Raw genomic sequence first — 59,997 nt, 5'->3', positions numbered from 1 at the left:
AAACCTGTAGTAAGTGATACTTCCTGAAGCCATTAAAGAATGCTGCTGCTATGACACAATAAAGTACCTGCATTTGTACAAAATGCTCATAATTCATTCATGTTATTTGTTAACAGTATGTGTGAGAGCTTTGTATTTTCCTAAAGGCCATTGCATGCAAGTAATCTGGCACTATCTGTCCCTATTCATTAAAAATACCCCATTGTTGCATTCATTAAACAGACCTAGCTTTTTTGTTGTTGACTATTGAGAGATTTGAGACTTGCTTGGAAGATTTCCACAGGTAGATTTGTATGATAGAACTATCATAAGTTATGTGTAGGCTACATACCATTTTTTTTTACATTTTGCTAATATTATGTTGGATTCAGATGAATGTGTATTATCAGACATTCTAATGTTTTGAAGAACACCCCCCCCCCCCCCCCCCCCAATGGCCTAGTCAGAATAGAATCATCAGAATGTGATGTCAGATATTGTTCTTGTGATGTATTGTATATAGCCTACTACAGGTTTTTGAAATAAAAATGATTCCTGTTTTTCATTATGTAGTTATACTTTATTACATTTGTGTTAATTAACTTTTTCATATATGCAATTTCAGTGCTTCTAACTACAGAGGCCGCAGAGGTGTCGCAGGTTCGAGTCCCGATCCCGACGGTCTTTGCTGCATGTCATTCCCCATCTCTCTCCCCATTTCCTGTCAGCCTACTGTCCTATCAATAAAGGCATAAAAAGCCCAAAAGAGCTTATAGATAGGCTATTTTCACAATATTTATCTGTAGAACCGAGGCAAACTAAATTGAATGCCTCAACTCCTACATTCCAAGTGCTTGTCAGGGTGTGGGGTCCCCAGTTCAAATATGATTATTTGGGGAGGGCAGGGCCTGAAAAGGTTGAGAACCACTGGCTTAGAATGCATAGAAGATGTAAATAATGTTTCCCCATCGAGGATTCATACAGTGTCAAAGTAAAAATATAAAGTGGGTTTATCGGGGTGCACCAATTAAACGATAGGCAAGTGCACTATATTCCAGTTGACCTGGTCCAAGCAGGCAGATGTTGTAAAAGTAAATCAAGGTCCTCAATTGTTACCAACAAAATTGCATTGCACTGCTGATTTGCAATGGACACACTTCCTTCTGCACCTATCCTCACACATTGGTGCATGGAAAGTCCCTAAAATGCCAAACTGTACTCAGATGCGGAGAAACATGCCACTGCGATAGGGGAAATGGCCAGTTCACTAGGGCTGGGACGATTCACTTGCCTCCCGATTGGATACAATCTCGATACCTAGGGTGCTGATTTGATTTATAGTGCGATTCTTAATTATATCGCAATTCTGTGATTCAACGATTATTGCGATACAATGTTACGATTTTTTGCCCCAAGTTACTTTTCTTTTTTTATACTAGAACATTTTAAAACAATTATAAACAATATAAACAAGGCATAAAAAGTTGAATCATACTCTTCAATGCAGCCAGATAAGGTCAAATATATATTTTATAATACATTTATTAATATTATTATTAAATATCTATTTGCAATACTTGAGTGAATACATTTTTCCCCCCACCCCTACAGTTTACCCATGAGGCGCACAGGGTGGGGACACCTCATGTCAATGCACCTCCCCCAAGACCCATTCCACAGCCTTCTTTCACAATCTCTGTTTTGTTCAATTTGTAGATCTAACTGTTCTTTTTTTGTTTTCATCTCAGATTGGACCTCAACAAAGCGACCTGCCCTGACAGTGGCTCATCCCTCTTCCTGGTGCCAGGGCTAAGAACAGCTGGATTGATTAATTTGGGTAATGGCAAATGTTCTGTCACTCTGCTGGAGAGATTTGTTTCCATAGTGAGTTTTTGACAATTCTCAACTGTGGTAGCCTTATCACTACCGTTATCTGTTTTGTATCCAGGCAACCCACGTGGCATCCTGTGTTTAAAAGTTTGGCCTTTTCATTTGCATGTATGTACGTCACAAGTTTTTGTCTGCCTCTTGAGAAGCCTGTGGTGTTAACTGTTCACATAGTTGGGTAACAGTCTTTGTGCTGGCCTCACAAGACGAGCTTTTAAAATATATTCTCATCTCAATTGTTAATTTAACTCTTAGTGACATTGTTACAACATCTTAAAAATAAGCCACCACCGCGATACTGTAGTTTCGACAATGGCCTTTAACTTTATCTTGCCTGAGTGAGTTTGTCTGTCTCTATTGAGTGCCAAGGGTTTTACAACATGGTAATGAGAAAAGCTGGCCTCCTCTGTCCACTCTACTCTTCTGGCTGTTGCTGAGAGACAACCGAGAAGTCACCCAGGCGCTCAAACAGAGGGGCAAGACAAGGCCTTTAAAACAATGACACCACCATAACTCAGTGTCCAGGGTTAGGACAATTGCAGGGAGAGGAGGGGGAGGAGGAGCGGGCGGGGGTGGGTGGGTAGGAAAATAAGCTTTTAAATGTAGAGAAACGAGAGTGTGAGCATCTGTTGAGAGAGACTTGGACAGACAGATTTGGTCTTGGAAGGATGAAAAGATGATGAACTAGTGAAACTTTCACATTTCGACTTCAACAAGGACACTGAAAGTCATATGGCGACTAGATGGTAAAAAACTAGGAAGAAGGCAGACAAACGGAGAGAGAGAGAGAGATGAAGATGCCCACTGCATGTGACATGGAGGGAGTGTGTGGATGTGTACTGGGCTCCAGCAGTGAGCTACTGTAGCCATTTAATGATTCATTCTCTTGTGGAAGATGACACACAAAACAGATTTTCAAACCCTGGCTCTGTTGTGGACTTTATGCATGGTTTTGATCACCACGACTGAAGGTGAGAAGCATTCAAGGAACATTGATTAGGCTCAATTGAGCAGCCTCTGAAATTAAATGTATACAAGTGTAGTAAGTCTATCCCTTTTAATATACTGTCATATATGTCAGATATATCAAACTTAATCATCGATACTACTGGGTATTGAATTTGATTTGAGTGGATCCAGTGGAACATAACACATACATAGCCTAGTTATTCTCAAAATGGGCAGGCTAGGATAATAAATCATCAGCCCTCTATGCCATTATCAACAGCTCCTAATTATTGTCTTACAGATGAAATCCCTTGTCCAAAAGGTGGTCGAATCCATTTGACCAGCATGCGATGCTACTGGCTCTCTGAAATAGCATTATCCTGGACAGAAGCACAGGATATGTGCAGGGAAACCCAGGGAGGGGATCTAGCTGCCGTGGACAGTCCTGAAAAACAGAACTTTATCCACTACTCCTTTCCAGTGTGAGTCAAATATTTTGATGAGTAAACGGTGGGATTATTATTGGATATAGATTTCAAAAGCCTTTCTCTATATGTGGATATTATTGATTTATAATACCCTCTGTAAATATTAGATTTGAACGTTATAGTACAGCTTCCTGTTGCTCTGTTTGAGCATCCTTTGTTTTGTCTGTTTGCATAGGAAAGCCAGTGTGTGGCTATGGTGCAGAGGAGCAGGAGAAGGGGACCACCCGAAGAGTGGGGCTAAAGGTCCCATGAGTCCCCACTGGTCAGACAATGGCAGTGAAAGTCAAGCCCTAGGAGACTGTACTCAGATGGCTCTGGGTACGATGGGACAGCAGAGGAGGTCCAGGTGTGACGGAGAGTACTTTTTCCTCTGTGAAAAACAAGTCAGGAGTAAGAACGCATTTAATTGTTTATCACTCATGAGAAAACACAGGTGTACGCTTTGACAGACAGCAACAAACGCTAGGTTTATACAGCTTTGACAATAATTGGGTATGATTTGATAAAATTAAATTACGTTTTGTTCAAAAGACTATGACTGTGAATTAAATCAAAATGTGCTGTCAAAATGAACACTGCAGGAAATTATTTGTGTTCCCCTCTGTATGTAGTGGCTTTACCGTCTGTGGACAGCTATCTGACAGGAGTGTCTCTCATGTCTGGTATCTATGCCAAGGACCAGCTGCTAACCCTCCCCTCTGCCCCTGACACCAGGCAACACACAGTGGAGGTCTGTGAAATATATTACAAGAAATAGGAAAGCAATCTAAATTCATATTCTCATGTTGTTGGTTCTTGCATGGAATTTATCGTTTGTGGCGGCCGATCAAGTTGGGATCCATTCTGTAGTTCATTTTATATTGTTGGTTTACGTGTTGTAATGGCATCTTCAGGGCTATAGCTTTGTGCACTTGCTTTGCAGCGCTAAACAAAATAAGTATTTGATATCATCATACACGCTTACACTCGCCAACGTAAGTAATCATTACAGTATATGATGCCCACAGATGCAGCTGTTTCCAGGCTTATGGTTCAGTCATGCAGGCCAGTTGGTCTCAGTAGAGCTGGTGGTTCAGCCCAGCCTTCAATCCACTCTGTCCCGCATCCAGATCCTGAGGCCCTACTGCAGTCCCAGCCACCACCTCGTACCTCCAGGTACCAATACTAGAACTACTATAACTTTTTTTTTCATTCAAGAGAGTGCATAGGGCTTAAGTGGTGAACAACCCTGCTGTTACACATTTCTGATATGCAAAATAGTCGACATACACATATCCCAAGACCAACTTTTGTTTTGCAGGTGCTGGAGTTCAAAAATCTCACGTACAATCCCAAATTGACCTGATGAGCACTTGTGTTGAAAGAAAACTATGAAGCTGTGTTGTTGTTGTTGTTTTTCTTTTTGATCAAACTTCTGATATCTCCTCATGAATACTTCATTCACTGTGTCTGCAGGTTGCAGCTCCCTCCTCAACCCCTTTACCTGCTGCTCTGCAGTGCCTCTGTGTAACACCACAGGGGGCTGTTCTACGGGACAGTACTGGTGCCATCTGCTGGAGGCATGTGTACCCGTCACCAGTCCATGCAGCCCCTACCCATACTCACCCATGGCAGGCGTACGCAGCTTTTCTCTCCCGCCCCGATTCTCTGCAATAACCCCCTTCTATCACCTGGTGGCAGACCTTCCCCTCAGAGTGAACCCTAGCTCTCAGCTAAAAACTATTAGCGTGAGTGTACTTTTTATGTTTAATGTCTAAAGCCAAAACATTTTGAGCTTCAATAACTTTCATAGCTGTTTTTCTAGTGCTATCTATCTTGAATCAAATCAAATACAGACTATACATGTAATTGTGTCTAATAATAATGATATAATATCATGCTAAATATCATTACAAATCCTGAAGAAGATCCAGCAGGATCGAAACGCTGAAGCAATAAACAAGTGGAGCTGAGAAAGTAGCCAGTGTTGCAGACTTTATTTATTTTCCTAATAATAATTATATACCTATTATTATATACCATATTGTTTTCTGTTATAGTTGGTGTTGCCTGACAGAGAGATCATGGTTTATCCTGATGATGTCTTGGCCATACAGCACACTCGAGAATCAGGAACATTCCTACACTGCCGTGGCAATGGCTCAACCCTCAATTCCCCCTGGCGCCAGAGCTACCTGTCTCTAAGAGGATCGGAGTGGGGTGGCTGGATGGAGGGAGGACTCTCTCCAGTGCCCCAAGGCGGACAGTGGATAGATGATGTGGTGTGTGATCTACAGATGCTGTATGTGGACACTCTGCGTAGAGCTAGCCATGACCTGAGCACAGAACACATGGACCTCGCCGGCTTCACCCACCCACAGATGACAACAGTTCCTGTTGGTGTTCTTCTAACCACTGCTCCAACTCCGGTTCTGACTCCTGTAACTGGTCTTTGCATCATCCACCCCAAGCCTGACAAAAACAACCAAATTCACGTCCAGATCAACGTGCAAACTCTCATTGTTGTTAAGATTCTATCTGGGCAGAAAGCCAGTAGTTCATGGTCAGCTCCAGTGCTCCGGACGGGAGTCCCTTCACTCCCATCATGTCCAGAGGATGTGGCTCAATCCTGGCCTGGATGTGAGAGAGAGTCCCCTGATGTGTGGTTCTCCTCTGTCACCTTGGTGCTGACCTCTGTGCAGGTCCAGACTCTGAACATCAGTGTGGTGAATAGAGTGAGCGCTCAGAGTGCCAGTGTAAAGGTGTGTGGCTATGAGGCGGTGTCAGGACTCCACGTAGAACCATATGGACACCTGAGGGTGCTGGTGGACACCTCACAGGTAAAAGTGTCACCACTGTCTCTCTCTCTCTCTGTGCAGTCTGTGCACACAAACACAAATATAAACTTTACGAAGAATCTGGCTGAGGGAAAAAATATATACAACTTTTTTGCGCCTTTTTCAAAAAGTTTCTCTTTGTTATGTGATCTCTAATGTCATCATCTCCCACTATCTCAGGTCTTTACAGCAAAGGTGGAAAGTGGTTCCTCAGTGAAAGTCACCTGGGCGATTGACAACCTGGATGAGTTTGCCTATGAGGGAGAATCCTACACTGTACTGCTCAACAAACCTGCTGTGTATAATCTATTGGTACAGTAAGCTACTTTGCTTCCTGTCACAACAAAAAGAACCCAACATGCAAATGCACCAAGACAGGGGCCTTCAACAGGGTGTCTGGGACCACTAGGGGGTCCTCAGACTTATTACAGGGGGGGCGTCAAATCTTTGTGTGATAGGACCTTTTTTTTTACATTAACCACTTCAACTCTATAGCATCCCTATTCTGAGCAGAACATTAGCCGAAAATAGCAGATCTACGGTGTAGAGGGAAAAAAGAGCAGACCAAGTACAGAGCCAATGGTCAAGCTTACTAAGTAAATGTTATACAGTACATTACAATATGTAGTGGGGTCCCTGCTTCATCTCTCTCTCAGCTAAAAATGTTGAAGACTGCTGCACTAAGACATTGATATGACACCCAACACAGTAATGGATCCGTCTGTCCGTCATCCTAGGTGACAGCTTCGAACCCGGTGAGCTCCCAGACCCAGGAGATCCGTCTGACTGCTGATGTTGCGACCCCGCTGTCTGAGCCAGAGTTCCTGTCTGTCAGTGAAGTCGTAGCTGTAGCCACCGCACGCCTCTACACCATCAGACTCAAAGTGGACATATCCTTAGGGGTCACCGTTAGGTACACATATGCTGGGGTTATTTGTTATATTTTTATCCACAGATATCATTCTTCAAATGATGTATGAATATAATCACCAGCTACAAACAACATAATCATTTTGTTACAATATTATACTTGATCAATATGATGTGAATATTCATGTGGCTGTATATCTCCTGTAGTTGGGACTTTGGGGAGATGGGCAGCAAGGTGAACCACACCCATTCCGCTCCATTTCAGACCACAGAGGGGCTTGTGGACAGAGGAGAGAGACAAGTGTATGTCCAGGACACTGTTAGCCACTCCTACCATGCTCCAGGTAAACACACAGGCACAGAAGCACAGATATTAATATTCCTACATCAGATGAATGTTGTCAACTTTTGCTCATGAATGTGTCAGATACCCAAGTATCACTTTCCAGAGCTGTAATGATACATTTGAAGTTAAAAGTTTGGTATGAAATGGTGTGGGGAAGCATTCTCATTTCTTGCTCAATTTCTTGTGGACGGTAATTTTGCTTTAGTATCTAGCTAGCTACAGTATTATCTTGTAACGTCATATACAGTACATTATACATTCAATTTGATAGTAATACCTGCCTATGCCTATAAAAAAAAGAAACAAGCGTGATGATATGGTTGTGTCCAGACAGTATTGATGAATGTAGCAACAGAAGTAGCTATTGGCAAAATGTACACTACCCAAAGTTGCCTTTTATGTATACCTTTAAGCCTTTTTATGTTTGTAGCAGACTCCTACTTATATAATGCTGCACATGGGTGGTTTAGAAATGAATACAAAATCACATATACATTATTTCCTCTTTTTTGTGTTCCATGTAGGTGAATACACACTTCAAGTCCAAATCTCCAACATATACGACAGCATTGAGGCATCCATGAAGATAAAGGCCCTCCATCCTTTAAGTCATCTGCTCATTTCCTCCTCCTCTCCCGTCGCCCGTGTCAACCAGACCCTCCTTTTCGATGCCTCAGCAAAGCCCTCTCCCTATGGCGCTGTCTTCACATGGAACTTTGGGGATGGATCCAAAGGTGATCATGGGCTACGCAGTCAAGTTACCCACGCTTTCGGACGTGTTGGGGTTTACAACGTCACAGTGAGTGCTAACAACTCCATGACTGCGCTGACCGCCTGGCTCACTGTCGAAGTTATGGAGGGAGTCACTGGATTAACAGTGAGCTACAACGGGCCCAATGAGCTGAATTCTGTTACAGAGATGATGGGTCAGGTGACCACAGGCTCGAGTCTCATCTGGGACTTTGACTTTGGTGACGGGTCACGGCAGGCTAAGCGCTTGGATAAATTTGCGTTTCACACTTTCAGATCACCAGGGACCTATGTAGTTGATGTTACTGCTTCTAACTCTGTCAGCAAAGCTCATCAGTTGATCAATGTAGAGGTCTACAGGTTGACCATACAGTAACTGGCATACTCCCTTCAGAGTGTGTCAGGAGTAGAAGAGAGATACAGCTTAGCGCTCAGGTGAATGGGAATATATCCACACTGGCTTTCCGTTGGAGCTTCGGAGATGGGTCTCCATTGAGTGTGGTGAGGGGAAATCCCACCACCATCCACTCATTTTCAACACACGGGATCTTTAATGTGAACCTAACCGTGTTGAGCATTATTACGTCTACTACATACAATGTTAGTGTCTGTGTTGAAGCCCCTATAAGTGACCTAACCATTCAGCCATCAAAGGTTGCTGTGGCAGTTGGCGAGCTTGTGTGTTTCAGTGCATTTGTTTACCCTGAACAGACTACTGGTTACCGGTTTATGTGGTTTGACAGCTCCTGTAGTCACTTTCCTTCTCCTGGGAATTCTCAGAAGTGCTTGGTGTATGAGGAGGACGGTGTCGAAGATGTGACAGTGGTGGCGAGTAACCAAGTCAGCAATAGAACAGCCAACGCCACCGTTGCCATCCAAAGACCTGTGAGCAACCTCTCCATGGCACACGACGGCCAGAGTGATATACTAACAGCCAATACGATTACTTCATTTTGGCTTGCCAGTTGCACAGGCACCAATGTTTCTGTGCTGTGGGACTTTGGAGACGGTTCTCCAGTGGAGGAGAAACGCAATGCCTCTCATGTGTTCACCTACCCCGGCCCTTTCACTCTCACCGCCACGGCGTACAATGCAGTTAGCAGAGAATCTGTCACTCTCAAAGTTAACATTTTCCATCCCGTGTCAGACCTTACGCTTCATGTCAAACAGCCGTATGCAGTTGCACGAGAAGAAACTGTAATAACAGCACTTAGCAGTGCTATTAGCAGCACCAACTACTATTGGTCAGTTGATGGTATGATGACAACCAAACAGGGGACGTATCAATTTAGATATGTCTTCCCTAAACCGGGAGCATATCACGTCAGAGTTATAGCCCAAAACGCGGTGAGTGACAGGGAGACAACTATTTTAGTTGAGGTCTTTGAAAGGATAGAGGGACTTCACATTGAATGTCAAAGTCTGATCAATATGAAATACATAGAAACCAGAAAGAGTGTGCGATTTGTTGCTTCACTGAGCCGTGGCTCAAATGTCACTTATCACTGGCTTGCAACACAAACCCGAGCTACTGACAACCACATGAGTGCTGGTGATGGAGAGCTTTTTCAGCTATTGGTGGAATCCCCACTCCCAGGTTATATCTCTATTCAGTTAACAGCAACTAACCAGCTGGGCAAGATAAGCAGCTACATTTCTGTTGTGGCAGTAGAGAGGGTGACCGGAGCAAACATAGTAACACGGACAGACACGGTGGCAGCTGGACAAGCTGTGAATATCTCCGTAATCGTGGTTACTGGGTCGGACCTCCGGTATCTTTGGCATGTGAACTCTGACCCCTCACCCCTGCAGACGGAAGTGCCCTTCCTTCTCCACACTTTCATGACACCGGGCCATTGCCCTGTCAAAGTCTCGGTGCAGAATGTTCTGAGCCACAGTGATGTAACCAAACAGTTTGTAGTCCAGGAGGAGGTTGGAGGAATAGACTTTCAAATAGACAGACACGCACATCCTTTTTTTGTCAACACAAGTGCTCCTGTGGCACTCCATGGACTTAGCCATAAAGGCAGTGATCTGCAATGTGACTGGAAAGTCGACAAAAGTGCCAAACACACTCTGTTCATAGGCACAGGACGGTCCCTTATCTACACTTTTACAGAAGCAGGCGTCTACAAGGTGACTCTGAATGTTTCAAATGGGATTAGCTGGCAGACAGTCTCGCACAGTGTCACAGCTCAAGATGCTATAAAAGGCATCACACTGAACATTAGCAAGTCCCCTCTTTGTACTGAGGAACAAGTCATTTTTAGCCCAATTATTTCCAAAGGAAGCAATGTAAGTTTTGTTATAAGTTTTGGTAAGTTATATCCAACTCATAGACAGGACATCGTTGAGGGACATTTTATCACATCTAGCCTTCCTGCTGGGACACATTTAGTGACAGTACATGCATGGAACCAGGTCAGTAGCTCACAGGTGACCTCTTCAATTCTAGTCGCTGAGCGTATTGTTAGTTTACAGTTGGTTAACTGTTGTTCCACTACTATAGAAGCAGAGAAGAAAGTCACTTTTAAAGCAGACATCCAAAGTGGATTTCCAGCTACCTATACCTGGACGTTCCACTTGGAGGGGTCCAAGCCTTCATGGGCCGGAGGACAGGAAGTAAGCTTCTCCTCACCTGGAAGTGGTGCATTGACTGTTAGTGTGGTGGCCAGCAACGGTGTGTGCTCACAGACCCTGAAAGAGACCATGACAGTTCAATGGCCTGTTAAGGAGGTGACGGTTGTCTGTCAGTCAGTGGAAATATTTACTGGATATGCCGTAAATTGTTCTGCCCAAGTGAATGGCGGGAGTGGGCTTAAGTTCCTTTGGGACTTTGGAGACTCGGCTGAAGTGGTGGTCACAGACCTCAACTCGGCCATTCACACATATCATGTTGCTGGGAGGTACAGCATGGGAGTCCAAGTTTTCAACAATGTCAGTCAAGCGTCCGCACGACAACATGTGGAGGTGAAAGAGCTCCAATGTTCCCTCCCAAACGCCTCCTTAGTTCAAGGCCAGTCTACTATCTTCAGGACAAGGCCCAGCTTCTTTGAAGCCACTGTGGACGTCAACGGCTGCTCTGCTTATAAGACCACCTATCGATGGGAGATTTTAGCAATGTCGGACTGCGCGGAGAGTGATGCAGATTTCACAGGGAACACGGTATCCCTTAGCAGAGAGGTGGATGTTTCTTCGCCCCTGCTTTTCCTGCCGAAGCATGCTCTGGAGACAGGACAGTATTGCGCGATATTCACAATGCAATACCAGGGGACTCCTCTATTTGTTCGTCGAAAGATCGGCGTTACAGTGGTTCACTGCCCTCTCGTGGCCATCATTAAGGGAGGCTCACACAGACTCTGGCCCAGCCTCTGTGACCTCTTCCTGGACGGCTCTGAATCACGTGATCCCGATGTTGAACCAGGAGTTGAAGACGAACTGCAGTATCACTGGACCCTCATGACTAAGGTACAGCCCTCTTGGTACTACAAATGTGTACTATACTGTGCTGTTGATGGTATTGGTCAGGTTATCAGAATATCGGAAATAATTGGGCATAACAAGCTGATGGTCTGTGATCATGCTGAAAGCTGAATAAACATAAACAGTCGTGATAGAAAAAAAAAAAAAAAAAAAAAGAACATGGACATACGGGAAGCACGTTAGACAGTGCAGAACATACATTCACACAATGGAGTCTATCGTGTGAATGTATGTTCTGCACTGTGTTGAGTGATGGCTGTCTAGTTTAGTCTATCGGATAGAATAGAAACTAGATAGCCATTATCTTTTGTACAAAAAAAAACAGGTTGCAAAAATAGCCGATCTACAGTATGCTTTGAGCTTGTAGATCAGCTATTTTAGCATTTTAATCCTGAAAAGTAAAAAAAACTATGTCTTGTCTCATATCACGATATGAATATGATATCAATACATTTCCCTGGCCTAGTACAACATTATGTAGTATGACATTGAGTTGTATTAGAGTAATGCAGTAACTGCCCTATAATTGGAATAAGTAATATAATGTGGCTATATTTCCTCTAACAGTCTGTGTTCATACTTGCAGAACTCCACAGAGTCTCAGTCTTTCAGCCAGACAATAAGGAGTAATAGCAGCAGTTTGACTGTGCTCAGTACTGAACTAGACCTAGGCAGGGTCTACGTTTTCACCCTCACTGTCCACAAAGCAGGGAGGCCGCCTGTCTCTACCATCCAGTCTGTGAGTAAATGATATAATCTAACTTTTACTCGCATAATGTGTGGAAATAACTACTACATGAACCCTAGCATCCCTATTCTGGGCAGGTCAGAATAGACTAACATTTGGTGAGAATAGGCCAACATTTGCCAAAAATAGCATATTTACAAGCTCACACAAGCTTGTAGATCTATTTTTGGCGAATAGATAGTGTAGAGGTAAAAACGATAGGCCCCTGGGCACTCCTGTCAACAAAGTATACAGTATACTGTATATAGAGTTTAGGTGGTTAATGGATTGGCAGTCTAGTAATATTAAACCTATACAAACCAACATTTGATTTACATTGTTGTGTTTGTGCAAAGCGTTGTCTTGGCAGTGCCTCTCTAGGGAACACCTTTCCTTGTTTCTCATTTTTAGGTTTCTCTGAGTGATGCTCCTGTGCTTCCTTTGAGTGTGGAGTGTGTTTCCTGTTCAGCCCTCAATTCAGCCCACCACGTCTCTTACAGCATCCCCATAGTTCTGTCAGGCCATTGTGAACAGTGTGATGAACATGCACAGGTACTGTAACACATGCACAGCTACACTAGTCCTGTCAGAGCCATTGTGAACAAACATTCTTTACCACTTAAGCCGTGTATACTTCACCGTGTGACAAATAGCAAAAACAGCCGATCTACAAGCTCTCAAACTACAAGTGAGTCTTAAAATCGGCGTTACCAGAGGGGGAATATCAAAAGCAGATTCATGGACCCTCCCAGCAAATCAAACCCTGATGAACATGCACAGGTTAACACTAGTACTTTCAGGGCATTGTGAACAATATGATGATTATGTACAGATAATCCTTGTTTTATAACTCATATTATACTGTTGTGTTGCATGCCGAAAATAGCTGATCTGCACGCTCACAACAAGCTTGTAAATTGGCCGTTTTTTCAGCACCCAACACCGGCGTTTGACAAACTACAAATGGGCTTAACACTGGCCCTACAGCTCATTGAATGCCTGCTGACGGATACTGGTCTAGAATGAAAGAACATACATAGTTTTATAATATAATTATGAATATTTAGTTACCACGTAATTAAGGGAAGTAACTCGTTCTCATGCTATTCATCAAAAATGTGGAACGCCCTACCAAAAGGAGTAAAGGAGTGTAAAACCCTACTCTCCTTCAAAACTGCCCTAAAGATACACCTTCAGGAGGCTGCAATTGGAAAATGGCCCCTGTCTAAGTCCTAACCTAACCTACCCCCCCCCCCCTCTCCTTCTTCTTTTGTACATATTTCTCACTCTTTATACCAGTAACCTGTAAACTGATTGTATGACATTCTATAGTAGTTGTGTATAACTGTCTGTCTCTTATATGTCACCATGATTTGTGTGCATGGGGAACTCATTTGAAACAAGCTCAGTGCTTTTATGAGTCTTCCAGTTTAGTAGACCTCGTATTGTGAATTTGTACTTCCATGTACTGTTGTTCTCATGTCTTACTAAATAAAGTACATCAATCAATCAATCAATCAATCAAACGTGTTCGCCTTACAGTACGAATGGAGTGCACAAGAGGACATGAGCGGCATGACCCTTGACCTTAACGAGGTCACTACCTCCACAGGGGGTCATTCCCCTGACTTGGCGGTGCGATCAGGAGTCCTACAGGACGGACAGGGTTATACCTTTACCCTCAATGTGACCCAGCCAGGCGGAGGGCAGTGGGGCAGCGCCAGCCTGAGTCTGCTACCCAACCATCCTCCCTATGGGGGGCACTGTTCTCTCAAGCCAGAGTCAGACATACGCCCGCTAGAGACAGTGGTCACCTACAATTGCACAGGTATGCCATTGTGGCAGGTTACAACTTTGAAAAAGAAGTGATTAGTGTTGGGTTTCTATTATACAACATGATCCACCAACACATGCATGCACGCACTCACGCACGCAACACGCACACACATGCATGCTGTTGATTTGCCTGTACAAGTCATTTGATTTGTAGATTTGTGACATGATTCTCCCCTGTTTTATTCTGTGCAGGGTGCTATGCCTATGACCAGTCCAGTGTAGTAAACAACTCTGCCCTCTAGTGGTCAAATCATGCAACTATGTATTTTGCTAATAGATGGTCTGTGTTGGTCATCATTGTCCAGGTTGGCAGGATGAAGACAGTGAGTCCTCTCAGCTGATCTACACCTTCCAGGTGACACCATGCAGGGCCACTGGCACTGTGTGCCCCCGGCACACTCTCTACAGGTGAATACTGAAGCACCACACAGACCAGAACCATTTCCAATTTTTTTTTTGATTGATTTGAATATTTTATTAACAGTTTACAAAAAGTACAGATGTACAGTTATACAATAATGCTAAAAGGATAACACAAAAAGCCCTGAGGACTTTAACCATTTTCCTAATTTGGCCATCTCATTATAGTCAAAACAATTGACCCAAATTTCCCCCATTTTTTTTTCCCTTTTCAAATTGTTCAAAAATAGGTAAAATAGCACATATACAAGCTCTCATTGTGACGTGTTGTGTGCTCGTAGATCAGATATGTTGTATTCATACAACAAAGTATATACTGTAGCTCTTAAGTGGTTAAGGTATGGGCTTTAATATACTTTATTGTGTTGTGTTAACTTCCGCAGGGGCACTCGTTCAACATTTGGCACCCTGGTTCCTGTGGGCAGTCCTGGGCCAGAACAACACGTGTCTTTTATCACAGTTACCTTGCTGGTAGAGGACCATCTGGGGGCAAAGGTCATCGCGCTAGACAGGTGACCTACTGCAGTGGTTGTCATTTCAAGGACCCCCAGTTTGGTATACATTAGATTTAGATTAGACCATGTATGGACCCCCATAACTCAGTTACAAATCTGTAAGCGGGTATTTGGTTCCTAAGTCCTAACTATCAATGATTTAGCTGGGGACCCCCTGGAACCCCCTGGAACCCCCTCAAGGACACCTCTGGGTGTCCCCAGACCCCACTTTGAGAACCACTGACCCACTGTACCTGGAGCTTTTAAACACAGCTTACTTAACTTTCTGTTATATGTGACACGTTTTAATAAAATTAAATAAATACAGAGATCTGTGTTCCTGTTTTCCAGAATGTTGACAGTAGTGGTGCCCCCTGCAGGCGGTGAGGTGACCAGTCAGTGGTTGAGGAACAACAGTCAGACGGAGCTATGGGTTTTACTCCAACGTGGCAACCCCCAGGAGCTTATCCCATACGCCATAGCTCTCACTAGTCAGCTCAACCAGGTAGCTGTCTGTTTCACCCTCTCTTACTGCAGTGGTTCTCAACCTGGGGGTCCCGAAAAAACATTTTTTGGGGGGGGCTGATCTATGTTGTGAGCTTGTAGATCAGCTATTTTCAAATCTGTGGAACCGAGTCTAAATGTAATGCCTCAACTCCTACAGTCAGGGTGGGGGGGTCCTCAGTTCAAATATGATTATTTTGGAGGTTCGCGACCTGAAAAAGTTGAGAACCACTGTCTTACTGCATATCAGTGGTCAAAATCTCAAGCCACACCTGTATTTATCTGTGAATATCCTCTTTAACACATGTTATCACTCTCAGCACTCTGTAAATGTTTATCTGCTAATGCCAATTATGAAGTTGAACCACTCAACCCCTATTTCATACTTTCACAAATTTAAAATCTACAAACTCTGCTATTTACGCAATTCTTTCCGCCTTACTCTTGTATCTAGTTGTACTGTATATACTGTATGTATTGCAATAATAATGCACAATCCCAAGGCACACCTGGACACCGTTTGAAAACCGCTGCTGTGTATACGCACATATGGCTGCTCTCAAATCAAATCTAAATAAAATATTTATAGCTCCAGAGTACAGTTAAAGATGTTGTGCCAAGTGTGCGGTATGTGTCACCTGTTCACCTCACCACAGATGGAGTCTGGAGGGAGTGTTCAGGAGCTCAGGGACAGGAGGGAGATCCGGGGGAACGTGACTCGAGCCCTTGCATCTCTCCCTGTCTCCTCATTACAGGATGTGGATCAGATCAGCTCAGCCCTGGCCCAGTCCACTGTGAGTTTGCACAGCTGCCTTTCAATTATAATTAACATACGGTATTTCTCATGATGATGAGCCAATCCAATCCAATCCAATCTTTATTTATAGAGCAAAAACAACACAGTTGAACGGGTTAAAAGTTCAGTTCGGTTCATTAAGAAAAATCCCCCAAAATATATAAATATAACTACTGTTATATCCAATATAAATAATTGGCCAAAACACATTAAGACACATGAAGACACCATAACACAGTCAAGTGACTCTAAAAGATTCAAGATAACATTTTAACCCATTGATTAAGACCTGAGGTGATTCTTTAAAAAAATCAAAATCCTAACAGTTTTTGAAAAAAAATCTAAAACGATTTTTTTTCAAGATTTTTCAAAAATAGCCAAAGAAATCTAAAGTGACACAGATGCGTTCCAGGTATTAATGGGTTATTACAACAGGCAAGGTTTGAGCCACAGTTTGGGGGCTACAGCTGATGACGATGACGATGATGATGATGATGATGATGATGATGATTTTGATTTTGATGATGATGATGATGATGATGGTTAGGTCGATGATTAGGATGATTGATTATGATTAAATGAGACAGGTTAATAGATTTAAATTTAAAGCAGTATGTATAAATCCTCTTTACCAGAACCATGAGTTTCATAATCCTCTGTGAGCTGTTCGTCACGTTTGTATAACACAAAGACGCGTTATTTCCAGGCTGTTGCCAGCGAGGTGGTTTGTGAGGGCTGTCAAGAGCAGGTTCTGGAGGCTGTGGCGAAGATGATCTACGTGATGGAGGAGCAGATGAGCGCCGGTGTTGCAGCAGCTGTTGACACAGGAAGGAACATCCTCAATGTTCTAGGTCAGTGTTTCCCAAACAATGGCTCGAATCGTGGACCCATTTTGTGTCATGGACCCGTTTTTATGGGTAAAAAATACATTTAAAATAAATAAATAAACATCACATTTCCAACGATTTTTTGTCCAAAATGTGTCAACAATAACAGATCTTGTAGATCAGCTATATTTTTTTAAACAGGGCTTAAGTGGTTAATTCATAATGTATTTTTGTACGTTTTGGTGGAGACTGAAAAAAGTCTGGGAACTCTTGAGCTAGGTGCTGGCCAATCACAGTTTCCCGTTTCATCACTTGATGCTTCTTGTGCACAAATGAGTGTCAGATTGGCTTAAAATCCTTTGCTGTCTCTTGTCTCTTCAGGTAGCACTTTGGCTGCTGCGTCTGAACCTCCCGGTGGAGATAGCCATCGCCCGGCCTTCACAAGCACACCGCCACCAGCCACCAAGAGCGCTCAGTCTGCAGTGGCCCATGCCGGGGCCCTCATGCGCTCTCTGATGCGTTCGAGTGTACGCGGCGAGGAGCCGCTCTCGCTCGCCAACTCTCGGATCAGCGCCGTTGGTTTCCGTGGAAACCCCTCCAATCTCCTCTGTGCTCAGAACAACTCTCCGAAGCCAGTGACCGTCTCTCCTTCCTCACCCGCCGAAACACCAGAGCCCCCCGTCTGTCCTTTCTTCATCCCGGTGCCCCTCGCCGCTCAGCTGAAGCGGCAGAGCTCAGAGGTGGTGCAGATACTGGTCGGTGTGGACGGAAGGGCGGAGACCAACGCCTTGCAGACCGGAGCTGACCCCCCTATCTCCACCACCCTGGCTGCCATGGAGTTCACCACCACGCAGGGTCAGCCCATACCCATCAATGATCTGGACTCAGACCAGGCCATAAGAGTCACCCTCCCCAACCGACGCCTCCTGGGCGCTGGCGTAGCAGGGGGAGGGGCTGGATATAGATTTGGGTCTGTGGTTTGGAATCAGAGCGCAGACTGTGTAGATGGTAATGGAACGAGTCCTTTAGGGTTGAACCTGACCCTCCCCTCTGAAGGATGGACAAACTTTACCGTCAAAGCAGTGGACGAACTGGTGGACAATGCAGGGCTATTCATTGCTTTTAAATTCAATCTTGTTCAAGGTACAGCAGACATTTTTAGTGGCTAATGATTCTGATTAACACTGAAACCGTTTTTTTCTGTAATCAGCCTCTACCTGTTATTAATGGCTGAGAAACTATGATCCGCACAATATATGTTTAACAATTATTCACCCAAATAGTTTGCAAGGCCCATCTCATTCTATTTACCTACATCTAGGTGCTATTCCTTTGACCTCTGGACGTGTGAGGATAGAAGTGACCACCATCCAGACAAACCCTACCCAGAGTTTCCTCATCAGAGAACTAAACCTCAATCTCCCTGCTCAGACTAGCTTCAAGGAGGAAACCATCTTCCTCTCTCCGCTGTGAGTAAAGATGTTTTTGTCACTGAGATTTCTTGAAGACCCCTGCACTATAGACGCTTACTTCCATGTACTGTAGGCCTACACATTTTGGCATGAACCACTACTACTTTTCCTGACTTAATTTTTCCTCCAAACAGGTTGAACGGGACAGAGAGACGTCTCTCTGTCAACCTGAACTCCTCTCTGGGTGCCGGCGGTCCTGTCCGGGCGTCAGTGTGTGTGTTCAGCTCTCTGTGTCAGTACTACAATGTGACGGAGAGGCGCTGGAGCAGTGGCGGTGTCCAACCACTGGAGGGCAGCACCCTGCGTTCAGCACACTGTCTCACCCAGCACCTCTCCATGTTTGGGGCCAGTCTGTTTGTTCATCCTGGGGCTGTGGTGCTGCTGCCACCGGTACGCAAAGTGCTTGTCACGATCATCCATTTTGCAACAGTCACTTTGATTGATCTATTGATTTTGCTTTCACATCAGTGCACATCCATCCAGATCGCTGATTCCAGACTTATTGAAGATAACATGTCGGCAGAAACCTCTTATTTCCATATTTTAACTTTGTGTTTTTCCTTAAAAACGAATGTCCTACTTTATCACGCTACAGCGTCACACAAAAGCATCTAAAGTAGCAGATCTGCAAGCTTTTGAGCTTGCAGATCTGCTACTTTTGCTATTTTTGTATATGAATCCTGAAAATAACTGTTCTGGACAAATGAGGTTTCCACCCGACAGAGACGATACCTTCTGTGTTTGGTGGTGAACCAGAATACAATATCATGGTTTTCTTTCTCCATTCATACATCCATCCATCCATCCATCCATCCATCCTACAACCCCCCAGTCTAGCGGTCCAGTGCGTAACATGGTGGTGGGGATTGTGTGTGCCATCCTTGTTCTGATGCACCTGCTGCTGGGGCTCATTGCCCACAAACTGGACCACCTGGAGGGCCTGAGCCGGGGCCAGGTGCCTCTGTGTGGCCGACCGGGCCTGTACCACTACAGGGTTCTGGTCAAGACCGGCTGGAGACGGGGAGCAGGTCAGAGAAGGAAATCATGATGAACGATAACTAATAATAAATAATATATTATAATGGCAGTAGGCTCTGAAAAAGCGAATTCCCAAGGCAATCAGTTTTATGAACGATTGACACTACAGGTCTAGTCTGTTGCCTGTCTGGACAAGGACCTGAAACTTTATCCTATCCTGTCCTATATTAAAATTGGCTTAAGGGAGGCTGACTGGCGGCCATACTTTTCAGAATTCAAAAGTAGCAGATCCACAGGCTCGAAACACGGCATAACATTTTTCATTTGTGACATCTCGTATACGAGCACTCTTGTGTACTCGTACACAAGATGTCACAAATGTAAACATCTTGAATTTTGAATAACAATGACGATGCAACAAATTCATGGTGGAGTGATTCTCTTTCACAGTGTTTGGAAAATGTCACACAACATTTTATCCGTCATGTATAATGCGGATGCTCTGGTATACGTCCCACATCCACCAGGTACCAGCGCCCACGTTGGCATCAACCTGTACGGCGTGACCAAGAGCGGCTCTCGCCATCTGCAGAGGGACGGTGCCTTTCAGCGTGGCGGCCTGGACCAGTTTCATCTGGAGACGGATGACAACCTGGGAGAAGTGTGGAAGATTCGCATCTGGCATGACAACACAGGTAAACAATAGGCCCGGTGGTGACTCACAGTATGTCTGGGGGATAGGAGTTTTGTGTCCATGTTTGTGTGTGTATGAGATGCGCACGCACGTGCGCGGGCGTGTGTGTGTGTGTTTGTATTACTATACTTGTGAGGACCAAACGTCCCCACAAGTATAGTAGAATTTGAGAAATAGACATTTGAAGATGAATGGTTGTTTTATGGTTAAAACATATTTTGAGAGATAATTGTACAATTTTAAAAAGATTCAGGTTGGCGTTAGGGCTAGGGTAAGAGGTTATAGGTTTACGTGTTAGGGTTAGAGTTTTCCCTATTTTATACTTAGTTGTGTGACGATGTTGCACACAGAAAAATAGCCAATCTACAAGCTCATAAACGGTCGCAGCACGACACGTTGTGAGCTTGTAGATCTGCTATTATTGTGTGTAGGCGTATTATTCAGCTATTTTCAAGGCCGTCCTAAAATGTAATTCAAAACTGTGTGTGTGTGTGTGTGTGTGTGTGTGTGTGTGTGTGTGTGTGTGTGTGTGTGTGTGTGTGTGTGTGTGTGCACGCGCACGTGCACGTGCACGTGCACGTGTTGGGGTGTCCACAGGCTTGGATCCTTCCTGGTACGTACAGCAGGTGGCAGTGTGGGACCCTCAGACTGACCACATGTTCTTCTTCATTGTGGAGGACTGGCTCTCTGTGGAGGATGATAAGAATGGCACTGTGGAAAAGTTCGTTCTGGCCTCATGTGAGTTCACACACTTTTACGAGCAATTGATACTTGGTTACGCGCTGGTGTGACAAGTCAAGTCAAGTCACATTCATTTACATAGCACATTTCATAAGACAAGCGCTGAATGTGCTTCAAAAGAAAATAAAGAAATACAAAGGTCAGCAATCACACAAAATACACATAATTGATAAAAGGTAGGGTAAGTGATTTGCTTTGGTTAAAATAAGTGTTAAATAGCTCAATATTCTGATAGTAATCATTGCTATAGAGTGTTTGTTCAGTATTAGGAGTCTTCTTGTCTCTCCACCTCTTTATTAAACATAAAATGCATTTTCGTTTCAGTTTCAGTTTCATTTCCAATTTTATCCAACCAGGACAGAGAACTCAATCAGGATACAGATTAAACAAGTGAAATTGGAAGTGATGACACTAAGAAATTAGCAGACAAATTTGGAACTGGAACACTATACAAATTAAGCTTAAAAATGGGTACTTTCTCCTGATTGGCTGAGATTTTGACACCTACCGAAAAATGCATTTTCTGTTTATTAAAGAGCTGGAGAGACAGGGAGACATCTGTTACTGAAAAAACACTCTATAGCGATGATTACTATCAGAATATAGTATTTTAACCTTTTAACAAAATACTTTTTGTTTTAACCAAAAAATATCACTTACCCTACCTTTAACACATGAGAATGAAATGAATTAAAATAAAGTGCAAATAAAAACAACATAACTACGCACTCCAAACCTAGCTGAAAGCTTTTGAAAATAGATTAGATTTTTATTTTGCTATTTAAAAGAAAAGACACTGTTTACAGCTGGTATAGCTCCTGGTCTAATCGATCAGCCTAATCTAACTTAATCCCAGGAATCCCAGGGAGACTCCTTTTACTGAACAAACACTCTATAGCAATGAGTACTATCAGAATATATAGCTATTTAACACTTATTTTAACCAAAACAGTAAATCACTTACCCTACCTTTAAGTTTGATTAGTCTCCTAAATTCAATCAGGCTTGTGAACGATCACACCAGGGACAAACGAAAAGAAATGTCGGAAAAGTTGCTTCACCTCCTCCTCCTCCTCCATCCATCCATCCATCGCCAGGTCCAGAGGAGCTCTCAGACTTCCGGCGTGTTCTCTCCTCCCAGCTGGTGTTTGGACTAACGGAGCGCCACCTGTGGCTGTCGCTGTGGCAACGCCCGGGGCACAGCCGCTTCACCAGGGGTCAGAGAGTGACCTGTGGCGCCGTCCTGCTGCACCTCTACCTGGCAGTGGGGGCGCTGTGGTACGGCGCTGTAGGGAGCGAAGGACACAGGTGAGAGGGCCCAAGTTTTGTAGTCATAGAATCAGGAAACAAGTTAGCATTTTTGTACTTCCAGTTCCCTCATCTCAAATTTGATGTTTTTCCTGCCTCCACCGGTGACGGCCGTGGCCGGAGGCATTATGTTTCTGGGTTGTCCGTTCGTTTTTACGTCCGTCCCTCCGTCCGTCCGTCCGCCCATCCATCCATCCATCCGTCCGTCTGTCCGTCTCGCCGTCCGTCTGTCCGTCTCTCCGTCCGTCTGTCCGTCTCTCCGTCCGTCTGTCCGTCCGCCCCAACTTTGTGAATGCGATATCTCATGAACACCTTGAGGGAATGTCATGATAACTAGCACATAATGTCCACTTGGACACAAGGATAAACTCATTAGAAGTAGGTGGTCAAAGGCCAAGGTCACTGTCACCTCACAAAAAATGTTCCTTCACTACAACTACATAGTACTGTACGAGTCTGCACAGTAATATCCTGAGGGACAGTGGTGTAAAGGAATTAATACTACTAGTGATAGATTGCTTTATCATTTTACAAACACCTTAGGCTCAGATCACACATTGGAATAAGATAGACACAGACACAACGGAGATCTCCTTCTTTTTTACTTGCCGCAAGGAAAAATGTACAGCTTGACCTGAATCATTTCTGGAGTACAACTCACTTTACATTGTCATTTATACAAGGAAACAGGACAGACAGAGAAGCTAGCAGGGAGGCGTGACCAAAAGTACTTAAAAGTATCAGATTACTCTAGTAATCTATACTGAATGTAATTTATAACAGCGTACAGGCAGAGCAAACTGAGAGAGAGAGAACTCCAAGGCAGGGAGTGAACTGATAACAGAGGAATGCAAACATCTGTAGCTGTAACGATAACAAACCACCTAATATGCAGTCTCTGGCTTCTGCACACATAAGGAGAAGAATATACATCATCTATTCAATTGAATGATTAATTAGTTGAACACATTAACAATATGAATAGAACTTATAAACCCACATTACATAGAACTGAGAATCGGCTCTGTCATTTCCCTCCTGTTGATCAAATTTATTAATCTTCACATTCTTCTTGTTTTCCGCTTTTTCAAAATGGACATCATAACAGGAATCACTTGCCTCTTTTGCTTTCAGTGGCCTTGGTACTTAAGCTATCCGCTTTTCGCACTTTGTCATACAGAGCATAGCACAAAGCTGTTATCAGGGCACATGATGAGACTATTAGAATGTCAATTGATCCTGATCAATAATGATATAAACGATTGTAGATAATGCTGAAAAAACCCACGGATAGGAAAAAGGACATTATCACTCTCAAAATGTGTGGCTTTCTTGTGAGCAGTGGTTGTAACACTTAATAACCTTCAACCGTTTGTATCATTAATTTGACCATTATGAACTGACAATTCATTTTCAAATATTAACAGAGCTTAAATGTCTGTGTCATTTTCATCATAAAGGCTTCGAAGGGAGAACACATTCCCGTCATCTTTTAAGTCTTGCCCAGTCTGGGATACCGCAGTATACGTTTGAACGAACGTGTCAGCAACCATGCGTTTCACTAAGGTCCTGATGCACGGGATCACACAGACCGATAACACGCGAAACAGCACCAAAGCACAGAGTACCATTGTTTCAAATTTGCACAGAGCTTGAATCCAACCCCCTCCCATTAACCAAGAAAAACCACCCCTTATCGTGATGTTACCATTCATAGCTTTCTGAAGGGCACGTAGATTGGACATCGCGTTATTGGCCTCCTTAGCATTAATGTCATCTGAAATGTAAACACAACAGGTACTTGTTCGAAAAGTACTTCTCACCAGGACCACTGGATCCCCAGTGGTGTCACGGTGTTTTGATGGCATCATTAGTATGTGGCTTCGGAGAGGGTTTGATGGCATGTTAGGGTGTGGCTTAGCCCAGATGATGACCGTTTGGTCGGTTATCCCGCCCCTCCCTTCGGAGGTTGTCTTAAATGCGCCCTCATTCCACACTAACACATTTACACTCCATGATATGCATTTAACCTCCTCACACTTCATACTTAGTCCGCTTCAGAGTGACATAAAAGCTCTTATTTATGTGCTTAAAACTGATCATACGTTTTGCACGGCAAATAGCATTGACCCCCAAGGCGCACTCACTATTTTGGATTCGAGGCACTTACTTACTACCAGTTAACTGCAACAGGAAATGTAGGATGTAGACATATATATATGCAACATAACAATCATAATTATCTTAGCTTTAGCCTTCCCCTGCTTAACTTTTAATAATAGAGACAAAAGATACATAGAAAAATATACAATAACATAGATAGGAAAATATAAAAACAAGTGTGGTGCATCGTCCTTCTAAGTGTAATCAGGTGAGGGAGGGGGTACTATTCTAAGTGGATTCTTCACCGGTTAGGGCCTAATATCACTCTATATGTGAGACTCCACCCCACAAGCCGGCCTTCTTCACCTTCTTACGTAATGTTCGATGATGTTTGCACCAACTTGCGAATGTTTTTGTGTGGATTGGACAAACCACACGTCTCACATCAGGTGACATGTTGACCAGGGACTGCATCTCACAGCAGTTGGCATGTTGACGTGACCCGGGCATGGACCCTCCTAGCACGGAGAGTTCAGTTCACACTTGATGACCTGGTCAGCATCACCATAAGCAGTCCCATCGTTCCTGTGGAAGAGATAAAATCTTGGCAGCTTACTAGTTCTTTTGACCTTTGTAACGTCTTCAAATTCATTTTTACAGTGTATGGCTTTTACCAGAATTTTTAAAATATAAGTGTGAATATAGTGTGAATATGCTTCATAATCTTCAACTATCCCTCCTGTTGAACCATTACTCAGATGATTGGTTCAATATATTTCAATTACTGCATTAACACACTATAATTATAAAAAAATAAAAAAATAAAACAATCGCCTTATAACACTGCTTGGGTACTTCAAATATAGGAATTTGACACACTAGTATCAAGACACAACAAATGAAAGATAAGTTCCATGAGAACTGAACTCGCTTCCTTTGCTTATTTTTTTTTATATAAGCGTTCCCATGGGCTTGGGACGAGGTAGTCACTGCTCTACCCATAACATCTTGCAGGCTGAGATTAGAATGTTTTCACATGATATACTCCACAATTTGAGTAGAAATACTCTAGTTTCTTACATGTGGAGAGGGAAAGGGCCAAAACTATGAATACTACTGATTCTCAAACATGTACGAAGTGTCAGTTTTGACATAGGGTAACTTTACATAAGTCTTCTAATACTTATGATACTTTTCATTATTGAGTATTTCTTAAAATCAACAACTGCTCTACAGCTTGTAGATCTGCCATCTTTTGGAAAAAGATTTCCATTGCTAGTTAAGACACAAATGTCACTTACAAAAGTAGAGCTATCTTCGCTTAAGTCTTTTAACTATTTTTAAATCAAAACAAAAATATTGAATATAGTTTTAATACAAAAAGTTTGTGAGCCACTCCATGGCACAGCGGATTCAGACTTGCAGCCCTGCAGTAGCTTGCAAACTCCACCCACACTCCAGGACACGACACACAAACCTCTACGCTTCTTCTCTGGACAGTAATGCCCCTTGACCCTGCAGTGCACATTCCTAGCTTGGGGTACTTGGAACTAATCCCTCTTAATATTTAAGGTTCACTTCGCTTCGCTAATTTACTAAAAACTTCATATTCTACCGCAATGAGCTCAATATCATTAAGCAAAGGCCCATGTTACTTTGATCACTCTTTCAGAGTAAACCACCCACAGGCCTTAATTCAATGTAATGTCACCGCAACAGAACAGAAGTCATAACACATCTTTAACATTTGAGTTTAGACAAAGGGCTTGTAACAGAAAAATGGGCCTTATATGGGAGCTGGTTAATAGCTTTAACTGCACATACTTCACTGATAAGGGCTCCTAAATATCACTAGAACTTATGGCCTTTTGTGATGTTTTTTTTTTTTTCACTTCATCACTGTCTTTCTGTCTCGCTCTGTTAGCACACAGCCCGCACACACACGTGCACATACACACGTGCACACAGACTCCTCTAAACACCCACACACACAGTACCACACAGCAACCCTATTGGTTGGCATTTAAGTACAGTACTTGAGTAAATGTACTCAATTACTTTCCAACATACACTCATTTCAACTGTTCGCTGTAACTCATTCATACCAACCACAAAAATACTTTTACTCTCTGGGAGTTACTGATTTGCTCAGTCACCATTCTGTCACTTCTTCCCCCCACACGTATGTGATACTTAAGTACAGTACTTGAGTAAATGTACTCAGTCACTTTCACACTCACACTCTTGAGAATGGTTTATACAGTAAACTACATCTGAAGCTGTAACGCCCAGTGATTAAGTATACTCATAGCGGTATTTGGAGTCCAATGTACATGATCTCCCACTGTCTGAAAATCACGCGCTGGGATTGGTGTCAGGTGCCGATAGTTTGTTTCGATGAACAAATTAAGGGATAAGAGACTTTCTTGCTGTAGCCAACTCAGTGATGTGGAATAATTTAGCAAGGGCATATAGATGATTGCATTTGGAAACGTTTCCCTGGCTTAAGATTCTAATTATGACTGTAATAAGATGTGGGGCTTTTATTCATGCATAAAACTTTGCTTTAGACTGGCTACTGTAAACAGGCAAGGGGCTTAGACATCGTAGCTAATTAATACCAAATGTGTGCAGAATGTGTGCCCTCATCATATATATATATATATATATAAGGGTTTCTGTACCAATAAAACCAAGGTCCTGCCATGTATCATCTTTCTCCATTCTGCTCTTAGGTTTACGTGTCTTTCTGTTATTATGTCTTTCCTCTTCCCATCCGTCAACCGTAGTGCTCGATTTACAATCTGCTATGAAATGGCCGGTACGGCCACAGCGAAAACATGTTCGGGAGGGTCCCTTCTTTCCTTTTGGTCTAGCTCCTTGGTAATCAACATCACCCCACTCTCTTTCTTTCGCTTTCTCTCCCATCTTGCATACACGCACGCTTGAGTACAGTATCTGAGTAAATGTACTCAGTTACTTTTCCACACTCTCAAGCAGTCGCTATCTCTCTCTGCTCGGCACACACATGTAGCCCTCACACACACACATTCACTTGTATTCCTATACTCGTGAGGACATACACAGACACTGAAAATCTTATTCATTCACAGTCACACAAAGAGAGGCAGATCCACTCATTAGTCTTTAAACAGTCTGTATAACTTTCTAAATCACGCACTTAGTCTCTCTCTCTCTCTCTCTCTCATTCACATATATTCCACTGAACATTCCTCACAATCTCTCATAGGCTTCTACAGGAACATACACATATTCCCTGGGGATCCCCACACACATTCACTGTACTCTCATTCATAGATTCATACAGAAATCACCAGTCCACGCGACTGTCCCAAACAGACCTCGTCTCTCAACCACCGTGATTATCATTCATACTTATTTCGAGCGTTATTTACACTGCTGTATACTGTTTGAATCATACTTCACACATTCCTTAATAACACATCTTAATATCAGTATCACCACGTTCCAACGGATTTCTCCGGAAAGGTGCTCACGGTAGTGAGGATCTTTTAGTAATATTAAGCACATACAATATAAACACATTCAGTTTCACCACGTTCCAACGGATTTCTCATCGAACACCCAAGAGTACTCTCATCCAATCTAGACCGAACACCCCTTAGAATGAAATGGGGGTTATTCTAGATTTAGACTGAATACAGATACCTCGTGGGTTATTCTAGAAGATGATCCGGAAAAGTGCTCACGGCTCACTCCTAGTGATGACCGCGGAGAGAAAATCGTTAGACCCGGATAACTCACTCAGATCGCGTTTTGGATACACATAGTGATGACGCACGTCTGTCAATATCTGTGATTTCATACACACTACAGTATACAATTTGCAGGAAATAAATCACTCTGTTGCTTCTAAAACAAGCAAAATATCCTAAGATTTCACTGCTTATTCAGTGCTTAGGCCTATGTCTATATGCACGCAGATAGACAACTTTTGTGTCTCACTCACGTGCTATCTTATAGTTGTGTGATCAGCGTTCAAATGCCGTCGGCCGTTCCTTGAAGAGCAGATGATAAGACGAGATGACCACCGGCCTGGAGGCGAATTCAACGCTCCAGGATTTTTTCAGGATCCGGGTCCTGGCTGCAGACTTTTCCAGCGGCGTCTTCCTTCTTACTCTTCTTGGAACAGCTCTGACATCCAGGCTCGAGGGACCATTGTAATGATAGATTGCTTTATCATTTTACAAACACCTTAGGCTCAGATCACACATTGGAATAAGATAGACACAGACACAACGGAGATCTCCTTCTTTTTTACTTGCCGCAAGGAAAAATGTACAGCTTGACCTGAATCATTTCTGGAGTACAACTCACTTTACATTGTCATTTATACAAGGAAACAGGACAGACAGAGAAGCTAGCAGGGAGGCGTGACCAAAAGTACTTAAAAGTATCAGATTACTCTAGTAATCTATACTGAATGTAATTTATAACAGCGTACAGGCAGAGCAAACTGAGAGAGAGAGAACTCCAAGGCAGGGAGTGAACTGATAACAGAGGAATGCAAACATCTGTAGCTGTAACGATAACAAACCACCTAATATGCAGTCTCTGGCTTCTGCACACATAAGGAGAAGAATATACATCATCTATTCAATTGAATGATTAATTAGTTGAACACATTAACAATATGAATAGAACTTATAAACCCACATTACATAGAACTGAGAATCGGCTCTGTCAACTAGTATTGTACTTAAGTACAATTTTGAGGTATTTTTTACTTTACTGGAGCATTTACAATTTTCAGTATTTTTTACTTCTACTCCACTACATCTCAGAGGCAAATATTGTACTTTTACTCCATTACAATTATTTGAAACCCTTAGTTACTTTGTAGATTTTGATTGTTATTACAAAACATACATTAACCACTTCAGCCCTGTATACATTTCGGCCATTTTATAAATTTGAAAACTTGTGAAATGGGACATTTGCATAATGAGTACTTTCTACTTTTGGTACTTTAAATATATTTTGATGCCAATGCTTTTGTACTTTTACTCGAGTACATTTTGAATTCCGGACTTTTACTTACAGAGTATTTCAAAAATGTGAATACTGTGTAACCATTTCACATGAGTAGATGTTCTTACAATTCACTGGGTTGTTGTCGTTCTTCTTTGCTTTGTACCAGTGAGACAGTTTCAGCTCACCTGTTGGTCACCGAGGAGACGGTCGCCGCGGGAATGACTGTAGCCGTAATGGTGTTTCCTCTCCGGTGTCTCCTCAGCTTCCTCTTTAGAAAAACCCAAAGCCAGGTACTGTAGAACAGTGGTTCTTAAAGTGGGGAATTTTAAATGTTTTAATATTTTTGAAACATTTTAACAGCATAAATCTTGTATGTGGATTCCTGGTACACACACACACACACACGCACACACGCACACGCACACGCACACACACACACACACACACACACACACACACACACACACACACACACACACACACACACACACACACAGGTTCTTTTACTGTTCTTTGTGGATGTGCAGTCTGTTCCTTGCCTTTTCAGTCAAACAGAGTTATCACACTTATCTACTGTCAATAATGCTGAGACGGCCTGCATGTTTGTGTGCGTGCGTGCCGTGCATGTGTCCTCCAGGTAGCAGCTGATGTCTCAGTTCCTCCCTCCCCTATCTGTCACTCTGTTGAGATGGACGTTTACCTCGGCCAATCGGATCTATCTGGCCCCTCCTTCCTGTCACTGCCAGACTCCTCTGGCTTAGAACAAGAGAGTCCTTCATCTGTAAGAACACACACACACACGCACAAACACGCACACGAGCACACACACGCACGCACGCACGCACGCACGCACGCACGCACGCACGCACGCACGCACGCACGCACGCACGCACGCACGCACGCACGCACGCACACACACACACACACACACACACACACACCTCAGAGGCACTGGAAGTACATTGCTAAATAACTTCTTCCCCTGGACAATCAGGAATATGAACGATCAGGCCAGGGAAAATAAACTTGGGAAACGCTAATTATTAATGCTGTAAAATAAACTGTACACACAATGTAATAATGACACTTGAAACTTGAACCTCTTATTTGTTATTCATTCTCATATGTTTCCAGTTAGTGGGAAGCAAGGGGTTGGATTCTGAAATCCTGGAGTTCTGGAAGGCGTCTGGCCTGGCCCCGCAGAGTGAAGAAGAGCCAGACAGGGAGCAGGGCATGGTGGGATGGCCGTCTTGTGACAGCCTCCTCAAGCTCCCTGCGGACCCCACAAACTCCCACCCGGACCCCTGCGACGGCGCATTGTCCCTGGGGCCGACGCGGCTGTTGAAGAGGAGGAAGGCCTTGATACAGATGCGTCTAGCCTCGCCCTTCTCCACCCCTGACACAGCCACCCGCCCATTCCCCTCGTCTAGCGGGCTGCACAAGTCCACCAATCATCCCCTGTCAGCATCACCCACCACCCCGGTCCCCTTGTCTACTGGTACGCATGAGACCACCAATCATCAGTGGTGGAAAATGTACTCACATTTTATACTTAAGTAAAAGTAGCGCAATACCACATTATGAAAATCCTAAGTAAAAGGCGTGTGTTAAAAATGTTACTTGCGTAAAAGTACAAAAGTATTGGCATCAAAATATACTTAAAGTACCAAAAGTAAAAGTACTAAAATGTTTGAAAATAGTAGACCTACAAGCTCACAACGCGCTAATGTGGTTAATGTATGTTTTATAATATAATAATTTATATCTGCAAAGTAACTAGTAATAAAGTTTTCAAATAATTGTAGTGGAGTAAAAGTACAACATATTCCCCAGTGATGTAGTGGAGTTGAAGTAATAGTATTGAAAATTGGAAATACTCCAGTAAAGTAAAAGTAAAGTACCTAAAAATTGTACTTAAATACAGTACTTGAGTAAATGTACTTAGTTACTTTACACCACTGCCAATCTTCCCCTGTCATCATCAGCCACCACCCTGTGTACTGGTCCACATAAGTCCACCTATCGCCGCCTGTCATCAGACTGCTGTGATGCTGTCCCTCGCTCTGCGTCGCCTGGCCAGGCATTCCCCACCGCGACTCCTCACAAGCTGTGCACCCGCAACCTGATGACCACCGTTCTGACACAGTCTGGTGAGGGTTAGGGTTGGTTGATGAAGGCAATAGGTTCCATGCACAGCAGCCATATTGGAAATAATTTGGGCACCTTCCTTACTTCCTTAACATGTCTTAACAGTTATACTAATTAAGGCTCTATTCCATTCTGGTCAAACAGAGTCAGGGTGCTGATATTGTGCATGTTGGCTCACTGGAAACACTCTGCTACACCAGTGGGTCTCTCAATGTGTCCTTGAGGGTGTTCGAAATGGCCCCCCATGGGTCTGTAACACTGAGTGTGTACAAATGGAACCAAATGGGTTCCAAACGGGTCCATTTGGTTCCATTTGTACACTCTCAGAATTATGATGGTCCTTGAAATTGAAAAGTTTGAGAACCACTGTGCTACACTAAATGGAACAGAGCCTTCATTCGTATTATTGGTAACACCAGTGAAGGAAGTAAGGAAGGGGCCCAATTTATTTACAATATGGCTGCTGTGCATAGAGCCTATTATCACAAACGTTTAAAATATAGTATTTGTTGGCTACTGGAAAGATAATGAAATTGTGTTTATTTAGACAATATATATTATTTTCCCTCACATGTATTTGTTTTGAAAGGTTATATGACATACAGTATATTTCTGCTGGGATATGGAATATGGGATGTGTCAGATTTCCTTCCATTGAAGGCACACAAAGAATGAGAACATTTTCTCCTGGTGTGTTTTCTTTGTGTGATGTCAGAGGAGGACCTTCTGAGGTCTATAGCAGCGGAGGCGGACATCACTGAGACGAGCCACAGCGCCTCCACCTCGGACAGCGGCCGCTACTCCCCCAGGAGCACCTCCTCGCTCTCAAACACGTAAGATTTTCCTCACGGTCGCACAGGTGCTGTGCTCATTCACTTATGGAATGCAATATATGCACAGAGCATGCAAAATGTGAGGAACCTCTTATTTGTGAATTGGACTCTTAGAGAATGTTTTCTTTATTTTTAATGTATTCTGCTTTGGTCTTGTGTGTCTATGACTACGTATGTTTTAAAGATTATGCTGCTGCCTGTCTTGGCCAGGTCTCCCTCTGAAAAGAGATTCCAATGGGACTATCCTGGTTTTAAAAAACGCAATGTTATACTAATTATAAATTATTTAGAAAAAGTACAAAAAAATATCTGTCTCAACTAGTTCTACATCTCACTAACACGCTATATATATGAAACTTTTCAGTTGTGAGATGTCCATTTTGGGTTGTTTTAAATAGACAAAGGAACTTACTGTACACAGTTGTATCACTGAATTAATGAATGAATGAATGAATCAATCAATCAATCAGTCAAACAATCAATCAAACTTATAGTCCAAGCGTTGCAAGTTCGCACTGAAAATGATGACGAAGTAAGCCATGTTTAAATGCTTCTTTACAGTTTTTTGTACTGACATTTCAGCCTGTGGCCGTCATTAGCGTGTGTGAATCAAACATTTCCAAACATTATTCTATTCTATTCTATTCATGCTTCTCGTTTTGCTCTGTGTTTTAGCCAGAGTAGCTCCTGCAGTAGGTGGTCTGAGCAGAGTATGGATGAACCCCTTTATGGAGCAGAGTTCCACAAACCTGCCTGTCCTCCTACTTCCTCCTCCTCCCTGTGTGAGACGGGCCTGTACAAGTGGCCCTCCTCCTTGTCTATCTCCTCCGTGGCCAGCACCTATCTCCCCAGCCCCTCCCCTGACCCGATACGCTCACCCTCCGCCACACGCATAGGTAAGATGCTCAAATAGCATATCATACTGTATGTACTGTATGTGAGACTCTAATGTGCATTAAACATGTGCATTATTATTAAAGACACTCACACAGGCTGGCTCAGCACACGCGTGCGTGTGCACACACACACACACACACACACACACACACACACACACACACACACACACACACACACACACACACACACACACACACACACACACACACACACACACACAAATGACCAATCTACAATTTGAGTAAAAGTACCGTACTTAAAAGTAACTAAAGTGACTAAAAAGTAACTACAGTGGATAAAAAGTAGTCAAAGTGAGTAAAAATATTTAAAAGTATAATACAAATACTTAAAAGGAATATATTTACTTCCTTATGTTATAGCGTACATCATTTATATTTAAAACGTTTGTGTTATCTCACTGCATATGGCTTTTCTACTGTATGGGTATATACTTGGCAAAGAAAACAAATTGTACTTATGTTCACAACATTTTTTTTGTGAACATGTTTCTCTGAAACCGTTGGTCCGTCCAAACAGCAAGTGCTGGCTCTGTCTCTCACCGTCCCAGCCTAAGCAGCAGCAATAACTCTCCCAGAGACTCTGGGAGAGTTACGGGATGAATGGGGAGTTCTGCTCAGCTAAGGGTCCGAATGCTCTTCAGTAGGTCTGGTTTGAGAAGATCAGGGCTCTCCACGCCGGGGGCAGCTGCAGTGTCGGGCCGCACGGCTGGATCCCAAGAAAACGTCAGCAGAGCTGCAGGGACCAAGTTACATTCAGCAAGGGCTACTTCTTTTTTTTTTTAAACTTTGTTTATTGGATTTTTCTGCAGCAGTATTCAGCATTAAAAAAACATAAGGTACAGAAAAGCTTTTTAAAGCAGCCAATAAAATACAACATTGCAATAGACACATTCAATTATCACCCCAAACATGAAGACATAAATTAAAAACAAAATATATATCCATATTAAAAAAAAATATATATATATATATAAACAAACAGACCAAACAAGACAAAAACAAAGACAAACAAAACCAGAACAAAAACACCAGTCAAGCAATACATATCTATGTCACGTTTAAAATCCGCTCTACAGCACCGCCCCCCTGCCACAGCAAACCCAGCATATCAGTGATCCTGCAAGGGCTACTTCTTCAGACTCTTGTAGCTTGTGAGCTGCAGGAGCAATGAGCTCAAAGGGCTGCCAACCGTTCACCAGGGACTCCCGTACAAAGCTAAACAGTGCCGGCATCCGGTCCCAGGCGTAAAAAGTTCCTTGCAGCAGATTTCCATCAGGTAGTCGGATTCTCAGCATGGTGTAATTGTGTTTGCTTCTCTCTCTCTCTGCCCCTGCTTCTCTCTCATCGCCTTGGTACGCATCATGGTGATCTTATCCACCAGCTCACTCCTCTGCTGCTGCTCCCTCCTGAGTTCCTCTGTGGTCAGGTTGTAGAACTCCGGAGGCAGCTCGAAGCGTGCAGCGTTGGGGGAGGGTCTGAAGGCCTGAGGCCGCCTGTCCAGCTGGGCTCTGACCGGCTCCCCTCTCTGGAGGCGATCCATCCTCTCCAACATGAGCTCCAGGGCAGCTGGAGTCTGCTCTGGTAACACCAGGAGCTCCTCGTCCTCCTCTTGTCCCTCCACAGGGATCATAGAGCTCTGAAAGCCCAAGGCCTGCAAAAACTCTCTACTGCCCTCAACACAGTGCACCTTCTCCTGGAACACCTTGTTCCTGATTCTAATGTTCATGTACTTCTCTTCTGTAGGGTTCTTGGACACATTTTTAACGTACTTGTTTATGAAGTGCACAGCAGCCTTCGTTTTGTCTCTGTCTTTGTTGAAGGTGTGTATCATCATAATAGAAGCCTCCACCGCATCCTGCTTGCATCTCTTCGAAATGGCCTCTTTGAGGCGTATTTCTCTGTCACTTTTAGTTAAAGTTGCTCCAGTAAGTGGACAGGTAAAGGTCAGTGGACAGGTAGAATACAGAGAGAGATGAGCAAAGTCCTTCACTGGTACTTGGGATCTCCCTGCAGCTGCAGCCTTTTCGGCTGCCGCTGCTGTAGCCTCTGCCTCTAGCAAGGTCGACGGGTTGGGAGAACCAATCGGGGACCTAAACTGGCTTAACGGCTCAAACGTGACGTGACACTCCGCCAATCTGTGAAGACGACGGTTTGGGTTGGCCAATCAGGGAAGCCAATGCATAACAATCTCCTCGTATTTCTTCTTCTTTCTCAGACCTGCCCCCTGCCCCTGCTTCTCTCTCATCGCCTTGGTACGCATCATGGTGATCTTATCCACCAGCTCACTCCTCTGCTGCTGCTCCCTCCTGAGTTCCATCAGTGGGTGCATAGCGAGGATCTGGACTTTCACTGCTCTGCCCCACCTGGGGTTCTGCGCTGCCATCGGAAAGTTTCTTCCCAGCTCCTGTAAATGTGGGTCTGATGATGTCTTTATTACCCCGCACTTCTCTCCTCTCTATCTCGGAGACTCAGTATCTCAAACCCTTCTTGCGTCGCAGTCTCCGGCGACCGGGGGTACACCGACATTTGTACCATCGCTTGGTACAGCTGCGTACCGGGCCACGGTACAGGTGGACACCGATCCCCCCGTAAATTTCTATCTCCTCTAGAGAGGAGAGACACTTGTTCGGATACACACTCTCCCTTCTCTCCTTTATCTCTTCCAGTTTCACCGACCTACTTCCTTTCTGCCGCTTCCCCATTTCACTTAGTAATAGTTGATAATACAAAATCACAGATGAACACTGATGTTACTAGATCCTACATCCCTTTAATACTTACATTTGCCTGATGTCACACAGAACACAAATCATTGCCTCTAACAACGCCGATTTGCACAGGCACCATTGCAGTCCAAACCGCTGCCCCAAACAAAAACAATACTTCCAGTGTATGTTTCAGCTTGATAGCAAGTGAAGTGGGAAAGATGAATTAAGGAACTTTTGACAACCACAGCAATCAGGATAGAGGCGGAGCAATGTGTCTGGAGAACCAATCAGGGACCTAAACTGGCTTAATGGCTCAAACGTGACGTGACACTCCGCCAATCTGTGAAGACGACGGTTTGGGTTGGCCAATCAGGGAAGCCAATGCATAACAATCTCCTCGTATTTCTTCTTCTTTCTCAGACCTGTGGGCCGACAGATACAGATATCTGTGATTTCTTGGTTCTCTGAAACCGTTGGTCCTTCCAAACAGCAAGTGCTGGCTCCGTCTCTCACCGTCCCAGCCTAAGCAGCAGCAATAACTCTCCCAGAGACTCTGGGAGAGTTAGGACACAGGACGGATAGGACACTTACACAGACAGGACGGATAGGACACTTACACAGACAGGACAGATAGGACACTTACACAGACAGGACGGATAGGACACTTATACAGACAGGACGGATAGGACACTTATACAGACAGGACGGATAGGACACTTATACAGACAGTGTGTCATGTTACTATGACACTAAAGCGGAAGTGCGTCCGAGATGCACACGCTTCAGAGCCAGAGGAGGCGTCTACCTTTATATGTCTACGCGCCAAACGGCCAGTCCGCCGCTGGCTGGCTGATGCAACACTATCCCTGGTTATGACATATACCACAAGATGTATGGTAATTTCGTGATGCTACCATATCTTTGTCCTGCAGCAGACCCCATTTGAATAATGTCTCTCTGATCCGCCCCCACCCCTAGGTGTGGCCCGAGGCCGGCCCAGCTGGCTGCTCCCTCCCTGGGCAGCGTGTGTAATTTACTCCCTGGTGGCTGTGCTGCTGGGGCTCTGCCTGACCGTGGTAGGCCTCTATGGCCGACTCTTCTCCAGAGCGGTGGTTCTGATGTGGCTCATATCAGCCCTATCTGCCTTCCTCACCTCTGCTCTCCTGCTGGAGCCACTCAAGGTTAGCTCAGACACCCAGTCCCTGCCATTAACCCATTAAGACATGAGGCCGATTCTACAAATGGCTTCTGAATCAGTAGTTCTCACTCTTTCAAGATTTTTCAAAAATAGCAGATATACAAGCTTGCAGCGCGGCACAAAGTGACGCGCTGTGAGCTTGTATATCTGCTATTTTTGAATGGCCAATGGAAAAATCTAAAATGACACAGATTTGCCGGTTTTAATGGGTTAACAATGACTTGTTGATTTATAATGGCTCACTGCTTTTCCTTGGAGTAGATATCCTTCCAATTCATGTGCCTGTAGGTTATTTTAGATTAGTTAAAGCTAAAATAAGTACCTCTTCTGAATGGAAGAGTTGGGAGACCACCTCCAACCACTAAATATGATGTTGTATTAACTTACTCTACTACAGTATACAGATTAGTTAAAATAATGTTTTATTAATTAAAATAAGTCAAATAGCTTTAACTATTTAGACCTGAGGCCGATTCTAAAAGCACCTTGTAAATCGTGACCTAAGTTTTCTGAAAAACTTCAAATATTTATTAAAAAATTAAAAAAACATGATGTTGCTATATACTGTACATAGCAACAACAACCCCAAAAGGGGTTCCTGGATTGAAAGGTATAGTAACGTAGGGGTTCCCGGTCTAAATGGGTTAACCATGGAGAGCAGTTCAACTATTTTCAGTAGCAGTTCTCTAACGACAATGTCCTTCAAATGACGACTGGTCTACTGTTTGGAGATACTCTGTTTATTTTCCTATTTGCTTCAGTAAATGTCTATACTACCTATGAGTATGTAAAAGAACAAAAACGAATAAACAAAACGTAAAAAAAAGCCAAAATTCTTCTTCCATCTGTCCATCCATTCTCCTTTGGTCAGGTTTTTGTGCAAGCTTTGTTCTCCACGCTGTTGTGGCGGCCTGTGGATCAGGAGGTGGAGGACCTGCTGGCCCAGCAGGAGACAACAGTGAGAAGAACAGCTCAGGAGGCGCAGGGAGGGACGGTGCATCCACCGTGTGGTTACGGGCTGCTGCAGGCCAAGCAGGAAGCCCGCAAGGTCCGAGCACTGAGGTCCCTCATGAAGGTATATGAACCAGAGGCGTATTCACCGTAGAGTGTGTGCTCTAACCCTTGACCCTTGAGTGTGTGCTCTAACCCTTGACAGTTGACGCGCAGATTGGATCGATCTAGTAACCTTCCGATGAATGTTGTCAGTCATAAAAGGAGTATCCCGGCCCGTCTGTTTAAATTTCTCTCTCTCTCTCTCTCTCTGTCTCTCTCTGTCTCTATCTCATTCCTGTACTGTTCCGTTGTGTAGCACTGTGTGTCCCAGCTGTGTTTCCTCCTGCTGATGTTGATGATGAACTACCAGGGCATCGTGGAGGATCGGCAGGGCAGACTGCTGCACTCTGCTCTCAGACGCTCCCTTCACACGGCACCCAGTGGCACCCCCAACCTCACCTGTCTCAACAGGTACTCCCTTCACAAGTCACCCAGTGGCACCCCCAACCTCACCTGTCTCAACAGGTACTCCCTTCACAAGTCACCCAGTGGCACCCCCAACCTCACCTGTCTCAACAGGTACTCCCTTCACACAGCACCCAGTGGCAACCCCAACCTCACCTGTCTCAACAGGTTCCCACTTAATGTTTTTTGTGGAAAATGTCCATTGTTTTCATGGACCAGAGGATCTCAAAACCAATCCTGAGTTAACAAGGTTTTCATTCAAGAGCATGGCATTTATCAAAGGGAATACACGTGGGCTGGTTGTTGGTCTGAATGTAGAAATGCTTGTCTACATGCATGGACACACGTACGCACGCACGCACGCATGCACACACACACGCACACTTTGATCTCTGATCAATAAAAGTCAGTTGGATTTCAGTAAAATCCAATTGAGGACAACACACACCAACACACACACACACACACACACACACACACACACACACACACACACACACACACACACACACACACACACACACACACACACACACACACACACTCACACGAACACGAACACGCATACTGTACCTCCACATGCTCTGTCTGATGTTAATGTTTGCTCTTGCAGCTGGTCAGATGCATGGCAGTGGATGGGCCAGACCTTGGTGCCACACCTCCACCAGAACTCCACGTTCCATCTTTCAGGTGTGCCAAGACTCCAGTACACATCCTCTTTCATTGAAGGTCCACAGACAGTTTTTCTGGGAAACAGCAGTGAGATGACTCATCACGTCTTGGCTGGGCTGAACATAACAGGCAGGACCAAAACACGGTGAGTGGATTCACTACACTGTATAAATACTACTATACAGATCGCCAGGCTATCTGTATTCAATGGCACTAGGTGTCACATGGACGGACCACATCAGAAATGTGGTCCTCTATGACGGGGACCTGCCACGGGTCACAGGGCACTGCGTCAGGCACCCGGAACTAGTGGTAAGCAAACTAACACTATGTGAGCCAAGCCAACCCAGGGCAAAGCCAGGGAAAAGCAAGAAGCGCACCACCTACTTAGATGCACTAACACTGTAGAGCTCAAGATCCTGATGTTAGATAGGAGAGTGCGGAGGGCAGCGATTCAGGAGTCCCGAGTTGGTGTTGGCTAGACCACACTTTCGCATCGCAAAGTAATATCATTATTCATTCAGTTCTACTCCAGCAACTTCTCATTATTGAAAAGCATTGAAAAATTATCGCCTATTAAGCTCTTTCAGAGATAGAAACACAGTGCATTCTTCAAGCTCTCCATTAAAACGTCCTTCATCAGTAAGCTAATGCTGCAGAGACAATTTGCCCAGTCACAAACGTAGTTTGTGTCGTTCCTTTTAGGTTGAAGACTCTATCCGTTGACTTCACACACTACCACAGGGTGTCCACTCTGTTTGTGTGTATGTCTGTACGACTGGAGAGGGCTCAGACACATGCAGTCATTTCCTCTTCCCTTTCTATCCGTCCGCTCCTCATCCCTCCATCTTCCTCGGGACCAACCCTTCAGAGCGCACTTGCGGTAACAATTTCAGATATTGTTTTAAACGTTTGAATGTTATGACATTAACATTAACCACTTAAGCTTTGTTTTATACTTCGGCTATTTGAAAATAGCCGATCTACAGGCTCACAACGTCAAATGTTGTGAGCCTGCAGATTGCCTGGAAAATGTTGACTATAATGACTTATGCCGAAAATAAGGACCTAGAAATTGGACTAATGTAGTTAAGTGCATTTTGTATTCTATGTAACTTGCCTTGTTCTTACAGGTTCTCCTCCTTCTCTCGGCTCTGGTTTTCTGTTTTGGGGAGCTGCGGGCCATGGCTTCTGAGCGTGCCCAGTATGCCTGTCAAGGCTGGCACTGGTTCCAGCTCCTCTTGGCATTGCTGTCCCTGGTAACAGCCTCACTGGAGCTCTGCTTCCTGTCCCAGGCCTCTTCCTGTGTCCTCCAGGTAAAACTGTGAAATAGGTTCAAATGCATCAATCGACCATATTGACCGCAGGCTCCCAGTTACATTTTAGAAGTTGCTGCTGTGGGGCGATAACTGGTATGTCCAAAGGAAACGTAAAAAAGAACATGTGTGTTCAATAGATCCAATGTAGTTATCATTTAGTCACAAAACACAAAAAGTTGAAAAATGGAGATACAAGGTTTCTGCCAGAAAGAGCTCCTCAGATACGTCTGCCTTGGTTATTCCATAAACTCACCTCATCACCTGGGATGGTCGAGCTTTTGCAGTCCGGTTATCTATGGATCTGAAATGCCCTAACTGAGTATCCACAAGGCTAGCAAAGTCAGTGTCATCTTTTAAATCACTTCCTAAACTACGAAAAGGCCTTGACATAAAAGTTTGTCAAGACCTTTTCATAGTTTTCATTGCCTATTGTATCTGTGATTATTTCCTTGTATACTTTTTCCTGTTTGTCGTCATTTGTTTTTATTTATGTTTATTTTTACCCTTGATTTTTACTCTGCGTTTGTTGTTTTCTCCTTAAATTAATATGGCTGTATTTTACCTTGCAGTCATGAAGCACTTCGTAACGCGGTTTTGAAAAGCATTTTATAAATAAAGTTTTGCCCTTACTCCATGCCTCTGAGAATAAAGTTGGAGCAAAATGGCCACTTTATTTCACCTCCACTTGCTATTATGTTCTATTTAACCACAAAAAAACAATCATTTGACAGCCATTGTTAACATACAGTTACTGTCCTGTATCTGTACAGGTTCGGTCCCATCCGGAGAGCTTTGTTGACTTTCACAGCGCCTCTCGTCTGGCCGTGACGTCGTCTCAGTTGGCAGCCGTGATCCTTGCCCTGCTTATATTAAAGGTAGAGTCATCAGTCACTCAACGGTGGAAGTACATCCAGGGAACGCATCTGTGTCATTTTAGATTTCTTTGGCTATTCAAAAATAGCAGATCTGCAAGCTCATAGCACTCATAGTGATTTCTCAAAAGATAGCGGTGCCGTGCTATGAGCTTGTATATCTGCTATTTTTAGAATAGCCAAAGTATAAGATAATGGTTAAAGTGGTTAAAATCTAAAATGACAGATGCTTTCCCGGTCTTAATGGGTTAAGTAATCGGAGAACGTCTTCCACCACTGCTCAGTCTAGTGTTGCTCCATTCCAACCAGTGACCAGTGAGTAGTGCGGTTCTGGTTCTGTTGTTGTTGTGTTGCAGCTGCTGGGGACCCTGAGGTTCGTGCGGAGGTGGGTGGTGATAGGCACCGTGCTACAGAGAGCCTGGCGGGAGCTGTGGGGCGTCATCATCCTACTGCTGTTAATGCTGCTGCTCTGTTCGCACTGCGGAACCATGGTATGACAAAACTAACAGAGTCGGATACACCCGGATAGAACAGGGGTCTTCAACAGGGGGTCCGGGACCCCTAGGGGGTCCTTAGCGTTACTACAGGGGGCCCGCCAAATCTTTGTGTGATGGGGAACATTAGCTGAAATAGCAGATCTACAAGCTCTCAACGCCTCGCGCTGCGAGCTGTTGTGAGACTAAATGTTGAGTGTTTAAAAGGTCTGAAAATACACATTAGCATGAATCCAACATATTAATAGAAAAGATAATGTGTGTCAAACAATTCTATAAAGCTATCTATGAAATATATGAAAAGGTTTATGTGGCGGGGGTCCCTGCTTCATCTCTTTCTCAGCTAAGGGGTCCGCGGACTGAACAACTTTGAAGATTGAACATGAGCCCTTGCTCATTGGCCAATTAAACATCACTTTGACAAATATCAAAAGATAGCACATCTACATATATTACATACGTGATGCATTGTGAGCTATTTTTGAACCTTTTAAAGTTTTTCGGATTTATGTATTGAATTTCTTTGAATGTTGTTACAGATTTGTGGTATTTTTTGGGGGGGAAATGTTTGCTTATAATGACATGCTCAAAATAAGGACGCCGAGTTGAAAGTGGTTAAATACCTCTGACTTATTTGCTTGCCTGTTCTGTTGCGCTATCAGCTCTTCTCTGGTTCAGTGGATGGTTTCAGTACAGTACCCCAGGCAGGGGTGTCGGTGCTGTCTCTCCTGCGTGGTAGAGTGGTTCTACGGGGACTGTGCAGGGCCCACCCAGTCCTGGGACCCCTCTACGGTCTACTGCTGATGGGTGGAGGGCTCTGGCTGATGATCAGACTCTGTGGAGCTATTCTCTTTCGTGCATACAGGTAAATATGCCTGTGTATTTCAGGACTGGTGTTCAGCCTTGTCCTAATATCCTTGTGGGAGGCACCCTTTCTGCACCACTCTTGTTCTAAGACCCCACTGGTGATATGCAAATATAGAGTTACATGCTCTACATGTTTGTCACAGTCATTTAAGCACTGCTGTAAAGTCCTAATCATGATCAATTCACAAAGCTGTCCATTTATTTGTGATGGGATTCCTGGTTCCATCTTCCTTTGCTAAACCCCAAACAAGCACATTTTCATATTATTTTAAAATAAGAGATTATTCTTTACCACATATACCCAGTTTATTTGCCCTGGGTAAGGGGGTTATCAAAAGGACATAGAAGATGATGAGCTTGCCCTGATTGGACAGCTGCCATATCTTCCCTAGGGATAAAGCAGCAGTTGACCAATCTGCACAGGCTGAAGTTCCACCCTGTTGCTGTGCCAGCTGGCACCGCAAGCGAGGTTGGCTGCTTATTTCGAAGTGGAAGAAATTCAGAAACCAAGCACACACAGTTGTTGCAGCGGACGATGTGGTACAATTCACACTGGAGTTTATCCAGGTGCAAAGGAGCTAAAGCGGAACGCTACAAAATGGCTGCATAATTGTCGGGAAATAATAACCAATTAACCAATTCACCAGTGTCGTTCTTCGATGACAGTAATGTTAATCTTCAGTTCTTGAAGTTTCAGTGTGGTTCCCAACCTTTTATCCAAGTAAGAAGGGGGTCCTTACATCTGACAAAGCTGTGTCTGTGCTGGATCATCACATCTCAACTGAGCCAAGGCTACTGCTGTTGCCGCTAATGGCCTGATGTTCTCACTGCATCTGCACACATTATACTTTTACTACACTACAATTATTTGAAAACTTTATTTACTAGTTACTTTGTAGATTGTGATTATTATTACAACACATACATTAACCACTTCAGCCCTATATTGTGAGCTTGTAGATCTGCTATTTTCATACATACATATCCAAACGTGGGAGAATGGGACATTTTGCATAATGAGTTCTTATACTTTTGGTACTTTTAAGTACATTTTGATACCAAAGAGGTGGTTCTAAACTGGTTTCATCTTGGGGCCTGAATTTCAAGGTGACTTCAATATACAGTAGTTGTCTTTGTTTGTGACCATGTCAGTACCAAATGATTGATTGGAATTGATTGGTGTGTCCCTTAGGGCTGTGCAGGCGGACATTTACCGGCCAGCCATGGAACCTCAGGACTACGAGATGGTGGAGTTCTTCATGAAGAGACTCAAGCTGTGGATGGGACTTACCAAGGCTAAAGAGGTAGGCGTTAACTCTCTGGCGTCTGGCATTTTGTTTTTAACCCAATTAGACCCGAGGCCGATTCTAAATCCAAAACACTTTTCTGAAAAACGTATGTTGCTATATAGCTAAATCTAAAATGACACAGATGCTTTCCAGGATTTAATGGGTTAAAATACAAAATTACTATCTTTTTTCGTCAGAGCTGGTATGGTCGACTTTAAAGCATTAAGCACTTAAGCCCTATACCTGTATACTTCGTTCACCGGGGTCCCCCAGGAGTCTATATTTGGTCCCCTCCATTTCTTCCCTCTGCACCAAATCTCTTCGCTGAAAATAGCCAAGCTCACAACCCGTAGCGACATGTTGTGAGCTTATACAGTAGATCGGCTGTTTTGGCAGATGTGCTTATTTTGTGACTGGGTGGGGGGCGACTAGAGTAATGTCTATTTGAAACCGCTCTCCTTTTCTCTTTCTAGTTCAGGCATAGGGTGAAGTTTGAAGGCATGGAGGCGTCCTCTTCCAGGTCCTCTCGGGAGTCACAACTCTGCACCACCACGTCGAGTCTCACCTCCTCCCGTTCGCCCTCCCTCTCCTCCCCCTGCCTCTCTTATTCCCCCCGCCCGGCGTCCTCTGCCCTCTCCGTAACGTCCGAGGACTCGTCTGCATCCGACTCTGCGTTCGACGTGCAGCCCTACCTCGACCGCCTGCTCCCCTGTGTCAGCGGGCTGCTGTCGCGCTTCGACCGCGTCAACCAGATAACTGAGGACCTCTACGGTCTAGAGTTGAAACTAGAGGAGGTTCAAAGCAGGAGGAGGAGGAGGATTAGATGGGATGGCGTCCAGGGGAAAAGTGGAGGGAGAGGGGGAAAAGCAGAGATGACACAGGAAATGGACAGAGGACAAGGGGTATTTAGAGAAACAGGAGAGAGGAAGGTGGGTGAGCTCTACCCCGGACCACGCATCTCCCTCCCATCCTCGATTTTATTCAATCCCACCAGCCTTAACTCCTTACCCCCTGCTGCCGTAAGCCTCTTCCCCCGCATGAGAAGCTCCTACTCTGAATCCACATGTCTCCAGCCTCAATCGTCCAAAGTTACCTACCACTCTGAGGATGACAAGCCTGCACCCGTAAGCTTTGGCCCAGGCATGTGTCCTGCCGGAGCCCCTGGATTGGAGAGGTTCCCCAGAAGAAGAGCTTGGCACTCTGGAAGCTCTCATTCGGCCGACGTGGCTCAGAGGGGCACTCAGGGCCCAGGCAGAGTTGTTGGTTGTGGAGATGGAGACATCGAGGCCATGATCAATGCCAGGCCCAGGAGTGAAGAGGGGGGAAGGAGACTCATCGGTGAGGGGGTCCCTGTGAAGAGGAGTGCCTGGACGTCTGAGGGTCCAGAGACCGATTAAGACTGGGATAAAGGGACAGTCAATGAATATAAACTGTAGAGCTTTAACAGTCGTTGAACACACTTAAAACACTTTTCTTGCACAATAACTTGCGTCATAATTTTGATATGTATTGTTTCTATTTTCTATTACAACATGCTAATAAACTAAACAAATGCTATTGAAACATAGCTCAAGAGAAATGTTTAATTGCTTGTGTTCTCATGCTAATATTGCACACTTAAGTAATGATTGCATATCTTTCTGCAGATGTATATCAGCAAATCAGCAACGCAAGCAGCGTCTTGGTCGCTATTTACAGAGAAAAGGGGGAGATTGTTATAATTCGAGGAGAGGGTGCAGCACCGGTCGGTTCTGCGACAGTCTGAGGTCATTCAGTAAAGCGTCTGACATCAGAGAACCCCTCCTGGAACTCCATATATACAGTATGGAGATAACAGAAACGTCCAGGACTGACATCATAGTCCCAGATTTGGGCATAACTGACATAGCCCTCTCCATACATGGATATGCCTGACCCTACCTGACATCAGCAGAGAATCCCATGATCAATGGAGAGGTTATCAGATTAGCTGGCGCGATCCGCATGCAACCCTGAGTGTGTGTGTGTGTGTGTGTGTGTGTGTGTGTGTTTGTGTGTGTTTGTGTGTGGCCTTATGGAAAGTTGGGTTGGTTTGACCCCAAGTTCATCTTTATCCACTGCCCTTAATTAATAAGGAAAATGTGTGTGTGTGTGTGTGTGTGTGTGTGTGTGTGTGTGTGTGTGTGTGTGTGTGTGTGTGTGTGTGTGTGTGTGTGTGTGTGTGTGTGTGTGTGCGCGCGCGCGTGTGCGTGTGTGTGTGCGTGCGTGCGTGCGTGAGAGAGAGAGACATACAAAGATATATTTGTATGTATTTATTTATATTTGCATGGAAGTGAATGGATGTACAGTACATGCCGGTATAGAGTTTAGAGAGTTTTCCTAATACCTGATTATTCAAGTGGTAACTTGTTATTGGTTATCTGTGTTATTAATGTTGAAAAGCAGTTTACAGTCATCAGGTCAGTTCACTGTAACATTCAAATTTTCTTCCAACATTCATGTGGATAAATAACAATAAATTAATATATATTTTACTGCTGTGCAGTGATTGTCTCTTCAAAGAGCTAAAGCTAGTACAGTCTCTACAGAAAGACATTCCAAAAGTGAGGTCCTCTTTGTCTTTGAATTTCCTTTTTGTGTTTGAACCTAAGGAGCTTGACCACCACGGTTCTGGGCCGTCCTTCAGCGTCGAACCCTCCGGTCCTATGGCTCCGCTCGAGTTCGACGCAAGAGTGATCCAGCTGCAGTAAGTAAGTGGTTGGCTATTGGGAAATGTTTGTTAACCAAATGAACCCTAGCGTCCCTATTATGGGCATGCCGTAATATTTTTTATAGGTTGCCATGGTTACCCAATGTTTTAGTCCAGATGCCGTGTGGAACTCATATATGGTCATGGCTGACGCAGTTTCCATTTAGAGCCTACTCTCAGTTAAAAATATACTTTTGATAGCGAGGCAAACATCCGTCAGAATGTACCGGTATTTCGATAAACTACACACCCACAGCTATCGTGGATGATAAACTCATCAAAGGCCTCAAGAACAGAGAGTCGTGGGTCCGGGGTGGACAGGAGGAACGGCGATAACACACAGCACGATGGCTCACAGGCTGCTTGTCCGTAGAGTTTGGACCTTCAGAGTGAAAGATGTCCGCTGTCTCCCAGTCCTGTCCTCTACCTACTCAACGATGTCCTTCTCCACGTTGCTGCAGTCGGCTGCACCCCGTCTCAACTTCCTGTCTCCATCACGCTCGCTACCTTGCTCCCTCCCCCACACTTTCCATCGTGAGGTCTCCTTCAACATCCAAGACCATGAGGATTTCACAGATAGGGTCATCAACAGTGATCTACCTGTGTTAATCGACTTTCACGCCCAGTGGTGTGGTCCCTGTAAGATCCTTGGGCCGAGGTTAGAGAAGGCTGTTGCAAAACAGAAAGGCCGCATCGCCATGGCAAAGGTTGACATAGACGATCACACAGACTTGGCTATCGAATATGGGGTGTCTGCAGTTCCCACAGTAATCGCCATGCGAGGAGGTGGCGTCATCGACCGGTTTGTTGGGCTTAAAGGAGAAATCCGGTCATTTTAAGTGTTATGTTTGATGTGTGTCAAATCACTTACCAACGTATAAATGAAAATCGCGTAAATCCACAGAGCCCCCTATCGACCCCCACCGTTGTCATTGTAGGAGGATATAGAATAGCCCAAATTCGCCTATTTTAACCAATGCAAAGTCTGTTTTTTTGCTTCTAGTACTCATTGTTGAGTCCCATGATAATGTAACAGGCGCTAAAACTCCCGACAAGCTAACGGCTAATAACAGAACGAGCTAATGCTGGTTGCTGGTTTCTCTCCCGACCTGGCAACCTGGGGCTGCCATTCAGAGAGATAAGCAGCCCCAGCGTTAGCTCGTTTGTTATTAGCCGTTAGCTTGTCGGGAGTTTTAGCGCCTGTTACATTATCATGGGACTCAACAATGAGTACTAGAAGCAAAAAAACAGACTTTGCATTGGTTAAAATAGGCGAATTTGGGCTATTCTATATCCTCCTACAATGACAACGGTGGGGGTCGATAGGGGGCTCTGTGGATTTACGCGATTTTCATTTATACGTTGGTAAGTGATTTGACACACATCAAACATAACACTTAAAATGACCGGATTTCTCCTTTAAAGATGATGACCAGCTGGACTCGTTTGTGAGCAATCTCATTGGACAATGAATATTTCAGACCTCCATTTTGACCCCAAGTCTGGCCTGCTGCACCAAACCTACCAAACAAACAGCCAACCAAAATAAACCGGCCCTGTCACAATCCCTGCAGATGCACAACCCTCTCACTCATCCCTGAACTCACTACTTTCTGATCTGTACCGTTCCTCTTTCATACTGACCTTTCTATCTCTCCTCTCTATTTGTCTGTAGTCTAGCGATGGGTGTGTCCCTTTGTGGGATTCCATTCCCCTTTTTGTTCAGGTGTTGCTTTCACCTGGCAACATTTTGATCCCTTCCATCATCTGTAATGTAATGGCTCCACACTTGCGAGAGTGGCTGAGTAAGTGAGTTACAGTTTGCTATGATTATTTAGGGTGGACAACAACACAGCTGTACTGTACTTTATATGATGTAATATGAGGGATATATGATTAGTATGGAGTTATTGGTGTTCTTTGGCATACAACGTTTATATTGTTATTAGCTTTATTTTTCAACTTAGCAACACACTCAGCTAAGTTATAGCGCCAGGTTAGATAACATTTGTATCATATGACATGTATAGCAATGGTATTCCTTGATTAATTCAGTCATTAGGCTTGTAGTCGTGCACAGTACATTTAACCTTGATCCGTGAAATGTTTGTTAAAAAAGGTTTACAAAAACTATTAGCATATAGCCTATATTAGATTTGACTACTGGGAGGATTGGCTGGTCACGGCCATGTCACTCTGACTCAGACATAACCATGATCAAACCTCATACGCCCATATATAGGCATTCATGGAGATCCGGTTATCCAGAGCCACAGATCCGACAGCTATGCCCATATATGGTCATGTGCATATATGGGGCCGACGCTGACCGACTTAAAACTCGGCGCGCACATCGGCAAGGACTCGAGGGAGTGCGGTGCCCACCACTGAGTCGTTCAGATACGCGGTTGTCAAGAACCGCTAATCCCACTGGCATGTCCATATATGGGCATATATGGACATATATGGATATGCGGTTGTCCAGAACCACCGATCCAACCAATATACAGGGTATGGGCATATGCTAATGACATCAGGTATCTCCTTATATGGGCATAAAAGGGACACAGATAGACGGTTAACGGGTACTCTGACAAAGCCCCCGACACTACTGTATATGAGAGACATATTGGTCAGATAGGTGGTGCGACGTAGGTGTGAGGGCCGCGTGGCATTTATGCTGCTTTGTGATCTGACCATGGAACAAGAAATAAGAATTCAAAAAAATATTTAGCAAACGAAAAATAAAGGGATATGTACTCACAACCCATAAAAACCTGATGAAGGTCTAACAGACCGAAACGTTGTTTTTCCCATTAAAACGTTTGAAGACAGTGTGCAGGAGTTTTTTCTTTCACTCACGACCCATAAGAATGGGTCCACGACCCACAAATGGGTCCTAACCCAGTGGCGTCTCTCTATTATGTAACTCTGGTGTGACCCTATGATCTGGAAGTGAAATTATGTTTGTTATCAAGTCTACTTCACATTTACAAGAAAACAGTCTGTACTCAGAGTGCTCACTGATAATAATTGTGGAATTGTATTTATTGAAGGTGATAAGATTATTAACCAAACGAAAATGATATTTTCCAGTCTGATATAAGAATAAACAACTGATTGTGCATCAGTGTGTGCTGCATTTTTTTTTTACAGTATTTATACAACTTGATATGAGTTAAAGTCACTTTGAGTGCAACTCAAAATACACCTTAAAATAACCAGAATAAGAAAATGATTAAAGGAGTAGTTCACCCAAAAAAAAATCTTATTTTCTATCAATTACACACCTCATGAAGCATTGAATTCATGGCGATTTTTTGTTTTTTATTGCATTCCTAAGCCAATAATTTGATAACCAGCGGTCACAGAGAGTCTCCTTTATGTCTCCTACCGGATACATTAACATCTTTAATATTACCATCAAATTATTGGCTCAGGAATGTGACAAAAACAAAAAAATCTCCATGAATTCAATGCTTCATGGGGTGTGTAATTGATAGAAAATAAGTCATTGTTTGGGTAAACTACTCCTTTAATCATTAATCTAATCAAAATTCATGTATCATAAGATCAAAAAAAGCGTATTATGCCTATTGCCCATTGTTTTTACAATGATAATTTGATCCCTTTAAAATTACACAATTGAACAAAACATAGTAACATGTAACATGTATTCTTCTATGCGATATGTATATTATATATACCCAAAAGTCATTACATGTTCACAAAATTAAAAAGCCACAAAGGAAAGGTCGTGTACACAGTACACACATGTTTATGCCTCTGTTCTATTCCACAAATTAACTAATTTAACGGTTATACATGTTTGTTTCGCATTGGTTCTGATGTCTCCTGTTTGAAAAAATCTTTGTATAGTCTGGCGCAGCCCGGATACATCTTATTTCTTTACTTTTACACTAACTGTTAATTTTTATAGGCCACTAAACCTTTACATTTCAGATCATATGTGTGTGTGAATAATTTGTTGAATGGTTCATGATAGTCAGCTATATCACTGCTGTGTATACATATAGCATCTAATATATATATATATATATATATATATATATATATATATATATATATATATATATATATATATATATAGTGGAGGTGTACAGCTGGACATTTCTCCAATCTCTGCCCTCTTCGACCTTTACAAACATTTGGTTTCCTTTTTTTAATCAGATGATTGACTTTGTCTTGAGGTCATCTATTACTTATCACTTAAATTGGAAATGGTGTGTGTGCACTTTATCTGGGTGATAAGAACGGAAAGGTATAATGTCACTCCACTCTTATAAAAGAGGACGCAGGCCTGTCTCTGGTTACTCAGCGTTCGAGTGTCCAGAGGTAAGCCTGGGTCCATTCAAGGATTTTTCAATGCATACTGGCATATAGCTGTTTATCAAACTGACATTCATTTGATGTTCAGATTGACTGAAATCTGCTTTTTACCACACAGTTGATACAACAGTGAAAATGAAGTGGGCCATTATTGTGTGTGCCATGGTGGCACTGTCTGAGTGCCTTGTCCAGTAAGTCACTCTTTCTGACTGTTTACCCTTTTTATATAAAATGTTTCTATATATTTGCATAACTTTATGTACATATAATGGTAAAAGTGATATATACATAATTTGTGAGTATGTCTTTAACATAATATCTAATCAATCTTTTACAAATATATCTAAATTATTTTGTTAGAAAGTTATGTTACATATGACGGATGGGAATTACTGTACGAGCCAAGAAATCATTATCACTGGTCAATAAGTGTGGGTCCGCAAATTCTAAAGGAGAGGACTGAATTGAAATGGTCTCTCATACAGGATCCAGCTGGAGAAAGGTAAGACGGCCAGGGAGGTCCTGGAGGAGCAGGGTTTGTGGGAGGAGTACAGGCTGAAGTATCCTTACAACCCCACCATGAAGTTTGACCAGAGCTTTGCTGCCAACGAGCCCATGACCAACGATGCTAACGTGAGTAACTTTTGGTGATTAAAAAAATATATTTTTAAAGCCAACATTTGTAAAATATCTTGTTCTAAAGACCCCCAGAAGCAAATATTTGAGTTACAAATGTCTGCTTAAAAATATATATATATTCAAAGATTTGCACACATTTTCACGATTTTTGAATAGCCAAAGAAATATAAAATGACGATGCGTCCCCAGATTGAATGGGTTAATGTCTATAGTTAGACTGTCAAGAACCTATGACAATTTTCTGTCCAAGACGATAGTTTTCTTAATCTGCTATGGGCTAGACTGCCTTTGTTGTATGTATAGCCGACATGATTGCATGAAGCTGGTTAAAGTAAGTATCTCTGATGTGCCCTTCTTCTTCTCCAGCTGGCTTACTATGGAGTCATCTCAATTGGAACTCCACCCCAGTCCTTCAAAGTCATCTTTGACACTGGCTCCTCCAACCTGTGGATACCCTCTGTCTACTGCAACAGTGCTGCCTGCAGTATGTGCTATGTCTATCTCGCACGCACGCACGCACGCACACACACACACACACACACACACACACACACACACACACACACACACACACACACACACACACACACACACACACACACACACACACACACACACACACACACACACACACACACACACACACACACACACACACACCTAAGATCCACAATGTCAACACTCATCATTTACCCTTTTTTGCCTCCGTTTCCAGATAACCACGATAAGTTTAACCCTAGTGCTAGTAGCACCTACAGACGCAATGGCCAGCCACTCGACATCCACTACGGAACGGGCAGCATGACTGGCATCCTGGGTTATGACACTGTGACGGTGAGGAATAAAAGTACTGGGAAGTGAGATGAATGGTGCTGTCTGTCTCTCTTTACACTATATGTAGGGATTTGATGAATTATTTTGCGACATTCAAACTGAAACCTAATGATTCTTCCATTTTGAAATTTAAATGTCTGGACATTCAAACTATGTGAAAAGACGGTACCTTAGTTATAATTTGTCATAAACATTAAATTTCTCATAAACACTAATATGTTATAAACATTTTGAAAATTGGTGCTTGACCATGCTGGTCCTACATTTCCCATACTCGAGGCTCTGATGTCAGGAGTGGAAGAAGTCCAACCTGGCAAACTCACCCAAGCTCTGTATAAACAAATCCAGGGACATTTGTGAATGTTAGACATTTACAATGTACATTTATAGGCCAATATTGTACCAAGTACTGTCAATGCATTATGTACAACCAGCTACTTACTCCACTTGCGAGTCATTACTGTTCAATTACATTCTACCTTTTCAGAATTTTAAGTCATTTCCATGCAATTATATGAAAAAAGGAATTGATATTGTTGTCACAGATAAGGACTAGTATGTAATAAATATCCGAAGTTGTCCCTAATCTGTTGCCCTACCTTTAAAATCTTCTCAGTTGTCCTGCAGATGTCTACTTGAAACACACTGTCTTTGTGGCCTGTTTTTCAGGTGGGAGGCCTCCCCGTGCGTAATCAGATCTTTGGGTCAGATCTTTGGGTTGAGTCAGACGGAGGCTCCCTTCATGCAGCATATGCGCGCTGATGGCATCCTGGGTCTGGCCTACCCTCGCCTGTCTGCGTCCGGCGCCACGCCCGTCTTTGACAACATGATGAACGAGGGTCTGGTCAACCAGGATCTGTTCTCCGTCTACCTGTCTGGGTAAGAGGACAGTGAGAGCCCCTTTTGTTGCAGACAAGATGGATAATTTCTGGAAAGTACAAGACATGTTGAGAAGTAACATACGAGTAATATATGATTGAGGGAATGAGGTGGGTGTTATCATAACTCTCTCTCTCTCTGTGTTTCTGTAGTAACTCTCAGTCTGGCAGTGTGGTGACCTTTGGTGGTGTTGACCCCAACCATTACTATGGACAGATTACCTGGATCCCCCTCTCCCGTGACCTCTACTGGCAGATCACTGTGGACAGGTAAACGCACATCATGTATCGGTACATACACCATTAAGAAGCAAGGTGTATTATTATTATTATTATGCAGCCGAAAACTTAAGACGCATGTTCAACTTGATGCCTTTCTAGTGTTACTGTCAATGGCCAGGTTGTGGCCTGCAATGGCGGTTGCCAAGCTATTGTGGACACTGGAACCTCCCTGATCGCTGGTCCCCAGAACGACATCTCCAACATCAACCGCATGGTGGGAGCTAGCAGCCAGAATGGGGATGTAAGTAGCAACGTGGAATCCTTGGGGTGAATGAACAGGCACAGTTCTATGACTTTATTTGACAGAAGCACACTATATTATGGTGTGGCTCTGTATAGCGCGCTAGATGCCGGGCCTTTTGTGTTATCCTTTTAGCATCGTTTTTTTTCTTCCTGTACTGCCGTACTGTTTTGAAACTGCTAATAAAGTGTTCAATCAATTTTTTCTTTAATTTTACAATGGACACATACTGACAACTGCCGTCAGAGATGACTGACATCACAGGCTGCATTGCCACATGAAGTCTGATATCCACAACATTAGAGCCATGTTATTCCCATGTGGATCCTGAGATTCGATTTTAATACTATAATATGATATATTACAGCTTATGCAAAAGTAAACAGATGCTGATTTATTTCTCTCTTTTCAGTCTGTTGTCAACTGTAACAACATCTCTCAAATGCCTGATATCACCTTCCACATCCATGGACAGGAATTTACCCTGCCCGCCTCTGCCTATGTCCGCCAGGTATTGGCGTGTGTGTGTGTGTGTGTGTGTGTGTGTGTGTGTGTGTGTGTGTGTGTGTGTGTGTGTGTGTGTGTGTGTGTGTGTGTGTGTGTGTGTGTGTGTGTGTGTGTGTGTGTGTGTGTGTGTGTGTGTGTGTGTGTGTGTGTGTGTGTGTGTGTTCTCGGATGTACAAGTGTGCATCTGGCTGTACATACAGACAGTATATTCACACTCTCTCTACTCTAATTTCCTCCTGCAGTCTCGTTACTATGGCTGCCGTACTGGCATGCAAGGAGGAGGCAGCAGCCTGTGGATCCTGGGTGATGTCTTCATCAGACAGTACTACTCCATCTTCAACAGGGCCCAGAACATGGTTGGCCTGGCCAGGGCTAGATAATCCACTCAGATCACCTGGATGATTGATTCAAGAGCCATGTAACAACATAATGTGCAATACTATTTCTGAAGGTAGCAATGTGATTAAAATGCAACACCTGAAGAGATACAAACCTGTCCCTGTTTTAGCAGATCAAACGTCTTTTTAAATAATAAATTGACTAGAAGCAACTGATTTGATGCTTTTGTGTTTGTTTATATCAATACAGACTGACTGTCTGTCTGTCTGCCTGACTGACTTTACAGACTGACAGGCCACAATGTCATACTTAAATGTATTGCACTCAAGTGTATGGCAAACAAACACAATCATCCGGCAAGACATGTGATCATCATCTCTTCATGACTTCATCCCTGGCTGGTGGTATATGTAAAAGTCCGGAATTCAACATTTACTTGAGTGTAAGTACAAACGTATTGGTATCTAAATGTACATAATCTCTCAAGAACAGATTCTGCCAGAAAAAGCAGAGGTCGCTGTTTTTCATTTTCTGTGGGGTCTGGCTACGCGAGACTAAAATGTACATAATGTACCAAAAGTAGAAAGTACTTATTATGTAGAATATCCCATTTCACAAGTTGTATGAAATGTACAGTATCAAAATAAAAATAGCAGATCTACAAGCTCACAATGTTCCTTCCACGCGCTACGTCCAACCAGGGAAACTCTCCCCTGTCAGGTGACAAGAAGGTCAGTTGGCTCTCATGCATTGAAGGAGGCATGAGCTCGGCCCTGGCCTCCCTAGGTTGGCAGAGGGAAGGTAGTGCCCAGGATTACATAGACAATTGGCACTGGGTGTAAAAAATGGGGTTACAATATCGTGGGATAAATTTTTTAAAGAGAGACTATGGTCAAATCACTGACACAATGGTGTCATGATAACAACCTCGCACTCAATGAAGGACACCAAGGAGCTGATTATGGACTACAGGAGGCCGGGAAGAGAGCTTGCTCCCCTGTGCATCGACGGTGTCGCAGTGGAGATGGTCAGCAATTTCAAGTTCCTTGTTGTGCTGCCTTATTTCATTGTCATTAGTTGAACCCTGCACCGTTATGTGTTCATACATCTGATCTGCTCATATTGGGAACATTTCACATATCTGACCATTTTCCTTGTGTTTTGTCTATGGCTATTTTCTAATTTCCAGGAGACTGCAAATGATAGCAGCTTGTTCAACACTTGAAGTTCAAGTACACATGACCAAGGACCTCAAATGGGCCACACTTGATGTGCTGAAAAAGGCAGAACACTTTCCATCATCAGGCTGAGTGCTGAGCCCTGCTGCTATATCACTCTGGCTACGTGGGACGCCACACAGGCATTATCACTTCTTCCTCTATGATGATTATATTTTATAACTGCAATCGTTTCACCCATTGTTTCACACCTGTAAACTTGTGATGTGACAATAACTGTCCTTGAAAGTAGGCCCCTCATGCACATGAAAGTTGAGCAGAAATGAATATATGGACTACAAAGTGGGTATGATCACAGTTGAATACCAACACACTGTTTTGGCATAACATTGTCTGAGTGCATTTATGCTTATTCTACAGCCAGGCATTGTATTATGTACTCAGGCTAGTAGACTTGCATACTTTGTAATCTGTTTTTTACTCTCCATATCATTTTGGATATGCGAACACTAACATCAAGTTGATGACAGTATAGGCTTCCCCTGCTACATTACATGTGACCAAATACAAAGAACTCTGTTCTTGGGCAGTTTTCACTGTTATCTCTGACTAAAACATGGACAGTATACTCATGACGTACACTGTTTATGTAACATACATGCTAAAAGGAATTCTGTTTCACCCATTGTTTCACACCTGTAAACTTGTGATGTGACAATAACTGTCCTTGAAAGTAGGCCCCTCATGCACGTGAAAGTTGAGCAGAAATGAATATATGGACTACAAAGTGGGTATGATCACATTTGACACACTGTTTTGGCATAACATTGTCTGAGTGTATTTATGCTTATTCTACAGCCAGGCATTGTGCACAGTATATTATTGCTGCTATCATTTTAGGAACCAAAACATAGAATGTTACTATTATGTACTTGTCAATGAAGGTGACAATTGGAATATTGAATCAAGCTGAAACTATGGAAACCGTTTACCTTATCATTGCTTGTTTATATTTTGAGTTAATGTAGAATTTTGCATACTACTGTGTAATGCACCGGCTTCAGAGAAAATCCTTGTATGTGCCAATATGGAAGTAAAAAGGAAAAACCTACTACCTGTGTGCTGTGTCCCTTCCATTGTGCTCATATACAAGCTATGTAACATACTAACTGTAAGATGCAACCAGTGTTATTGGTGCACCCGTTTCGAAGCCGGTGCATTTATCAGCCCACAAAGTTGTGATAAGTCTTGATAATATTGAACTCAGGCTAGTAGACTTGCATACTTTGTAATCTTTTTTACTCTCCATATCATTTTGAATATGCAAACACTTGATAACAGTATAGGCTTCCCCTGCTACGTTACATGTGATCAAGTACAAATAACTCTGTTTTTGGGCAGTTTTCACTGTTATCTCTGACTAAAACATGGACAGTATACTCATGACGTACACTGTTTATGTAACATACATGCTAAAAGGAATTCTGTGCCAAATGAGACATCAGACCAGGTATGTCTAATGATGGTTCAGTACATTATAGTCCCACAGTTGTAATTGGTATCAAATATGTCAAACTGAAAATACTGGCCAAGAAATTAAATTTACATTTCTCATGAATGGTTATTATAGGCATACCTTCAATGAATATTGCAACCAAATGTGAAGAATCTTTGTTTTATTTACAAAAGAAATATGAAGAATCTTTATTTTTATTTACAGAAGAATTATGAAGAAAAAAAAATGTTAGCTGGATTTCAGCTGCCTGATGGAGGAAGATGACTATTTCCAAGTTATTGCTGATTCTTATTTGAACCGGAGTATAGCGATGAACAGCAATTGCATGTCCATGGAGACAGAAATCGAGTCGCGTTGTTTCCACGAATTCCCCCGTGCGCAATTCCTGCTGGATGAGCTGTTGGATAACCGATATGTGTAACTGTGCACAACAGCTTTGCAATAAACTTAGATCGACATAACCTGCAAAAATCAACCAGAACCAAAGGGGGCTGTTCATAGCTCTTCAAAAGCCTCATGGACTTGCTGGAATCCACGGTACTGTCCCGTTGGTGATTGGTATGCGGATCTGATGGCTTTGTTGACGCAGACGATGCGAACTCCTGGACCAAGTTTCTCTCCTTGCAACACCCACTCTACGAAGTGCCTGTAGGCTACCAAACGATATTGGCTGAAAGATATAATTGACAAAAGACATGATTACTAATCATTGATTAGATCAGTAGAATATTGTCCATACACTCATGCTCCTGTGACTACCACGGATCTTTCCATTTGACTCTTCAATGCTTACAGTAAATACAGACCTACTGCACAGTAGCCTAATATTGACATGTAAAATTAACACTGTTACACACTGGGTAGAATATTATCCACCCGGAACATTATAACGACCCAGGAGTCTACAATTCTACAAACAGTATACTGAAGGTAAAATTCCAACTAGTTGCAGACTAGTTGATTGATTGATTGATGTACTTTATTTAGTAAGACATGAGAACAACAGTACATGGAAGTACAAATTCACAATACAAGGTCTACTAAACTGGAAGACTCATAAAAGCACTGAGCTTGTTTCAAATGAGTTCCCCACGCACACAAATCATTCTGGGCAATAGGACTTCAAATCAATATTTCAAAAATGTTATGTATATGATATTATTTTAAGATTACCCAGCGCCAATAAGTTCTGACAATGTCTGCACTGAAGATATACTTAACTTATAGGACGTTTCTAATCCTAGAAATTACAACTGGTTAGACCTACATACTAGCCCTGGTCCAGAGCGTTAGTGAGTTCTCTCTGCACGCCTTGCCAGGCGCGCTGCTCTGCTCTCGCTCATAGACCAAACATTCCACTGCCATGCGACGTCTCCGTCTTTAATTAAACAAATACAATCAAAATAATTCTCTACTCACCAAAACAAGGTTGTCTCCAGGGTGGGAAGCCTCTAAAGGATCCCACTTTCTCGTATAAATACACTTTTGAGGCAGAAAATAATGTCCAGACGGAAATTATTTGATTTACTCCACTACAGATCTGGTCTATATAAATTACCATTGACCAGATCTGTAGGGGGCGCAGTGGAGTAAATGAAATAATTTTCATCTGGCGGACATATTTTATTTTCTGCCTAAAAAGTGTATTACACATAGTGCAGGAACAAACCCTCAAAAAGAGCCTTAGTTTTTGAGATACCCCTCCCCGGAGTAGAACAAAACGGGACATTGTTTTTTCATATCTTTAGGATGTCCCCTTCATGAAATGGATTGTCCCAAGTTTTACTTTTACTGCAAAAGTCATGAAATCGATCCATGAAGTGTCTCACCACATAGGCAAAAGAACGCCTATGCTGAAAGTGGGAGCTAGTAATCCTCTGTCATTTTCTACCTGCTGGCAGCGGCGGACTGGCCGTTTGGCGTACCGGGCAAATGCCCGGTGGGCCGCCCACTAGTGGGCCGGTCCCATCACGTTTTAATTTTTAATTTTTTTTTAAATCGAAAAACATTTTTTCGAAAAATCTTTTTTGGGCCCCCGTTTTAGGATAATTACGGTAATGGCGCTCGGCCGCTCGCCACTGGTAATTACGGTAATCCTGGGCTGCAGGGCTGGCCGGCCCAGAAAGTGAAAAGATCTCATGTCATTGGCCCACTAGCTTGTCTCTCAACTGTATACCTGGCCCAGTGGCCTATCACAGCGCTACAATGGCCCAGGAGTACCACCCCCACGTTGCTACACCCCCG

The 59,997-nt window shown here is 43.4% G+C and overlaps 3 protein-coding genes and 1 pseudogene across 4 annotated transcripts; 3 read left to right on the top strand and 1 right to left on the bottom strand.

Annotated features, from left to right (window-relative positions):
• Window positions 1-2,812: 2,812 nt before the first annotated feature.
• On the top strand, window positions 2,813-45,658 carry pkd1b (polycystic kidney disease 1b; the record flags this gene model as incomplete). Its single annotated transcript, XM_084078309.1, has 44 exons — window positions 2,813-2,837; window positions 3,116-3,296; window positions 3,478-3,692; window positions 3,914-4,032; window positions 4,310-4,457; window positions 4,758-5,029; window positions 5,342-6,121; window positions 6,299-6,430; window positions 6,856-7,031; window positions 7,196-7,332; window positions 7,859-8,376; window positions 8,865-11,552; window positions 12,154-12,306; window positions 12,706-12,846; window positions 13,837-14,122; window positions 14,436-14,538; window positions 14,934-15,062; window positions 15,396-15,549; window positions 16,205-16,342; window positions 17,051-17,199; window positions 17,557-18,314; window positions 18,493-18,640; window positions 18,778-19,033; window positions 19,476-19,671; window positions 20,149-20,316; window positions 20,913-21,053; window positions 22,154-22,364; window positions 29,650-29,773; window positions 30,121-30,264; window positions 30,618-30,981; window positions 31,469-31,633; window positions 32,347-32,464; window positions 33,140-33,360; window positions 37,071-37,273; window positions 38,162-38,365; window positions 38,600-38,862; window positions 39,362-39,565; window positions 40,126-40,303; window positions 40,554-40,736; window positions 41,510-41,614; window positions 41,968-42,102; window positions 42,768-42,970; window positions 44,165-44,276; window positions 44,735-45,658. The coding sequence occupies 44 exons, from the start codon at window positions 2,813-2,815 to the stop codon at window positions 45,656-45,658; spliced, it is 12,372 nt and encodes a 4,123-aa protein (XP_083934435.1).
• On the bottom strand, window positions 33,999-35,767 carry LOC311059564 (UBX domain-containing protein 6-like; annotated as a pseudogene). The gene is made up of 3 exons: window positions 35,602-35,767; window positions 34,478-35,436; window positions 33,999-34,147 (listed from the first exon to the last, which is right to left on the bottom strand). The product of its transcript is annotated as a UBX domain-containing protein 6-like (transcript).
• A 1,666-nt stretch (window positions 45,659-47,324) lies between the features above and the next one.
• Window positions 47,325-47,828, top strand: LOC311060176 (thioredoxin, mitochondrial-like; the record flags this gene model as incomplete). The annotated part of the gene is made up of 1 exon (XM_084078308.1): window positions 47,325-47,828. Exon 1 carries the CDS (start codon window positions 47,337-47,339, stop codon window positions 47,826-47,828), a length of 492 nt encoding a protein of 163 aa, XP_083934434.1. The 5' UTR covers window positions 47,325-47,336.
• A 3,646-nt stretch (window positions 47,829-51,474) lies between these two features.
• Window positions 51,475-55,100, top strand: LOC311060573 (pepsin A-like; the record flags this gene model as incomplete). The annotated part of the gene is given in 10 exon segments (XM_084078808.1): window positions 51,475-51,530; window positions 51,825-51,972; window positions 52,345-52,462; window positions 52,694-52,812; window positions 53,482-53,517; window positions 53,519-53,691; window positions 53,844-53,960; window positions 54,072-54,213; window positions 54,626-54,724; window positions 54,963-55,100. Coding segments are annotated over 10 exon segments (1,146 nt in total).
• Window positions 55,101-59,997: the final 4,897 nt, after the last annotated feature.

This window comes from Gymnoscopelus microlampas (genome assembly GCF_963454915.1).
Source record: "Gymnoscopelus microlampas genome assembly, chromosome: 14".
NCBI classification, from domain to species: domain Eukaryota; kingdom Metazoa; phylum Chordata; class Actinopteri; order Myctophiformes; family Myctophidae; genus Gymnoscopelus; species Gymnoscopelus microlampas.
This window is presented reverse-complemented; position numbering and strand designations above follow the sequence as displayed.